General features: G+C 29.9%; 6 protein-coding genes across 8 annotated transcripts; 5 read left to right on the top strand and 1 right to left on the bottom strand.

Moving 5' to 3' along the window:
- Positions 1 to 471: 471 nt before the first annotated feature.
- LOC119685328 (sodium-independent sulfate anion transporter) lies at positions 472 to 7,645 on the top strand. Its single transcript, XM_038099575.1, has 6 exons — positions 472 to 964; positions 5,279 to 5,499; positions 5,572 to 5,893; positions 5,979 to 6,140; positions 6,844 to 7,130; positions 7,202 to 7,645. Exons 1-6 carry the CDS (start codon positions 478 to 480, stop codon positions 7,613 to 7,615), a joined length of 1,893 nt encoding a protein of 630 aa, XP_037955503.1. The 5' UTR covers positions 472 to 477; the 3' UTR covers positions 7,616 to 7,645.
- Positions 7,646 to 14,329: 6,684 nt separating this feature from the next.
- Positions 14,330 to 16,453, top strand: LOC119681072 (mitochondrial import receptor subunit TOM40 homolog 2). The gene is made up of 4 exons (XM_038094142.1): positions 14,330 to 14,834; positions 15,068 to 15,393; positions 15,828 to 16,052; positions 16,164 to 16,453. The coding sequence occupies exons 1-4, from the start codon at positions 14,547 to 14,549 to the stop codon at positions 16,282 to 16,284; spliced, it is 960 nt and encodes a 319-aa protein (XP_037950070.1). The 5' UTR covers positions 14,330 to 14,546; the 3' UTR covers positions 16,285 to 16,453.
- A 612-nt stretch (positions 16,454 to 17,065) lies between these two features.
- Positions 17,066 to 21,153, top strand: LOC119675922 (intraflagellar transport protein 56). Its single transcript, XM_038087137.1, has 7 exons — positions 17,066 to 17,113; positions 18,231 to 18,365; positions 18,433 to 18,845; positions 18,943 to 19,390; positions 19,455 to 19,787; positions 20,517 to 20,644; positions 20,955 to 21,153. The coding sequence occupies exons 1-7, from the start codon at positions 17,066 to 17,068 to the stop codon at positions 21,151 to 21,153; spliced, it is 1,704 nt and encodes a 567-aa protein (XP_037943065.1).
- A 1,593-nt stretch (positions 21,154 to 22,746) lies between these two features.
- Positions 22,747 to 23,418, top strand: LOC119679176. The gene is made up of 2 exons (XM_038091380.1): positions 22,747 to 23,209; positions 23,263 to 23,418. Exons 1-2 carry the CDS (start codon positions 22,809 to 22,811, stop codon positions 23,276 to 23,278), a joined length of 417 nt encoding a protein of 138 aa, XP_037947308.1. The 5' UTR covers positions 22,747 to 22,808; the 3' UTR covers positions 23,279 to 23,418.
- Positions 23,419 to 23,422: 4 nt separating this feature from the next.
- On the bottom strand, positions 23,423 to 29,925 carry LOC119679175 (Hermansky-Pudlak syndrome 5 protein homolog). The gene is made up of 5 exons (XM_038091379.1): positions 29,817 to 29,925; positions 29,395 to 29,751; positions 25,938 to 26,084; positions 25,190 to 25,874; positions 23,423 to 25,128 (listed from the first exon to the last, which is right to left on the bottom strand). The coding sequence occupies exons 1-5, from the start codon at positions 29,910 to 29,912 to the stop codon at positions 23,891 to 23,893; spliced, it is 2,523 nt and encodes an 840-aa protein (XP_037947307.1). The 5' UTR covers positions 29,913 to 29,925; the 3' UTR covers positions 23,423 to 23,890.
- Positions 29,926 to 30,539: 614 nt separating this feature from the next.
- On the top strand, positions 30,540 to 44,399 carry LOC119678738 (dual specificity mitogen-activated protein kinase kinase 4). 3 transcript variants are annotated; one of them, XR_005252351.1, is made up of 8 exons: positions 30,540 to 30,992; positions 31,050 to 31,256; positions 31,321 to 31,922; positions 32,718 to 32,858; positions 32,925 to 33,010; positions 34,307 to 34,506; positions 43,749 to 44,076; positions 44,194 to 44,399. XR_005252351.1 is itself a non-coding variant. In XM_038090748.1 (7 exons), the coding sequence occupies exons 1-6, from the start codon at positions 30,962 to 30,964 to the stop codon at positions 34,479 to 34,481; spliced, it is 1,242 nt and encodes a 413-aa protein (XP_037946676.1). In that variant the 5' UTR covers positions 30,540 to 30,961; the 3' UTR covers positions 34,482 to 34,506; positions 43,749 to 44,083. The 3 variants fall into 3 exon arrangements, 2 of the variants coding, with proteins under 2 accessions (XP_037946676.1, XP_037946675.1); XM_038090748.1 differs by lacking the exon at positions 44,194 to 44,399 and having other exon boundaries at positions 43,749 to 44,083; XM_038090747.1 differs by lacking the exons at positions 43,749 to 44,076; positions 44,194 to 44,399 and having other exon boundaries at positions 34,307 to 34,827.
- The last annotated feature ends 14,334 nt before the right edge of the window (positions 44,400 to 58,733 follow it).

Here is a 58,733-nt window from a genome sequence, read left to right as displayed (position 1 = left end):
GAAGAGTTTACAATATTTTTCTTTTCTTTTTATTATCATATTGTAGACAATAATATAAATTCGAAATAGTAAAAAAAAATGTACTAATATTTCATAATGCTTCTGCTACATATGTTGAATAACAACCTTACTACGAACATATGTACCGGCAGATGCAAATCTCACAGCTTACAGTGTGCTAAAGTGTTAATTACAATACAAAAGAATCTGATTGCGATGAATTTTTAGTCAAACATTAGCGACATACTCGTATAGATCAAATTAATAAACTACATTTGCACCTAATATTAATGACACTTTATCACTTCAAATCATTGTCGATTCGGTTGTGATAGGACAAAGATCTAAAATATAAATTATCGGTTTACAGCTTCTAAACTTTATTTTATTTTTCCAAATAAAAATAAAATTTTTATCCAATAAATACAGATAAAGTCAGTTTTCACTCATAAATTGAATGAAAATTAGTGAAATAAAATGAGTTTTAATGAAATGATTGATGAAAATCTAGAAGAACAGTTTGTAGATGTCAAGAACAAACCTACGATTGTGCCAATTTTTAAAAAAAATTTTACGTTAGGCAAAAAATCTGCAACCTTCGGTGGTAAATGTAAAAAAGCTTTTAAACATCGTTTGCAGATATTAAATTGGATTTTTGACTACAATACGGAATGGGGTGTGAAAGATCTCATAGCGGGAATTACCCTTGGCCTCACCATAATACCGGAGAGCATTGCTTGTGCACTGTTAGCTGGTTTGCCTGCACATTATGGACTTTGTTCAGCATTTATTGGTCCCTTCATTTACCTATTCTTCGGTTCAATCAATAAAGTTATAATCGGTCCAACAAGTCTGGTTGCTTTGGTTAGTGTACAATTTACAGTTGGTAAACCAATTGAATTTGCAGTTCTTCTTACATTTTTAAGTGGCATTGTCCAGCTGATAATGGGCACTTTGCGTATGGGTGAGTGTGATTAAGACGAAATTAACACCATTCTTCATTATGTTTTGATATATTTAAATTTACTTATTTTATAATTAAAAATAGTTTAACCAGTTAAAGTACTTTCAATCTATTCAAAAGTATTGTATGTGGGAATTATGGTACATTTTGCAACAACAAGTTTTTTATAAAAAATTTTTTATTGGTTACGATATTACGTTTTTTATAATTATCGACTATATAATTTGTTATCAAAATAATCGACATTTCATAAGAATTACAATGAAAGCTCTCATAAACAGACATATTTATTATATATGCATACTATATATGTTAGTCCATAGGTCTTATTTTTTATACAAAGTGTTTTCTATTAAAAATATAGCTTGCTTTACTGGACAAAACTTTTAACCCCTTAATAGCCGGTCTAAGACAATGTTTAATGTGCTTCATTAAATTAAATTAGTTCTAATTAAATTAAATTAAATTTAAAAAAAATAAATTTCAAATCCGCTTGAATATGAAGCGAATGGAACAACACAAAGTAATTTTTTCGATTTTATGAACATTTCTCCAAGACGAAATCTCAAAAATTATCATTTTCTTTTCGTCGCAACATGTTTTCAATAATTTTTTTCATTGATCGAATTTAAGTGTGAATATAGTCGCTAAGTATCGTTTTGTGATTTAATTTTTACACAAATATTTATAAAATAAATATTTAATACACTGTTGCAAATGAGAACTCAATTTCGATCACGGATACTTAATATCATCATATGCAACAACAATACGAGCTGACTTCACATACTACCATACCTGTTTATTTCATAAAAATCGTTGTTAATGACTTAACACTGACGCCAATGACTGATAACACTGATATCTATATCTGTATCCGCATGCGTTCCGATAGACTATATTTGAATAGTATTACATTAGAATTTAAGACCGGAAGTCTCAGTTTTTGCCATATTTTCTGATCTTGGTCCAAGAATATAATCACTTAAATATTTCTATGGATCTTTTTAAATGGTTTAAGCAAAATAAGGTATACTTTTTGCGCAGAAATAACTATAACACATGGATCTGTCATTATACGGAACCGGCAATCAAAACGTCAATCCATTACTACGCCCTGAAAACTAATAAACAAATTAAACCAGTGGATTAAAAAAGGTTGAAGGAAAAATGGCAAAAACTATAGTATTAGTCCAAAAGGACATGTCTGCAAAAGCATTTCTTGATAGACTATAACAAAAGGAAAAAATTAAACATCTTAATTATCGAAAAAAAAAATCGCGCTGATTTGGTGACTAAAAACGTTTCAGGTTACCAAGGGAAGGAACCTGAATTACTATTGCTAACATACGAACCCGGAGAGCCATCCTTAACGTACACTAAACATACTAAATAAATGAGTATAGAGGTATTATTTAAAGAATAACCTCAATTGTAATTGTAAAAAATATATTCATCAGATCAAACATCCCTAAGGCAGTTACCTAACTTAACTGAAAGACATTTACCAATTTGCTGACTTTTGCTGATATTCTTTATGTATTTTGTATTTCTGCTCAACGACTTCAACTTCTCTTTTTTTTAGAACTATATCAATTTCTTATCATGGATAACCAAAGAACTTCTGTCACTATAATTTTTCAAAATAAGCGAATCTTTAATCCATTTTTACAAATGCAAAAGTATTACCCAGTACTCACGTTTTAATTAAACGTATTTTCGCTAAATGGTTAAGGGTTCTTTTCCCAAAAAAATATCGATCCCAACTGACTTTCACTAACTCGTTTCTTTATAAAATGAGTTATTTATTCTCTTATTGAGTTATTGAAGTAATTAAATGTAATAATGAAACTATAGTCAGACGGACGATATGATGTACAGTGGACTCCATTCACACGACGAGGAAATTTGGAATATGCTGACAATACCAACTTTGCTAGTCTATATGAATTATATTTAAACTTTTTATTGGCCGGTCTATAATTGATAAAGAAAAAAATTAAATCATATGTAGTGAACTGCATCTTTTCGGACACATTACAACCAATAAAAGAGGAACATAGGACGATGTTATTGTTAGATTAAACAGGTACTTTTATTAAGCTTGGAAACGCATAGAGCTAGTATAAAATATTCAACTCTACAAAACTTCCCATTTCCAACAAAATTGAAGTTGGTACTAAAATAAACATCCAACATATGAATTTGAAACTTGGAAAAATTTTACAACCCATAATTCGGACTTTTACAAATCAGTATCAATAAAGAATCTTGCACATCTAGTGCCTTCGAAAAGATATCAGACATCGAAATGTCAGACTAACGGGCAATCCAAATTAAATCAAGGAAATAAATAGAGCGCACTCTCAAAAGCCCGGTGCGCCCTTAATGACTTGCAGGAGAACAGTGGAGCGCAATTAAAAGATGCAAATTGTTCAATATCGTAACCTATTTCCATTATAAAGTTCTATATAAAAGAGAACCGGGAATCAATGCTTAACCTATAAAGACAGCTTATAACTTATACATACAATATATTTATGTACTTCTTTGTTTATCTAAATTTAATATCTATTGTTCTAATCGAAAATATTGTTACAGTTTTATATATATTATTTTTTTTTTCTTATTTTGTTTTTGATTAAAAGCTTTCAAATATTCTTTAAAATTTTATTGCTCTATTCATAACTCTTACGAATATCTTACGCTACAAAATACTTATTGTATCGTAAATTGGATGACTCTTTCACCTTCAAATAACGTCATATTGTGAAAATCCCTGAAAATATTGTCTTATCTAATTTCATTCGAATGATATCTTTCGAAAATACAAATTTTTATAATTACAGCTTAATATCATTGATACAAGTGAATCATATGACTTATCATTTAAAAATTTTTATAATTCTTGTTATTTTGCCGTAAAAAGTTTTTTGTTGATCTGTTATTATTAATTTTTTGATTTTTATATTAATAAATAAGTATTTGCAAAGTAACTTAACTTACTACTAAATTTGACCGCGATCTGTCATCTATTTTCATCTATTTTATTTTTTCTTGTACAAAAGTTTTGAGGAAAATACTGAACAAATTTAATCAATTAAACACCACTTGATATGACCCCAAGCGATTTTTTTTTGTTCCAGAAGCTAAAATTACTTCTTCAAGAAACGTATTTCGGGTTAAATACATCCATAAAAAAATGACTACGGGAATTGGAGACCATATCTCAATCCGCCCACTAAAATGTATAAAGTGAAGCGCTGACGTAGTTGTATTACACTAGATCGGTTTTACCTTGAAGACGCAAAATGAATTATGATTGATTGAAAATTTTTGTGGGTTTTATTCAATAATTCTTAGAATTGTGCATAGTGGTTTTTTTTACAAAATAATAAATATAATAAATATTAATTTTAATATATATCAAAAAATTGAGTTAATGTATAAAAAAGCTAATCACCCTATTTGCTTGGGTAACAAGAATTCTGTATATTTCAGTAAAAATTAATATTTTTTGCTATGTACCTATTTTAATTAAATATTTCTGTTTTTTTCGATTCTTATTCGCAAATCTTCTAGTATTCCCTTATTGTGGATATCCGAAATTTTGTGTTTAAACAGTTGAGTTTTAACTCACTCAACTGTTTTCCACAGTAGTCTTTAGGGACAACTTTATACCAACAAAATATTGTTACTTATATTGGATATCTAATAGAGAAATATAGGAAGTACATAATGTATATATTAAAACTTTATACCCAAGATTACTGATTTTTTGATGTGTAATTACAAATATGTTTAACCTAACTGTCTCAACACTGATTTTTTCATTGAGAACCAAAAATGTTTTTGACCTAGCTTTATCATGTGATCTCTTGTAAATCACTACAGTCACACTAAACTTACAATTTCACCTCCCTCGTTGTCCTATTTTTTCCATTTTTATTATCATGCATGATCTACTTTTCATCACCTGTTCACATCTAATTTAAAAACATTTCAAATTCATTCATTTCAACGGTGACACTCAAACACTATTTATGTCTTATTTTGAGAGGCACTCAAGTATCGAACTTTCATCACAAACTTTTTGCAAAGTTAAAGATTATTTTACAGTCAAACATCAATTTCTTAACTGTAACGTGACTGCTAGCATACCGATCTTCTTGGACCTTATCTATATTGTCATCAACTCTATGATGATATGTCGAAAAATTAAAGTTTCAAAAAACCGAATGCTAGTTAACCGCTATTTTAATATATAATTGTATTATATTATTAGTTTATTTATCTTATCTTTATATATTTTAGGATTTATATTTGAATTCATTTCGATACCAGTAATAAAGGCATTTTCATCTGCGACTGCTATTTTAGTCATTGAGTCTCAGTTAAAAGTGCTGCTCGGTATAAAATACGTAGCGGCAGGATTCATACAATCGATAACCATGCTATCATCGCGAATACCAGATGCAAATATGGGTGATCTTATATTGGGTATATGCGGTATTATTTTCCTAATTTTTTTAAATGTAAATTAATATTGCCCAATACAATAAAATCATTTTTAATAATCAATTTTATTATAATATTGATTCTTTGAGGTGTTGGAAAAAATTACACATCGACAATGTGTATCGAAGTGGGTTAAAAACTTCTTTGGTTATCTCTCTTTTTCACGAAATACATTATTAGTACTTATCACCGGCATAATTTCGTATGTGTGGATAAGTAATGGAAATAAAGTGCCGTATGCCTTAAGCAAAAATTCAGTTTCCGGCCTACCAAATTTCACATTCCCCAGCTTATCTGTGGATACTAATGAGAAATCTTATGGATTTTGGGATATATTAGCTGAATTAAATGTTGGCATTATCGTTATACCAATAATTGGCGTTTTAACGAATATATCTATTGGCAAATTAAGTAAGTATGTGAACACTAAAAATAATTAAATGAATAACATTTATAGATAGACATACATTTAATATATTAATGATACATTATTTAGGCCCTAAAGGACTAGTTGATTCAAATCAAGAATTACTCACCGTGGGTTTCTGTAATGTGCTTGGCTCATGTGTTCAATCGATGCCCACATCAGGAGCATTTACCCGATATGCTATCAGTACTGCTTGTGGTCTAAAAACTCCCATGGCTAATCTATATTGTGGTATGCGTATAAATTTTATTTTTGTGAAAAAAAAATATAAATGTAACTTTATATAAATATAAATATAAATATAAATATAAATATAAATATAAATATAAATATAAATATAAATATAAATATAATATTAAATATAAATAATAAATATAATATAAATATAAATATAAATATAAATATAAATATAAAATATAAATATAAATATAAAATATAATATAAATATAATATAATTAAATATAAATATAAATATATATAATATAAATATAAATATAAATATAATATAAATATAATATAAATAATATAAATATAAAAATATATACAAATAAAATATAATATAAATATAATATAAATATAAATATAAATATAAATATAAATATAAATATAAATATAAATATAAATATAAATATAAATATAAATATAAACACGCTAATATAATAAATTGGTTATAATGAACTTGTTATGAAATTAAGTGAGTAATATTATTATAATGTAATAATTACTATATAAAAATCAGTGTAATTATTTGAAGATTACTAATATAAATAATATTTATTTATTATATAAATAAACCGTCAATTAAAGTATACATAATAATTAAATTTTATGTATATTATTATGTGTAATTACACAATGTAAATAATATTATAATTTATTGTTATATAATATCTATCTAATATCTGTTATTAATTAAATAAATCTTTCTTTTCAGGTATAATTTCCTTACTTGCATTAAGTTATTTGAGTCCTTACTTTAAATATATTCCCGAAACTTCACTGGCAGCTATTTTGATATGTTCCATTTATACTCTTTTGGACTTTAAACTACCTTATCGACTTTGGCGCGAGTCAAAACGGGATTTTTACATATGGGTTTTAGTATTTATTATTAGTGTTTTAAGGGGTGTGGAAACCGGACTGGTAGTTGGCACTATTTTGACTATTTTGCATCTACTATTTTTATGGGCACGTCCAGATATTATAGTAAAAATTGCAGAAGTAAGTAAATACATTCATATATTATTCATTATTGATTAGTAATAAATTAAATTTTTTTTTATATTTTTTAGTTAAATGATATGCAGTACATATCTGTTATTCCAGGAAATGGTATATATTTTCCAGCAATTAGTCACTTACGTCAAAAAATTTTGAAAGCCTGCTCACAGGCTGAATATCAAGTTCCTATCGTTATTGACTGCCTTAAAATTACTGGCCTCGATTTTACATCAGCTCAAGGTATATCTAAATTGTCGGAAGATTTATGCCAAAATGATGCAGCGAGCAGTACTTTACTCATACTCTATCGTATGAATTTACACCAACAAAAAGTAATTGATATTACTGAAAATCTGGTTTTCTGTGAAAACGAAGCTAGACTACAAGAGTTTTTAACTCAAGAATCACTGCGGAATGGATTCATTAATCTAAAAGAGCACATAAGAGCATCTATTGATCTCGGTTATAACATTAATTTTGAATAAATATGCAAAAAATTAATTTGCAAAAAAGGCAAATAAGGAATTATTACAAATACTATTTGAAGTTTATTTACTGTTTCGAAATATGTATGTATGGTATGTATGTTGATCCTTTTTTCGAGTAAGCGCAACTGGGCACTTATACTCTTTGATAGCTGGGGATACTACAGGGTCCCACCCATCTTATTGACTAATTTATGTATATCTGCGTACCTTCCCGTGCGGAGACTGGTAACTCTAAGATTAGATAGTGTTTCGAAGTGTAAAAACCTACATAATTTCCTATGCATCATTAATAATCTAACTGGCTCTTAATTATCGCCTGAATCAACCATGTAGATATTCACTAAACACCTGATACAATTCATGTTTCCATATGACAGAAAATCTGTTACCGAAAAAAATATTTAAAAAATGGTATCTAAAACTCCGTTTATACAGGTGGTATCACGTTGAGAGTGAATAGCATATAGAATATAAAGCTGAGATTGAACTCAGAATAAATCAATAAATGATATTGATTAATTTAATATTAACTATTGATTAATTTAAGCGCGGCCGAGGGATACCTAAAACACACAAAGGCAGTCTAAAACAAACTAGTAGAAATCTAAAATCATGTCATCTACTACACAACCTTCATTGCACGTTCTTTTATATATAAATCATTGCTATTTCAAAATTAGTACAAGGATGAGATAAAAAATAAATTAAAAGATCAAAACAACATAACCAAGTCAGAATCCAATGCATAAGATTGCTAAGCCATTAACTAAAAATACCTCCTGATACAGCTACTAAACAAATTTTTGACAGAAAGTGTATCGGGTAAAAAACTCTAGAATACTAAGATTGGAGAAAGTAGGCAAGACGTAGAAAACTGTACTCAGCATCAATCCTTAGAAAAATAGAAATTCTGATTCATACAAATATATTATATTTCTCAAGACCACTGACAATCTTCGTAATGATTCAATTTTCTTTAATTTTGGTAAACGGATTTGCATTATAAACTACTTGTAACAATGCAAACCCATAATATGTTATGAATCCGTCTAGAAAGATCTTTTATATTTTATAAAAATCTGATTATTTCAATATCCTAGTGTAAAGTATATAAAACATATAACTTTATCATTTAAATTAATTTAATTTTTTTTATAATACCAAAAAGATAATTTAATATCTCGATGTATTTTCACAATACCAATGGAAAAATTCACATACCATTCTTCTAATGACAAGTATCCCTCATTTTTTCGTGCTATAATAACTCATAGTACGTAGCACCTAACCTAACACCACCCTTAACTAAGTAGTTAATTAAGTATTTAACAAATTTCGCCTAATCTAATATATTGAGGCTAGTTGAGTCAGTGCACTTGAGCACTTGTACTCTCTACTAACTGCAAGGTTTCTTCATAACCCCACTATATTGATTATCAATAATTTTTGAATGAATCAATCTTGAGGTCCCTAAGAATGTCATTGGTCCTAATGTACCATGGCATCTTGAAAATTCATCTCAGAGCCTGGCTTTGTGCAATTTCCAGCTGGCGAGTAGTAGTGTTTGTTTAATACTCTGTATTCAATGGAATGGTCTATGATAAGATTCTGTCTAGTGCCTGTCTGTACAGGCACTAGTACAGACGGGTTCGTAGCCAGAAATTGATTTTAGATGGGATTTTAGATAAAATGCTGGAACAACTATACTTTTGTTTACCATTCAGTCATTTAACATATTTTGGCTATATATCTGAGAATATAATACACATAACCCTAAGGGGTTATTATGAACTTAAACCACGACCAAGATGTTAGTTGGTTTGACTCGAACTAAATTTAAAGAATCAAGCAAAAGCTAACCAAATCAAGCCAATTATGCTGCGATTTGCATTCTTAAGATAAGTGTGGTGGTGTTTGTCGTATCTAAATTGATTCCTATAAGAGAAACCATTAGCGCAACATTGTTCCTAAAGAAAACAAAGAATACTGTGTGCAGCTTGACTGCAGTGATCATAGCTAAATCAGCATAAGCAGTGAGTTAGCTTCAATGCACTTGAAATAGTGTAAACAAAAACTGTGATATTGCGCTTTGTCTTTTATTTGTCTTGATACAAAGTAAGACGAAACTTAATTTGACAAATATGTGAAATAAATCCATATAACATGGTCAATGTAAGAGATGTTATTATTTTGAACAAGGTCTACATGTCTACAAGATCTGTTGCAAAAGACAGTCTATATTGGAGATATAGCATATATCTTTACATGTGTCGTGCCTTAACGAAGCATGTAGTTGTTAATAGATGAACTTAATATAAATAAATATTTATTAATACCTTCTTTTAGTCTCCAGTATGTAATCAACGATTTCAGTATATTTTCATATTTATTCTCATAAATAATTTGGGCAATAAACAAAAGTTCAATATATGAAATCCATTTAATTAATACCTAAATGAACATTAAGTAAAGTAAATGTATCAGAAAGTGTTGAAATTATGCGTTAACTCGTAAATAATGAAAAGTTTCTGCATAAAGTGAAATTACACTCGATGTATCTACGAACTATTTAAAATTTGATAACCATTGCAAATCATTGTAAACAAAAACTTCACATATGTCTGAAACATTTAACTCTATAAATTCATAAATTTTAAATTTGCCTCCGACACAACAGAATATTCTGGCTCCATACGCAGTGTATAGAGCTTCCACAGCTTCCATTTTGGCGGCTTCATGGGACGAAGTCCTTAAAAAATCCTCAATATGCGCAACACCTGAGCTTGGTAAAAGTAATTTAATTTATTTCGCAATGGATATTAACATTGTTCATGAGTTCGAATACCAAAACTTTATGAGTACTTTACTGAGTAAAAATAATAAAAGAAAAAATTTATATTAAAACAAAATACAAGGCGGCTAAAATGAGTGTACCAAGTGTTACTTCACGAACTTTTATGAAACTCGCACATGGCTAATATCCTATAGAAAAACAGACCAGATACGCCAAGGCTGCGAACAAAGGTGCGTACGAGTATTTGACGGCACTTAACGGCGACACCAACTATTAAATATAATTTATTTTTCCAGAGGTTTGTTTAAAGTTTATGCATTTTGAAACTCCCCTTCCTATAATTAGAATAACATTAAACCAATTTTAGTTTCGCTGTAGGTAATAGATCACTACAACTACACCTAACACAACTAACACACAAATATATTTTATAAATTCTTTATTAAGAACTTTTCTTATCCCCTTCAACATATTCTGTGAAATCTATATTCATTCATGATGACGGAGATATTCTAAAGATATTAACAAGTCCTTAATTATTAGTTTTTGGATCAGATACTAATTGTAAATTATTAAGTCTTGAAAAGTATGTATAATAATATGTGCGCAAAAGGAGACCCTAGGAGAGAAGCACAACTGTAAGTAAATATAAGTATAATGATATATGCAATGAAGGAATTTATTCTTTTATATTATAATTATAATTACTATAATATTATATATTATTTGATTGTAAACCACTATATCTCCAACTTATGTTGTATATTATTACCACCTATACCCAGTAGAAGAGAATTGAGTTCACTAACACTTTATTTAGCGAACCATGCAGTCTCCGCAAGCATATTAACAACACCAGCCAGCCTGTAATGATAGATCGTATAGCATTTCATATAGAAGAGAATCAGACGTCCTACGAAATTAAATACAACTGCTCATTGCTACATTGGACAAGATCGAGCACACAAAAAGATATTAAACTACAAAAATAGGGTTCAATTGAACACACTCCCAAAACATCAAATAATAGTATCATTTAGTACGCATTTCGATAGAACTAAAAGGTTTTTAACTATATAATGTATTTGTCTTAACATATATGAAAGCCAAAGATCTTTAATTAAATAAAATGAAAATCCTTGCGAAAATTCTGATTTAAACTATTTTTGGATGATTTAGGATCAGCCTAAGTGGTTAATAATCATCATTCTCTGATTATTTAGCATGCTATACTTAAACTCAATATATGTAGCTTGCTAAAGTACAAAATATTTTAAGTACGTTTATATTATTGCATTTAACTCATGCATTTATTATGCTTACAACAACAACAACCCACACTAAAATCATAACACCAAACACAATCAAATTTTTTGCTCAGCAAACAACAACGCTCACAGAAAATTGCTACAAATGCCACGACTGAATGAACCGACAGTCTTTAATTTTTAATGAGTGCACTCATTGATTCATACTACTCGAGTACATGCTATGCATGCTACTCTACATAGAAAAGTATACACACTCTTGTGACGCTGATACACTAGTACCAGCACTCATTGACGACAACACTTATGAATCGTTTCTGTGGCGAATGTGAATGAGTATAAGTGACGTGCGAAAAAATATTTATATGCATTTATACTTGGTTTTTATGAGTGTACTCTAAGTGTTAAAATTTTGACTATGAGTAAAATCAGAGTACTTACACTTAGCAGAAAAACTCTGCGTACAGAAAGTAAATTTTGTTTCAACATATAAAAAATTACTAAATAAATAAATTTTTAAAATCAATTTTATTTTTTATTAGTACTTTTATTTGTTATCTTCATTTTAAGCTAAAACTTATTTCTAACAGATTAGTGAAAAGATTATAATAATTAAAAATTTGAAAAATCAGCGCTATCGGTGCAGAAAAAGTCTGCGTACAAGAGTTTAAAAAACGTCGAAATACATTATTTTTTAAAAGATTTTATATTTTCAGTAACTTGTTGGATAACCTTTCCTTTTTATGACCTCCATAAGTCGTTTTGGTATCGAATTGACCAGCTTCGCAGTCTCATCGCTGCTTATTTTACCCCATTCCGCGTCGCTTACGTTCTTCAGCATTTCTTTGGAGGTTACATTGTATTCATGTATCCGACGCACCAGTAAATCCTATAAATGTTCTATAGGATTCAAATATGGCGATTATGATGACGTTTTGATGTGCTTGGGCACATTTTAAAGCAACCAAAGCTTCACAATTTCTGCCGTGTGCTTTGGGTCGTTATCTTGTTGAAATAAGTAATTATTCTGTAACCCCAACTTCTCGGCACTGCTCTTTAAATTGCATTTTAAAACATTTAAATAATCAACTTTATTCATTATCGACTCAATAAATTTCATTTTTCCCACTCCATTACTCGCCATACACCCTCGCACTATTACTCCTCCATTACCATGCTTTATTGTTGGATACAAATCTTCATTATTAAAGGCTGTACCCGGGTTTCGCCATATAATCGTTCGACCTTTAACGCTAAAGAGACAAAATTTGCTTTCATCTGAAAAAATTATGCGTTTCCAATATTCTGGAGACTTATTTAAATACTCCCTTGCGAATGCTAAACGCTTCATTCTAATAGCTTTGGAGATAAGCGGCTTGCTTCGTGCAAACCGGCCATAGTAGTGGTATTTTTTTAATATTTTGTGTACAGTATCCACGTGAATTTGCTTCTGGAATGTCTGGTAAATATATTTATATAACAAAAGTCCAGTTAGACCAGGATTATCTTTCACTGAATTAATAATGCTGCGAGTTTCTCTTGTTGACAGCTTGGATGGACGCCCAAATCGCAGCTTCGAGGTCAATAATCCTGTTTAGCTGTTGTTGTTTACTACTCTTTGGATAGAAGAATGTGACCGCTTAACGATTTGACCAATTTCGCGATACATTTTCCTTTTTGTCCATAGATCAATAATAATACTGCTCTCACAGATAATAATTTCTTTTCCTTTATTTGTCATTAAAAATTTAATTACTTTTTAATCATTAAATTATAAAATAAGTGCGTGGGATTGTGTATAATGATATTCTGGTACAGTAAAACATAAAGCACGCCAAAGTTCTACTATTAAAACTTCGGGAATTCCCCTTTATATGTTTTGTACGCAGACTTTTTCTGCCACCGATAGCGCTGATTTTTTACATTTTTAATTATTATAATTTTTCTACCAATGTGTTAGAACTAAGTTTTAGCTTAAAATAAAGTCAACGAATTAAACTACAAACAAAAAATAAAATTGGTTTAAAAAATTTATTTATTTAATAATTTTTTATATGTTGAAACAAAATTTACTTTTTGTACGCAGAGTTTTTCTGCTAAGTGTATATAGTTATCTAGTATCTACAAAAAAATAGATATTTTCCCTAATACGCAAATATTATGACATTTATTACAACACTGTTTTATCCAACGCAACGAGACGAAGCATATATTCTCCTATTTTTAATTGACGTTGAACACAACGTACATATATGACATGACCATGACTCTAAAAACTGTAATAACTATACTTCACCGAAGGCCTGCAATGAATTTTAAATAATTCCTTAATCAATTTCCAACTTTCTATCAATACATAATAAACTTTCTATTAATATATAAAAATTTGGACATAGAATTATAGTTTCATCGTGTAAATGCAATAATTTGCAGTGGTGGAGACCTATAAATGAAAAGAATATATTTTTATATATCAGTTACCTCATGACGGAATGAATTGGAAATGCGAATACATATTCTATTACATTTTTGTAACTAAATTTAGTTCGATTTGGAAATTTATTACTTGTACGTCAATTTGCTTTTTTGTGGAAAATAGTTTGTGTGACATATATAAGACATATATATATTAAAAAATTATTTTTGTATTAGAATTTGTATAACGTAGTATCGCCATAATAAACTGTCAAAAAGTTTAAGAATTACTTTGCTATTCGTTTCAAAAAAAGATTTTGTCGTTCGAATATATTTTCTTTTCGGTTTTCGTTTAATCGAATCACGGAAACTTTTTATTTTGATAGCAATTAAAATTTTGCTATATAAAATTTCTATATTCTTTTTGACCAGTCATCTATAAATCATAAAAATGAAGTGCGATTGGTGCCCACCAACAACTAAAACCTTTACCAGATTTCCATGCTGCTTCCAGCTATATCCTGGAAAAAATGAACGTACTAATCCAGGTAATATACAGGAGCTTCATGGAATGGCACGCCGTATTATGCCAAAGTTTTTCGATGGTGTGGAGGTGGACTATGTGCATCGTCTTTCCTCTAATAAGATTATAACAACTAACTGGTTACTGAGTCATACGCGTCCGTCTGGATTCCGTTTTGGAGGTATATATACAATGCGAGTGCAAGACGATATTATGGTAAGGGAAATAATAAAACCAATATATACAAGATACACACTAAGCAATCTGTTCTACAACAAGAGTCTATTTTACTATAGAAAACTTGGTAACAATAAAATAATGAGACACGGCCTTGACCCGTAGTAAAATATTCTTGTTATAATGCAGATTGTGCACATGTGTTTCTTTAAACATGTATATCTAATCTTTTTATGATCATGGCGTAAATATGTGTTACATATACCTTTAAGCAAACTCCTACTGTTCACGCTGATATAAATCCATCGTCCTTGGCCTCTAATTTTGGTGTGCTATATTATCCATTTAACTGCCTTCGGTTAGAAGCTCTTCTCCAACGCGCTGGCACTGATACGCCTTTAACAACACAACTAACAGCCGAAATTACCCGTCCATGTGCTACCATTACTGCCAATTATTATACTTATGAGGACGAGAAAGGCCGCGGTACTCTTTCGTTCATGCGATCTATTACCGCACATTGGGCTATAGGCGCAGAGCTTCTGTTGGAATGGCCAGACGCAAACTCCTTGATGGCTGATACTGCATTTGCAGCACGGTATGATATGAACATATATTTTTATTTATATTTATATATTTATTTTAATTGATATAAGATACAAGCGTTTATATTATAATTCAGTAACATAATAATATAACTTATATTAATATGAAGTATATACGTTTATAAAGGAATCTAATATAGTGTGTAATAACATAATACACTTATTATATATATGTATATATTTATATACGTATTAAATTATATAAATATAATATAACTTTGCGATACACATTTATCCCATAAATGTATTACATTTAAAGAACTGCAAATAGTCCTTACAGTTTTTCCAGAACTTTTACGAAAGTGCCTCAATATTAGTACGGATCAACTAAAGAATCTATCAGTAATATTTTATAAATTGTATATATGTATATAATATACTTCTTATATAATATGTTTTGCTATATTTGCCGTTTTTATTGTTTAAGCTATTCGACACACAACTACGCAGTAGCAGCATCCGCTTCGCGCCAAGGGGTAGACATAAGTTATTGGCAGCGAATACATAGCAGGATACAAATGGGCACAACGATGGCGTGGCAAAGAAAAACTAAGGACACATACGCTGCCATATGCTACCAATGGGACTTTAAGGATGCTGTCGTTCGAGGAGTTGTGCAATCTGATTTATCCGTTGGTTTTATGTATCAAAGGTAAGTTAGGTGATTGTGACTATTTCAACTTTCTTCAAGCTAACTAATTTATATATTACAAAGTATATAAAAAAAGTTTTAATTAAAATATAATTTTCAATATATTTACAGATCTTTGTCGCACATTCCTTGTGGTTTTGGCGTTAGCCTATTAATGAATATACCAACCAATAAATTCGTTTTTGGTATTAAATTCAATTTGGATCCTAGTGGTCTTAAGCGTGGGGACTAACAAAAATTCTAAAACTAATCTTTCTATTACACCTTAACTAGAATTGATGAATTAAATAGAAGTTCCACAAAATGCAACCAACCTTCATTGTTATTGTAATTCCAGATTATATTTATTATAATCTTTGAATACTTCACTAACATCGAAACTAAAAATTTTTAATGTGAAGATGCTATGTTAATATGTTTCAATAAAATATTTTATTAAAATGAATTATTATTGGAACAAAAAATGTCTTATTTAAAAGTTATAACATTTATTATTTCATTCTATATAATAGACGTTAGGAGTTGAAGCCTATTCACACTAGGCACTTGCAACGCATGCGTATGAAGGGCTCTTCAACGCGAAATTTGACTCTATATATTTTCTTATAAGCCTGTTAACATCACAGTAGGTGTTCTTAGCGGAAAATTTTCAATGTTTTGCAATGTGACGTTTCGAAAGAAAGGCTCTTATAGGATTATTCACAATTTAATACCCATTTTCAAAAGCATGCGTGAATAGCTGAAGTTCTTGGAAGTTCTTACGATTTTGGTCAATAGTAATAGTCAATAGAAGTATAATTTTGTATTGTATAAGTTAGTAAAACATAAAACTTTTTACAATGATATATGTATCGATGTAAAAAATTAGTTTACGAATCCCTTTCATAAGTCTATTTAAAAAAATTCAATCAACCTACAATATATATTTTTTTTTTGGATTTAAAAATTAATAGATATATTAACTAAAAATCAATAAAAAAAAAAATAATACAATTAAAACAGAAAAAATAAATATGACTTACATACAGGTTCAACTACAATTGCAATTGCTTTCAACACTCGTGAGTCGCTGCTTCTCAAGTGTTTTTTGAAAACAAGTTCCCTAACTACTTCAGGTGGAACCCAATAAGACTTGGTACTCCTAAAAAATTCAATTCATAAATCTATTTTTCTACCACTGTAAAAATATAATATTTTTAACGAATACATAAAATATTTATATTTACATTAAGTATTATTATTATTATGTTGAGGGATTTTACAATTCGACCTAGAGATCTGTTTTGCGCCTTCATAGATTCCAAAACAGATCTCCGTCATAGATTTTACGACAAATTGTGCTATTGAAGTCTTATTTTTTCACTAGATATAAGATGACCATCACGGTAGTGTTTTCATTTCAGCAGCAGTGCTGCGCAAACTCCCAATACGTATTTTGAGGTCTCTTTCCAATGAAGCCTACAGGTTCTGTTAGAGTAAGTATCAAGATTTGTAATTATTGTTAATAATTCTTTAATCCTGAAATCGTTTTAGTTTGAAAGTCTGCTTGAGATAGCCCTGATAGATTATTCTAATATAGCTTTCTCTGTTACTCCCCTTCTTATCAAATGAGTGAAAAATCGTTACCTTCTCTCACACCACACAATGGGTCCTGATTGGTTTATCCGTAATTTCGTTGCTGGAAATTCCAACGTGACTTGAAACTCATAAGATACATATCTGATTGTTTTGGTCAAGGATGTTAAGCTTTTTAAAACACTGTCACTAGTCTTAAAGTCTCTTGATGAAATTATATATTGTGGACTATACAAATACCATCTAGTCTTAAACTGTTTTATCTCTTCATAATGCTTTCTCCCCATCGTTACACAATTCTTATTTAGAAAAAATTCGTTTAAAAAAATAATTATAATACTAATGAATATATCAGAAGGGCATATTTTATTTTATCACTCTGTACTAACGTCATCAACATTCCAGCTGTATAGTATCCACTTCTTTATATTATTTGACAGACATGGTTTCTAGAGCAACGGTCACAACACAAGCGGCAAACATATTAAATTCGTAGATAGAAAAATTTATAAATTTAGTAAATTTAAAAACTTTCAGAAATGGTATATATGGTTTAATAAAGAATAAATAAAAATAATAACATAAGAATTGCACTCTCAATAGATACTATCTAGAGGAAAAACCGATTCAGCTAATTCAAGACATGTTAATAGCGGCAATATTATAAAAAAAGTCCAGCCATCCTTAGAAGAATTTATAATAAAACGAGATTACACAGGAGCCAGAGCATTTCTAGAGGTATAATTGTACCATATTAATATTTTAAATTTTTTACTGAAATTATTATTTAATTAATTGTATTTAGTTTTCAACCGAAGAGGAAGACGATGAGAAAAAGTTACTTGTTGATCAATGGATTGCATTTTGCAGTTTTCATTTAGGAGACTATCAACAAGCACTGAATCAATACAATGAAATAAAAACTCAAGAACCCGCTACTGATAATATCAGTTTAAATATATCAGTTTGTATGTTTTATTTGGGTATGTACGAGGATGCACAGAAACTAATTGACCAAAGTCCCAATAATTCTTTGAAGTTGCGTTTACTTTTTCATTTGGCACATAAATTAAGCAACGAACCATTAAGCATACAAGATTTGCATGATTCCTTACAGGACACAATTGAGGATCAATTAAGTTTGGCGTCTATGCATTATCTGAAATCACACTATCAGGAAGCAATTGATATATATAAACGTATACTATTAGAAAATAAGTAAGTTAATTATATTATATATTTATTTATATACACATAAGTATGAATGTACTAAATAATTTATGTGCTATACTAAACTCTATTATTACTACTTAAGGGATTATCTGGCTATAAATGTCTATTTGGCATTATGTTTCTATAAACTGGATTATTATGATATGTCGCAGGAAGTGCTTGGAATTTACTTAGCTAAACACAAAGATAGCACAATTGCTGTTAATCTTAAGGCTTGCAATCGATTTAGACTTTTCAATGGACGTGTTGCTGAACAAGAAATCAAGAATTTAGCAGATAATGGAACTTTTGGAGCTGATCTCATCAAGCATAATACAGTTGTATTTCGTAACGGTGATGGTGCTTTACAAATATTTCCTTCATTGCTAAATATAGTGCCCGAAGCACGTCTAAATTTGGCTATTTACTACTTGAAACATGGAAACATACAAGAAGCGCATTCTCTTATTAAAGAAGTACAACCTACAGTACCATATGAATACATTTTGAAAGGCGTAGTTCACGCGGCTTTGGGTCAGCAATTGGGATCTGTACGTAAAACTACTTAGTAGCTTTTAGCTTTTTTTTTAAATATATTTTCGTCTTTTATTTAAGCGTGAACATATTAAAACTGCACAACAAAATTTACATCTAGTTGGCAGCTCTGCCACTGAATGTGATACTATACCAGGTCGTCAGAGTATGGCTTCAGCCTTCTTTTTATATGAACAATTTGAGGAGGTACTGGTGTATATGAATTCTATACGTAGTTACTTTATAAATGATGATACTTTCAACTATAATTATGCTCAAGCAAAGTGCGCTACTGGCTACTATAAGGAAGCTGAAGAATTACTTGTACAAATTACTGATATGGAAATAAGAAATCAGCATACTTTTAACATGGTACTCTCTAAATGTCATATACACTGTGGACATCCTGAACAGGTGAATGATATTGATAATAAGAAAATATTATAAATATGTAAAGTACATTATAACTAAGCATATGTGTAAATCCTAACAATTTAAAATTCTTATCTTGTTTTATTTATAAACATAAATAGTATGATTTTCCAAATATAATGTAGAAATAAAAATCCTCTACATCGTTTACTGAAATAATTAAATCATATATTAAAAATGTCGTTATTACTACGTAGACTTGTTTAATATTTACAACGGAAGTTTACGTTTTTACACTATCCGCTTAAATCAATTTCATACAAACAAGCTAACGCCTATAGTTCACAAGACAACATCGTTATTAGTGCAAATTTATTTTGTTTGGTTTGTGTTGTACATAGCTTTATCATTTTTATTACTACTTGCTCTCAACTTAATTAGCGCTCAACTCTACTCACCTCAAATGTATATAATATGCAAACTTGGCGTTAAGCTTGAACTTCACTGAAGTAATATTACCAAATCCAAGGAAATAGATATTACCTATTAAGATGATGATGTATAAAAATAAACCCATATCTTATATATAATATAAATTGATTCATTTAAATTTTGATTCATTTGTACAATTTTAACATATTTATTAGTGCATTTCTAATTACTTAAATAGATCACAACTAATAATTCATCTAGCTATGTAGAAATAGATTTATTTACTATAATGATTATAATATTATGTAAAGTCATATGTAATATCTTTTATTGCAATAGGCTTGGAACTTATTTATTGCACGGGATACAAGTTCGGAAGCGTTTTTACTACTTCAACTCATTGCCAATGAATGCTATAAGTGTGAAGAATTTTGGTTTGCCGCAAAAGCTTTTGATATGCTAGAGAAGTATGTGTATATTATTTTTAATATTTAGTCCATAGTATTACTTATATTCTAACCGAAACACATTAATTTATGTATTGTAATGTTTTGTAAAAGAATTTTACTCAATTGTTATCAACAAAACCTAAATGAAAATCAAACTTATATCTAATGCACTAGAGAGCGGTGGTTCCCAAGGAACTGAGCCTCTATTATTATTATTATTATTCGAATTGATATTTTATTCTATATTATATAATAGTATATATCTATTAATGCTTAAATATGAACCTGTAATATTTGAACCTTTCATAATATTTGTATGTTTTTTTAGACTGGATCCTAGCCCAGAAAATTGGGAAGGTAAACGTGGTGCTTGTGCTGGAGTCTTGTTTGCGACAATAACAAAATATAAAAAAATGCAGATGCCACACTCGATTTCGGAAGTTATAGGATTATTGCGTGAATCTTCATATCCACAAGCAGAAACTATTATTAGAACTATACGCAAATATGCAAACATACTTAAGTAAATTAAATAAAATATATTAACTTATGATTTTAAATTGGAAATATAAAAATTTGTTTATAATATCAAGTATCGGAGTATCAAAATAATTATTAGGTATTTTACAAATATTTTAATTTATTCAAGAATTCAAAAGGAAGACATATCTAATCAAATAAAACTATATATTAAGGATAACATAATATAGATCTGAAAAATTAAGAAGAAAACGCGCTAAATCACACAAAGCTATATTATTATCTATTATTATATTATTACTATTACTCTTATGTTCAGGTTTAGCCATCTATTACTATTACTACTATTATATTTTTATAATAGAATATAAAAAATTACTATTATATTCTTCTTCTAAGTGCCTCTTGAACATGGCACTTGACTGTACACTGTCCCAACAAAGATACTAGAAGATCTCCTCAGCTTACAACAACAAAAGTATAGAGTAGGGTGAGAGCCTACTACGGGATAGTATATTTGATATCAGTTTTAGTAACTGTGATTAAAAAAGTAAAGAACTGATATTAGATATGAAAAACTATGGTTAGTATACATAAATCAGTTTTATCAGTTTTATCAGTTTAAGTAACTGTGATTAGTAAAAAACTACTATTATATATGAAAAACTGTGATTAGTATACAAAAGTATAGAGTAGGGTAAAGGCCTAATAGTAGTATCGGCAATAGTAATAGTACTTTTAGATAACAGATTAACGTTTTGCACATATTTTGATATAAAACGTTTCTGCTTTAAATCTCTAGGAAGATAATTGATAGTGAACAGTTCAGAGCACAATAAATTCCGGTGATTTTTCGTCCATAATAATCTGTCTGTCAAACGATGCTGTCGGTGTATTAACTATTTTGATCTTTTACTATTAGTAATTGTCTTTCAGGTCTAAGATACAAGTAATATTTATCTGCGATATCACAACTCTGGCTACTATTCGAGCTCAGTTGCGCTTCAAAGTGTCACACTGATGACAGTATTATTCGCACTAAAACGTATTCTTGGTTATGTATGATATAACCATGTCTAATTGAAGCATATTTACGACAACTTAATACAAAATATAATTCTACTAATATAAACATTCAGATTACATTCGAAAGCCTTACATTTTGACATTTTTTTTTCTTCTTCTTCTTCTTCTACTTGAGTTAGTGCTATTACGCACTTTTACTCTATAATGGCTGGGGGGCTTATCTCTACCCCACACTAGGCTTTAACTAGGCTAAAAAATCATATCATTTATTTGTCTTTTAGTTGATGACGGACCTTAAATCAGCATATCTTCCTGAGAGTCCAGAAGTGGACTTGAGGATTGTTAGGGCGGGGTTAAGTAGCGTATCAACTTTAGTGAATAATTTTAAAGCTCTGTCTTTGATATATTTTTTCACTGAGTCAATCCTAAGATCTCTATGTATGTCTGTTGATCTAATATACCATGGAATCTGAAGGTTTTGAGTTATCTGTAATTGCTTTTTTATTTTCATAAAAATTAAAATAAATGTAGTTTGCTTTGCCGATTTAATTTAAATACCAATTGTTTCAAAATAAAGAGGTTGTCAATGTAAAATAAAAATTTATATGGTACGAATTTATTCTCTTAGAAAATTTTATTTTGTGTCAGGTTTTACTTATCAACATTCAAAAAAAAAATGTCAGAAAAAGAAGAACCCATGGAAAATCTTTATTCCACAATAAAATCCAAATTTGAAGAAGATGGTGTTCTACAAGAGGTACGATGTCTTCTGCAATCAAAAATGGTAACAATGATGAAAGGTAAAACCGATAAAAACACGCCCCTTATACCACGCGGATCTACCAGTGGTGCTGGCGATGGCCAAACAGACTCACGTATGCAAATGTTACATCAACTAATCTTAGAATATTTCCATTGGCACGGTTTTCATTATTCCGCTGAAATGTTTGCCATGGAGAGTGCTACTGAAAACACAAAGCCAGTACGTGAATGTCTTGAAGGGGTTTTAGGCAATTTCGAACACAAGAATTTGCCAATTCTTTTGGAATTGATAGCGACCATGATGGACAATAAAGTGTAAGAAAAATATTAATATTAAGCGAACCATATTTAAATACTTTTGATTTTAGATACAATACTCAATAATTACTATGTGCAGATCCATTTGATATCACATAGCTAATTATATGTATATGACATGGTAATGCACAACACACTTATCGGTTTAAAGCTTTTTATTATTTAACTAAATCATAAATAAAATTTTTTTAAAAAATTACAAACTACATATCTTTTTTTTTTATTGTTGTAGAAATTTAGCTCATTTAAGCTTTAATGGAATACTCCCATTAAAAGCGGTGGTATACGCGCTATGTTAACGCTATCAAATATTTCATGTGTGTGTGAACTTACATTACATAAAAAACTTCCAAGGTTAAATAATACTTGATTTTTTCAATACTCAAATAATTAAAGTGATTTATTGTGATATATATGTAAATATATTTATTGCACTTATAACTTAAAGAATGTCAAAGTAAAACTAACACAAGCTAATAGCTATACATGTAATCAAGAACACACTTTATAATATATATAGGTTGATTTTTTAAATATAATAAGTTGAGATAATTAAAATTTATATAAAACCATTACATAAATATCGAATTAATTAGTGATTTATTTTTCACTTAATACTTTTGTTACACGCCCAAACTATATAAGGATTAATAACGTCATATCACGCAGAAGCAATTCTCAAGCCTTTAACAAACATCGCGTATAAAATTCGCGATCAATTGCATCATTTGGTATACAATTAGACCATTTCAAAATTAAAGTCAGTATATCATGCGCTTCCAGATAATCTAATGCTATACCTAAGAAGCAATTCCATGTATAAAAGAAATGTCTGTTCACATTCTCAACTGGTGTCACACATTCACAATTAACACAGGATAAACGGCCTTGCTGCAACTCCACGAACTGTTCGAAACAACGTGCCCATGCGTATAAGCTGAAGTTCTTGCCAATATCCTGTAGTAATTGTGGCTGACCATAATTAAGTACAATAGATAATATTTTATCCAAATTATTTTCTGCCAAATAAAATCTGGCTAAAATGTCAAACAGTGCCGGCACTTGCGTCAAAACATCGAAACATTTCACCTGCTCATTGCGTGACCAATAATAACGTAATAACACAGCACCTATATCGTGATATAAACACGAATTATCAAAGCGCAATGGGAAATTACAATTATCACAGCGCACAATATCATTAGACGCATTAAGCAATATAAAACCATTTCTGATATAATCACGCGTAAAGTCATCCATTTCCCAAATGAGTTCAGCATTTAAGTAATTGAAGTACATTTCATAGCAACTCTTTTTCGCTTGGAGCTCACTATCGCCGTGTTCACGCATTACTTGTTCCAATTTATCAAGTAAACTAATGAGATCCCGTGCTGAGCCAATGCTATCGAAGAGATCACGATATCTTTCAACAAAATTCGTATTACTGATTTTAGCACTTTTACAAATCAAATATAAATTGTAAATAGTTTTCTCCTCAGCGCTTATATGCTGCCCATTGAAGTTTTTAGTGTTCGTATCGGAATTATTCCGTTTCATACGACATACGATTTCTTCATCATTTTCACATAAAGCTCTTATATCCTTAAAAGGTAAGACACGTTCATTGGTTGGTATAAGTTCATGTACAAGTTTTTGTTGTTCTTCCGAAAATACATTAAATTTATATTTGATAATATTTTTACCGAATTTACCGGTAACAGTCAACAAGGCATCCTTTAAGGGTTTCTCAGTGCTCTTTTGAGATTTTAAATTATCACAAAATGCATTTTCTAAAACATATATGCCATGTGTTGTCTGTTCTTTACTTATTTTATTATGCATTGCAGTTGCACCTAAGCTTATGCTACGTTCCGCTGTACATGAACTACCGCCGGAACTGTTATTATCTCCATTACCTGTAATTGTGTTATTAAGTTAATAGCTATTCATTTAATTTTTTTTAAAAATACTGCCTACCTTCACATTGTGCAATAGCATCAAATATAACTGATAAATCATTCAATAGCTCGTATTCCTGACGATCAATGAGAAAATTTTTTATTTGATTTAATACATTCATGTCGTAATCTTCGCGCGCCTTATCAGCAAAATATTTAACATTCTTCCGCATACAGCAAGCACATTCCAATAACTTTTCCTGCCTTACAAGCTCACAAACATATTGTGTCATTAGCAACACACGTACACTGTACAATGAACCAGTTTGAGTGAATACCACAATATCATCGTTAACGACACGACAATCAACAATGCGTTCAAACTGATTACACCACAGTACTATGCTTGATTTCCGCATGTCGAATACGTACAGACCCAATTCTGTATATGCTAGCAGAAAATCTTGATTTAGCATTTGCACTTTTCCAAATTGTAGATTCTGTGGTTGATAATCAAGCATTTCATCATTCTCCTCATATTTAGCAATTGTCTCTATTTCACTTTCAGATACTTTATGTATTTTAACTGGTGGTATAGCTAAAGCTGTTTTAAATTGGTGGGTTTGTATAACATCGCCCTCGAAATCAACTTCCCAAAATCGAGACCCAGGGCGTGCGCAATAAATTCTTGATGGTTGTATAGCTTCATTATTAGAAACGGCAAAACAAGATCCATATGCTCCATCACGTGTTCGATTACCAATCTAAAATAATAGTTACACATTATTGTTATAAACCTGAAACAGAATTTATTATGAATTATTTACCTGTTTATATTCCTCATATTCTGTGTTACATAAAATGCATTTGGAGCAATTGGATACCAATAACAGAGATTCAAAGTCATCAATTTGTATTATAGGAGACTCCAAGAAGAGTATTGTATGTATGGTCATATTAAGTAAACTATGGCCCTGTAAAAAATAAAACAATTACATCATATAACACATAAAACTATAACATAAAAATTTTTAAAGTTAAAAGTGGTTTTCACAGGTCCCAATAAGTATACCGTAACATGAATACCACCTTTATAAGAGTGGAGGAGATTGCTACGACATGTTATAAAGGGTAAGGAGGTGATTCAGTGTGTTACGTTATATTCAATTAATAATTGCACTTTTTTATATTAACATATGCATTCGAGATATATACAATATTAATTATATATATATAAATATATTTATTTTTATGCGGCCCTATGCTCTTCCGAGGAGTTAAAGGATTAAATATATATATATTTATTTTTATATAGATGTATCAGTAGTGAAATACAACAACAATTTTTTTTAATATTTTATTTAATTGAATTTTTCGTTGTTGTAGTTTACTACTGCTCGAAATCTCTATTAAATACAATTAATTCTATTAATTTATTTATTTGTATTTTTATGTTAATTTTTATTTTTATTTATTTATGTATATATTTTTTTCGTTTATTTTTAATTTAATTATTTAATTTATTAATTGTTTTTATTTGCTTTTTATAAATCTATTTCGAATAGATGATGATAAATATTCGATGGTGATATCCGATACAACTGTCACCCAAAAAATTACTAGATTAAAAGTTTTTCTTTTGGATTTGTAAATTTTTTAATATTAACAGCCTTTTCAAGTTATTTCGAACATATATAAAGCAATGTACCCTTTGTAATGATAATAGTTTATAGGTTAGGCTATGGCCTTTATGCACTGCGACCAGTTTGATTTATTGTGCAAAATTATACCCTTATTGTAACCTCTATATCAACTAAACAGACCTATGGACCAGGAAATATAAATTTTCCTTACAAGACAAATGCATAGCTTAGGATGTGTGAGAATGAACAACTAGATTTACTTCCTAACAGTTACTGCTTTACCCAGGCAGACATCGTCAGCCTGCCTCCTAACAAAAACAGTACCTGTATGAATATATCCAGTTGCGCTTGTTGTTGTAGCCTCCACTGCCTTTAAACGCAAACACATATAAAAAAATCAAAATATACACATTAAGATAGAATAGAAGAGAATGGTGTAAAGTAGGAGTAGGAATAGATTTAGATAAAAATGTTGAATGAAACATGGGTTCAGATAAAGGAATCACACATTTTGAGTGAATTTTGTGACTACATATGTGACACTCTGACTATATTATTCGGTTTTGGTGTCCCTCAGGGCTCGGTTCTTGGCTCCCTTCTCTTTAACTTGTTCATAGGTGACATCCCTCTCCCACAGGACCCTGCCAAGCAAATTTGCTTTGCCGACGACTGTCTAGTCTTAATGCGGTCATCTAACCCCCACCGCATTTCCGATGAGCTTAATGCCCACCTTGGATCTCTTTTTGACTACTACACCAAGTGAAAAATTAAGATCAACCCCATCAAGATCTCTGCTATAGCCTTTTTAGGCCAGCAGCGTGATCGCACCAGAGGTTTGATATCTCCGACATCGAATTTAGACTCAACAACACACCCATCGAGCTAGTTCCCAAGCTGAAATATCTTGGCATTGTTTTTTCCTCGCAACATGATTTTATCCCCCACGTTGATCACGCCATCCGTAACGTCCGGTTTACACATATTCAGCTCAAAAACGCACTCCGACGCCACAACCAGCTTAGCTGCAAAGTTAAGGTGCTTTGCTATAAGCAACTTATTCACCCTCTACTAACCTACACCTTCCCCATTTGGTCTGCAATCTCTTCCGCCCAAATTGAAAGAATCCGCCTGTTTAAGCGGAAACTTCTTCAGGATTGTACCAACTATAAGCGGAAGCCTAACGGCAAGCACTTCTACACCTCTGTCCTTTACGACAATGCCAAGATCACTCGCATTGACGAGTACCTTTTGACACTTGCTCGTAGGTACCTCAACCGGCTCCACGACCTCCCCCCTGACGTCTCTATTCCTATTACCCTTCCTGAAGATCTTGTTCTAGCCTTGCGCTTTAAACCTGTCCCACTACCTCGATGAGTGGGACCGTAACCTCTACTTCATTCCCCTATATAACCGCGGCTTTCGTGACCGCAGTCACAAAGTTTACCGCTAACCTCAACCCCGCTCATCTGCTCTAACCCCATCCCCTTTTTCATGACCCTATTTACCTAATGTACGCCCTTGCTTTCTGGCTTAGATAAATCTTGCTCGCTAGTTACTAAGTCTATTTTATTCTTATCTCTCCCCTGATTACTGGAATGAAGTTTCCACAATGCTGTGGAAAACTTCTCCATTCATTCCTAAGAGGTGGTTTAGTGGGTTCAAGTCTCACACGGTGGCTTTCGATACTTCCACCTACTGTACAAAAAAAAAAATTTATTCGGTTACCTAACCGATCCTAACTCTGGAATGCTTTACTATTGCTTTAACACTAATAAATTACATCTATAATTTTTATTGACATAAAAGGACATTTACCAAATAAGTTTTAAAAATAATGTGATTGGTATTATTAACCAATATTAATTAAGAATGTCAAAAATATTAACAATAAAATACCGATTGATGTATAGAAGTCCTAAAGCCATTTAAAAACAAAAACAGAACATATTAATAAATATTTAGAATAACAAATCTTATTATTTATATGTATTCACAGATGATGAGGTCAAAACTTTTTGCATATTTTTTTTAATACACAAGCAGAAACTGGTCAAGGCTAGTTCAACTTTTCATCTACAATCATTACAAACACCAAGAATAATACTAGTTAACCCTTTTTAATAACTCTTTCCCATTTCCTCTTCTTTTTCACACCTTATAATGTTCTTAAAATGCCTAAACTACTATATGACGCTAAATTTTAAACCACAAGCAGTCAGGACTATGGAGCCAATCGTCTACTCAGGCAATTAAATTTTTCTTCCAACAAAGCTAATAACTGAATAAATATTTTCAGTTGTGGTTGTTCTCTTGCTGAGATCGTATGCATCATCGAAAAAAGAAACAGGTGACCAACGATTTTACGTACCATCAGTTGGCAACACAAAACCACCGATTGGGCTAGGTGATAAAAATTGCTGAAGGCGTTCAAGAAGAATACAAATTTTTAAAGGTCACCTAACTTACTAAAACCTCTTTTACCCTCTTTTTATTATTTAATTATACTTAAGAGTACACATAACAACGTCAAATACCTATTTCACAACGTATGCCACAAAAAGAAATTCTAGCAGGAATATGTTCCTTTAAACACATTATACTTGAATTACATTAACGTAATAAAATTAAATGATTATCTTACCATGAATGATGAGAGCAATACCAAATTGACTTGCCCTCGAGAGTCTCCATAGTAGAACTGTTTCTCATCATGTGTCCAATGTAAACAAGTTACTTGCACTGATTGATCACTGCTTAAATTCGTATAAATCACTTGCGGTGCTACTTGGGCAGACAGATTAACTGCATAAACGCATATGGAACGATTTGTTGAAAATGCTACATATTTCTCATTCACCGATATAGCCAAGTGATTAATAGGACCATGTTTATTTGGTATTAAATGTAAAAATTTCCCACTGCAACGATTGAAGAGATACAGCGATCCGGAAGTAGCTCCGAAGATAACATAATTCTCCGATATATCAAAACAAGTGTACTACAAGAGATAAAAAAAATTATAACTTTAGAAGAAAATATATTTGAATGAAAAGGAAATATTACCTTAATTCTGTTACTATGTTTAAGAGGTTCGTGAATGGGCAATGAATAATCAATAAAATTTGACAAGCAATACAAATCATGCATATTTATTTTCATTGAATGTATTTTATACAATTTTTATATATGAAAATTAATTAAATGCAAATGATTAAATAAATGCAAAAAGTTACTTTTAAATACTTTTTTTAACTCATTTGTTAAATTTATGATAAGAACAACAAAAACCTGCAGTACCGCGGTAACACTGCTGTTGTTTATGTTAAGTTAGCTGCGGTTGATGGCTTCTACACATTTGAAAATCAACACAAATAAAGAAAAAGTTTTTAGTACTAAATAACATATATTTAATGCAAATTATATGTTTATAATATATTATTGTATAAAATTTGTTAATTTTCATTCTGTTTTAATAAGCGAATTTAAATTTTTCGATTTCATATAACTACTGTTTAATTTGTAGCGAAACATATTTATATATTATTACATATAAAGAATAAAATAAAACAATAAAGCATTTAGTTTAATTAAAAAAGAACATAATTATTGAGTTGTTATTTAATAATTCATTGTTTTATTTTGAAGGACAATTTAAAATTTATATTTTAGTACACATTAATGCATTAAAGTGCTGCCAAACTGCCAAAATGCAAGGCAAAATGCAAGTGATAACAAAAGCGAAAAAAATACAACTCAGAAAATTGCCACTAAATTACATTCATACATATATATTTTTGTAGTATTTCATTAAATAAAGACAAGCGATTGTTACTTATATTATTATAAAATAATATTTCATAGTTTTTGCGAACAATATATAATATTTGTAAAATATGGAATATGATTGATTAAAATCAAACGATTTGAGTAGAATAATGAAGCATATTGGCCGTCCTGTGCATTTCATATATTGTGTTGTTTTGCCGTAATAGAAAAATCGAACACTTAAATTTGCATTGCAAAGTTATGCGAGCATATAAAATATTTGTAAATTAGTTTTTAGGTTATCATTAATGCAAATATATAACTTTAACTATACTAAAAATTAGTTTGAAAATAAATTCACTTAACACTTTTCTACACTTTACGCCCGGATTGAAAATTACTTAACCAACATATCTGCTACAATTGGAGCATTTTACTGAAATATGGCTGAGCGTCCCAATAATTTATTTGCAGGTAAACTAAATTAATTGAATATGTATGTATACATAATTCAACATTTATATTTAATAGTAAGTTCCGGTCGACCACGCGTACCACCTGGAGAATTAAATTTTAACAACCATAACATGCGACACCCACCATCATCTTTGTCTTCAACATCATCAGGTTCTACATCGTCGGCATCAAGCTTCTCTTCACATAATATGTCTCTAAGATTTGGTTCACCAGCGACCGGCGCCAATATTGTTAATCCACCTCTACCAATGGGCATGCCAGGTAATATAAAAATGATTAAATATGCTTATGAAATAAATAAATAATAATGTCTACATTTCTAAAGATCGCACACGCGAAAGAATACAACAACAAGCTTGTGGCAAACTACAATTAGGACCTGGCTCTCAAAACATCTATCAATTCACATCAGATGATATGGAAGATCTTGGTGAGATTGGACGTGGAGCATTTGGTGCTGTAAATAAAATGATATTTAAAAAAATTGATATGGTTATGGCCGTTAAGCGCATACGTTCGACAGTTGATGAAAAAGCACAGAAACAACTCCTGATGGACTTAGAAGTTGTTATGAAATCGAATGAATGTAATTTCATAGTACAATTTTATGGTGCGCTGTTTAAAGAGGGCGATTGCTGGATATGTATGGAATTGATGGACACTTCTTTGGATAAATTTTATAAATATATATATGAACGCAAACAACAAAGGATTCCTGAATCCATACTTGCCAAAATAACAGTGGCTACTGTGCACGCTTTAAACTATTTAAAAGAAAAATTAAAAATTATTCACAGAGATGTTAAGCCAAGCAATATTTTATTACACAAACGTGGTGATATTAAATTATGTGATTTTGGTATCTCAGGACAACTAGTTGATTCCATAGCCAAAACAAAAGATGCTGGATGTCGTCCATATATGGCGGTAAGCTTTACAATTAATGTGTAGTTATAGTTTATTATTTTTAAATATAAAGAAATAACAAATACAAGTTGTCAGTATTTTTAAAATTTAAAAAATTTTTTACAATATAAAAGTTTAATTATTCGTAAATAAATTTCTGAGACGACAAGTACCAAGGGTAGAACTCGTATCCTGTCATATTTGAAACTTAGAGTCAGCGTTTAAATTTGACAGGATACAAATCAACCCCTGGTACTTGCACTCTCAAATATTATTTACAAATAATTTAATATAAGAAATGATTCCAAGAACACTGATGATAGGTAAATGGCAAGTAACAATTATTATCAATTAATTAATATAAATTAATTAATAATAAAATTTTATTGTTGTACTTTACTACTGTTCAAAATACCTCTCTATAGTTTCTAATAAGAAACACGGTTTCTTTTATCATATTTAACTTTAAAAAATCAAAACTGAATGAAAGTTATTAAGCGCTTTCTCACACACTGCTTAATAGATTAATAATTGTTCAAATTAATTTTTTGTTATATAGATATTTTACTATTGTCAAATGAATTCTAAATTGATTAAATAAAGACAGAGGAAATACTTTATTAATTAATATAATATGCAATAATAACTATGTGTTATTTTTTTAATATTATTTATTAATAATTTAAAGAAATTGATGCAACACTTATAAAAATTATAAAATTTTACTTAAAATCTAAATTGATAATAACATATTTGTTGTGTGTTAGAAACAATATGTTATATATGCAAATATGTAATGAATTCTTTATATTATAGCCGGAGAGAATTGATCCAGAACGTGCTAAAGGTTACGATGTACGTAGTGATGTTTGGTCCTTAGGCATAACACTGATGGAAGTAGCAACTGGTACTTTTCCATATCGTAAATGGGATTCAGTTTTTGAGCAATTATGTCAGGTATGTTTATTAAAAATAATTTTTATTTAATTAAAATCTATTCACATCTCAATTATGTATGTGTAGGTTGTGCAAGGAGATCCTCCGCGTTTGCAACCTTCTTACAATGGCATGGAGTTTTCAATTGAATTTGTTGATTTTGTTAATACTTGGTAAGTGAATACAAAATTTTTCTTTTTTTATGATTTATTTAAACTGAAATTTAAATAAAAACAATGACGCATAAAACATTTGTAATTATATTATTGTCACCCGATGTGATACATAGATTGGTAGTAGATTGGAATCCTGATGATGACTCTCAAGAAGAGTCGAAATATAGAGTATAATAAAAAGTATTAAGCGTTGAATTATTCAACAAGAAGAGACCTACAGCCAGATTAAAAAAATATATAAAAACTCATTTTAATAAACAGGTCGATAAATAAATTTAAAAAAGCTTTATAATTAAATACTTTTTATTATTTTATTTCTTATAAAATCTAACCATTTGAACTAGATTAGCCGAAAATACGAACATTAAATAAATCAATTCTAGTAATTGGTTTGTAGTAAATCAAAACATTCAGATTTTGTATTTCTATTAAAATTGTAATGCCCTTTCATATGGTTACTTTTAGTTGGCTTTTTTATCTCTTTCCCAAAGATTTACTTTTGTATATATCTCACTTATAAATTTCAACATTTGTTATTTCTCTCTATTATGCAAAGTGAATTCTACTACTTTTTAAAAAATTATCTCTCTATGCTTATAAAATAAAGCATATAAAATTATTTACAAAATAAATCAATTTTGAATCAATGAGTTTTTCAGCTATTTAAAAATGCACATATCTGTTATCAGTGATCTTTGAAAATGTTTGGTATCCAGATATTAAGCAATGCTAGTGCTTCAAATATTGAAATTATACAAAAAGTGTAGTAAAAAGTAATGAGAACAATTACTGGTGCCTCATAGTATATAAGCAATAAAAGCATCCATCAAGCATCCATCTATCAATTCCCTCAGTTAAACCTGAATTTGATAATCTCGCACTTCTATCCACTACTTACGGATTTAAAATAGTTGACCGTCCAGCCATTAATTAAAATTCAATAGCTTCAAATAAAAACCCCACTCTTTTCTTAGTGATCTGACAAAGTTTATTTGTTTTCTTAATAAACCCCCTAATATACATTCACAATGATTTAAGTGAGGCCCATAATACAAGGTTTCCTTATTTTATTTTACATTGTACAAGTGTAGAGTTGAAATAAAAAAGTTTAATATTACAATTTTAGAACTTTTTGTTAGTCTCATTCTAAGAGAAAATACAATAAATAAGTATGTACTCACTTAAAAAAAAAACTTTTACTGATATTTACACATAAATTTAGTGATTATTCAGTTAATTGTTATATTGTAGTTGAGAGTATGTATAAAAAATATTTTCTCTATGCTTTTATAGTCTTATTAAAAATGAAAGTGAACGTCCAAAATATAGCCGCTTATTACAAATGCCATTTATCATACGAGGAGAACATAGCCACACTGATGTAGCTGCTTATGTGACGGATATACTAGAGTCTATGGAAAATGATGGCATCACACAATTCACTATGAATCAGCCGGCTGAAAGTTAATAATTGAAACCGTTTTGAGATATATGTAAGTGAACACTTTAAAATGATAATATTTAAAATTGTCATATAGAGTGAGTACAGCTATAAGTACTCTATGGTTTAATGTTGTAGCAAAGTTATCTAGCGCAGTTAGAAAATAATTATTACTAGTAATGTTTTCTTTATTTTTTTTTTAATTATATATACATATATAAATAAATAAATATACACCAATATATTGGTTTAAACTCTAAAAGATATTAATATATTTTATTAAAGGCATAAGCAATCCATATAAAATTACACTGACTTCAGTAAAGTCACAAATCAAGTTTAATATTTGCCTTCTATTTCAAAAATATAGATTTATAAAAAATAAAATAATAAACTTGTTTGAAACAAAACATTTTTAAAATAAAGAAAAAACCTACAAAATCCACTGAAAAGCAATAACTATTATTCTAATAATAACTTTTTATGCAAATTTAAATAACACAAAAATTATCAGAAATAAGCCACATTATATACTATATGTAAGTTTAATATATATTAAGTGTAAATTAAATTAAAATCAATAACAAAAATGTATTAGCCATATCTGCTTTTATAACTGTTAATTGAATTTATTAACAAAACAAAACAAAAAGAGAAAAAAAACAAAACAAAAATTAATATGTAAAACAAGAAATTGTTTAATTTAAACAAAAAAGTTAAAAAAAAAACAAAAAAACAAAATATGCATTTAGTACTTATGTTTCGCTTGTAACTGGTTAAGTCCAGCGAATTATCCTGATCAGATAATTACTAAACACCATTATTTTTAAGTAGTTAATATTGTATGTAATAATAGCGTGCCTATATTTTTAGTCCCAAATAACATAAATAAAAACAAGGTTTTTATAAGGTATAAAAAGCAACATATTTTCTGCTTCAAATTGTAAATTAATGACACATTTCGAAACTCAGGTTGTAAAGATTTCTTTTTATATAAAATAAAGTAAAATTAAATAAAATAAAATGAAATAAAATAAAATAAATAAAATATTTGAGCAATTTTAAATGCAAAAAACAAAAGCAAAACCGTCACAACACAACGCCAAACCGTTTAAAAGCTGGGAGTATTTTTTTGCATACCAGCTTCACTTTTAATGCCAGAAATGTTATTTTGCCATGCGTTTTTATTAAATATGTTAACTGAACTAAGAAAATTGAGAAAAATTTTAAAAATATATAAATAAATATATTTATTTTTACATTAATGACTTTAAAAAAGCACTAGCGTTAAGTGTATAACTATAAGTGAATCAATGTAATTTAGCTTTATATTAAACAAAAACAAAAATCATAAAACAAACAAAACAAAACAAAACAATACAATACAAAACAGTAAGAAAAACAAAAATAAAAATACAACAACAAATGAAACTATTTAGAAATAGCACTAGTAGATATTAGAATACTTATTCAACCTAAGGTACATATTGAACACTGAGTACTTGAGAAAGTTCCAGTTTCTCTAGTCGTTGATAGTTAATTTTTTCGTTGTTCTTGAATTGATCTAACACAAATTAAAATCACTGAATTAATTTATGGTCAGATTTGACAATAAGTCGTCATATTGGGTTAAGAAATAAATAAGAAATGGATATGTATTTAATAAATAAAATATATTTTAAAATGTTGTCTAAAAACAATTTTAAAATAGTGCATTAAATCTTAATATTAAGCATCGTAGTTACAATAATACCAATAAAAACTGGCTTTAAAAATTTGCAAAATATTGGTTTATTTCTTAATATTTAATCAAATATAATTATTCGATTTGATTTAATTAATTAATTCATTTTTATGTATACTTAATATATACTTTTATATAAAAAGACATATTGGAACTCACATACGCCTGTGAACCGTTGTGATATCATTACAGTACGTTTTCACTGGTCACTGATTTGTTAGATCAGTTAACTTACTTGAGATTCAAGTAACTCAAGCAATCTGAAGTAATTTAACTGGTCTAACGAAACCAGTGAAAACATACTATTAGATTTGATTGTGTCAGCATTTTTATTCAGAAATATGAAATGTGGATGTTGTTATGGTAGCGTGCAGAGATCTGCTTGCAGATCCGTTTGGACCGAACGGTACTTCGTTGCCGAAATTAACGAGTTGCTCCGAGTCTACATTGATCGACACTGGGATAACCTGTTAATGTAATGTAATTTCAACTGCTACCAATAACAATGACATACATTCTGATTCGTTTCTATTCTACATAACTTTTATTGTAACATTGTAACTTCCATTTTCGTTTAAAGCATGTCAGAACGGATATTGACAAATCTTCTCTGCATGGCTTGGGTTTTTCTAACTGGAAGTACAGAATTCTTAAGATAATCATATATTTTGTAAAATAGTTTAGGCGCTCTTACCGTTACGTATTTGGTGTTGGTTTCAATAAAAATCTATATATGTATATATATATCAGTTTCCCTGCCTTGTAAAATATTTTTTATTGTTGTTGTAATCGGTGCTGAGATTGATGTATGTTACTTTGTCGTCTTAAAAGATAAGGAACTTTTTACGATAAAATGAATTAAAGAAAATATTAAATATGCTAGCATAGTTTCCTAATCGATAGTAATCCGTTGTTTTGTTGTTGTTGTAACCCGTGGAGATCGGCTTGAAAAGCTCCTTGTGGGATAATGAACGGCACTTCGTCGTCGAGATTGATGTATGACTCCTGGGAGTAGACCCGGTCGTTCTTGAAAACTAGTTACTAGAACTAAGTGACCCATCAACATACGCACTATAAGACTAATATCTTTACTGGGTATCTTACTGGGTAGATCGTTGTACATTTTTGCTTTTTTTAAATTTGCATACAAATTATATTTATGCACTTCATGACGATTTACTAATTGTCTTTATAGAATGATTCCAACAATCGAATCCTGTTCACATTTCAAATGTGATCCTAATGCAATCTGTCCGTTTTGCTTATTCGTCTTGTTATTGCCCGTGATGATCTACAGGAGATTCGGAAACCCAAAAAAAAAAAACTGAATCACCATTTTGTTAAAAGAAGCATGGCGATAAAAAAAATATACTATATGTTATTTGAACTGGTGCCAATAACAATAACATATATTATATTCCGAATCGTTTCTATTCTCATCATGACAGATTCAGACATATAGAAAACACAAGCTTAAGTCTTTCTAGACAAAGTATTGCTATTTTCTCCACTAACGAAGTCAAAAAATTGATTTCATGAGTGGTACACTACAACGAAAACAACAACGCATCCTTTTAACATATTTCAAGTCCCTTTTTACGTTACTGCCTTGCTTTGTTGTGTCATGTAAATTAGAAACAAAGGATATATAATAGACTATATATCCAAGCTTTAATTTCATTTGTAAGCGCAAACAGGATTTTGATTAAATATTGTTCATATTGACTTTTTGCAACAAATTTGAAATTACATAAAAAGAGTTTAAACTTTCGTTCCATTATAGATCACAATAATTATTGGTAAAAACAAATCAAAGTCAAAATGAATATAATTAATATGAAGACGACTATAAGAATAGTTTCTCGGAATTAACAAGATTTAGAAAAAAAGGGTACAAATATTAATAGGTGAGAAAATTAAAAAGTGTTATTAGATGATAAATATAAAATGAAGTCAATTGTACATCCATGTTTAAAAAGCCTGCTTTTTCAATGTAAAGAAATTTCAACTTAATAGAGTTCAGTCTGGCTTAGCATTTAAGGGTGAATCGCAATTAGCACATTTACTTTCTTTGCTGATGGTATTATGTTAGCATACTTAGAACAATTGTTATACTCGTATTGACCTTACTAAGTCAATTTTTAATATCAACTAACTTATTTGTAATTTCTGTTATACTGTAAGCATTAAAGTCTACTATAAATGATTTCTACTATTAATATTGTCTATTGCTTTTGATTTTTAAAACTAGTTTCAAGGTGTATGTTACTTTCAGTATCAGTTCCTGTAGTCTCTTGAACGATTAGGGAATGTTTCTTTTGAGTACGTGTTGTTGTTGTTGTAGTAACCCGCTGGGACCTGTAAGCAGATAAACATGAAAGGAAACACAAGACGATTACATGAGTAGGGAATGGGAAAGATTAGATGGGTGGTAGGAGAGACAAGGGGGAGAGGAGAAAGGAATGAGGAGGAATAGGGATAAGGAATGTACATGAACCCTCATCCTGGATCCAGGCGGAGAAACCTGGCCACTTCAATGGGGTGAGTCCAAAGGTTAATTGGACGAAGATTAGTGTGTGCAGAAGGACATGAAAACAGATGGGCGACGTCATGGGGAGAAGCGCTGCAGTTTGGGCACACGTTTTGGATGGACGTATTTATGCGAGACAAGTAACTGTTTAGCACTCGGCTATATCCTGATCTCAATTGAGCAAGGACAGTTCTTGCTGCACGAGGTAGCGAACGTTCATCCGAGGAGATATTAGGCGGAGGCCTATTAAGAACCTTGTTGTTAGACAACCTAGGTCTCGAAGAAGATACTGCATCGGTGTGGAGGGCTATAAGTCCACGTTTGTATTCGACCTCACTGATGTTAGCTCCGTTGCAAAAAGCGTCGATAGAATTATTAAAAGAGAGGAGAGATCGACGAATGCATCTAGGAGGGAGGGCACTACTAGCCATGACGCCATTTGGATGACCATCTGTGTGGCACGCGAGAAGATATTGTTTGGACAGTAGTTGATTATGCTCTTTTACAAGAAGCATTTTTGATTCTGCATGAAGGTGGTCGACATGCGACATGCTATGGCAGCCAGTTGCAACCCGCAATGCCGTGTTTTGACATGATTGGATCTTAGTCCATTGCGTCTCGCAGAGTTGTGGGGTCCATACTGGAGCCGCATAGGCCGCAATAGGACGTCCTATTGCTTTGTATGTAGTCAGTAGGGTTTCTTTATCCTTGCCCCATGAACAACCTGCGAGAGCTTTTAACACATTATTACGCGATTTCAACCGGTCACATACAGCAGACGCATGTGCAGAAAAAGTCAGCATACTGTCGAGAACGACACCCAGGATTTTCGGTTTGGTGGTGGTAGGGATCCTGATTTCACCGATATTTATGGGCAGAGTTAAGGAAACCTCTTTAGTCCAGGAAGTAAAGAGGGTGGCAGAAGATTTATTTGGTGATAGTTGAAGATTTCTATCAGCCAAACATGTTGCCAAGGATGGTAGATATGCATTTAACCTGTTGCACAGTATTGAAGGGTCCTGGCCCGTAGCAAGAATAGTGCAGTCATCTGCATAGGTAATGACTCTGACTCCCTCGGGGGGGTCCGGGAGTTTGGACATGTATAAATTGAAGAGGATCGGTGAAAGAGCGCTGCCCTGGGGAACACCTTGTTTCAATTTCCTAGCCTTAGACACATTATCTCTAAAGTCAACAAAGGATGATCTGCCAATAAGGTAGTTGCAGAGCCATCGCTTGGTAGAGTCAGGGATAGTTGTTTCGGCTAAGTCATCTAACAGCGTCCTATGGGAGACTGTGTGAAATGCTTTTGCGAGGTCAAGGGCAACCAGCACCGTGCGTTCGCACGGGCGACTTTGATTTAAGCCATTTGAAATTTGAGATGTGATCTCACAAAGAGCTGAGGTGGTACTGTGACGTTTACGAAAACCATGTTGATGAGGTGCTAGATGAATATGAGGGGATATTTGCTTGAGAACTAGAGACTCCAGAACTTTGGCTACTGGAGATAGCAAGGATATCGGTCTATATGATTCACCTAGGCCTGCCAGTTTACCTGGTTTCAACAATGGAATAATCCTACCAGTCTTCCAAATGTTAGGGATGATGTGTGAACTGATGGAAGAGTTCAGAATATTCGTCAGAGCTGAAATACCAAAGGTCCCGAGATTCTTGAGCATGAGCATGGAAATGCCATCAGGACCAAGAGCTTTCGAGGCTTTGGCATGTCTGATCGTATTAAGTACATCATCCGAGGAGAGCAGCGTGGTGTCGTCGGAATGTGGCTTCCTAAAAGCGCGTTTCTGTCTGCGTGAAACAAGAGAAGCAGAAGCATTGGGCACGAAAAGACGACAAAATTGTCGGGCGCAATGCTTGGGATCAGGGAAGGTGATCCCATTAAATGATATCGCCTTGTTGTTGGAACGGGAAGGATTAGAAAGAGCTTTAATGGTAGTCCACAATTTACCATTTTGAAGATCGCAATTATCTAAATGTTCCTTCCATTTATTAAGACGATGATCGTCCACCATTTTACGGATGTTATTGTTCAGGACTTTTATGTGTGGATTGGCTGGATTTAATCTTCGAAGATTATCACGTTCTTCAGCAAGAGGCACAGCGTCGCTGGGAAAACCTGGTCTAATGGTTTTATATCTACCTGCAGGGACGGCTGTGGCTGCAGCTTTAATGATAATGCTGCGAAATTGTTTCTCTGCCTTGTTCAAATCAGAGGACAGAGAAATGTTGCTGAAGTCGCGTTCAGATATATCTTTGAAAAGGGCCCAATTCGCTTTTTTGAAATTTCTGTAGGTTTTCTTGTCAGTCTCCGCGAGGACCTCGATTGATGGAATAGAAATTGTAATGGGAGTGTGATCTGAGCTTAAAGCTATGTCAACACTCCAATTCGAGGCAGCGAGAAGCCTAGGGCTTGCGAGACTGACATCAGGAGAGCTGGAACAAGTCGGCGTTACCCTAGTGGATGAGTCCTCATTTAGAACACCAAAAGAGGATTCATCAATTTGGGATGCCAATTGCAAGCCTCTCTGATCAGTTGGTAGGTTGGAAAACCACAGAGAATGGTGTGCATTCAAATCACCCAGTACAAAACGCGACTCCCCATCAAGAAGATGTGAAATATTTGGGGTGTGCTGCGGGGGGCAGCTAGAGTTGGGTGGCAGGTAGATGTTGATTAGTTCAAGGAACCTTGAAGTCCTACCAATGAAAATTTTTAACCCTATAACCTCCAAGTATTCGTCATTAGACGGGGGCAAAGTAAGCTCACAATGAGATGTTGAATCCCGCAACAAAAAAGCAACGCCTCCTCCAGCGCCCCTAGGTCGATCTTTACGAATGAGTGTAAAGCCTGAGGGGGGAGAGAGAGAGGAGTTGGGCAATAGTTTAGTCTCCTGCAGTGCAGCTACCGCAATGTTGTTGGAGGTCATGAATGCTGCAATTTCAAATAGTTTCTCTCTTAGACCGTTACAGTTAAACTGTAGAATTTTGAGGGGAGATGAACTATTAATTATAGAGACTACGCTAGAGCGATGCGGGTGTGAGTGGTTTTGTGGTGGAATAATAGGCGGAGTTTGGCAGCAACTGCCAATGAAATTTGAATTCCAACCATGATGCGAGGCCAATCCGGAGCAAGGTCTAAGGTGACACCAGCCGTTACAAGAATTGCAACGGACGGAGATGGTATTCTTAGAGATTACTCTTTTACACACAGTGCAAAGCCAAGTAGTAAGAGAATTAGAAGAGGTATTGATTGGAAAAGGACTGCCGGAAGTAGACGAAGAAGGAGATTGTCTGTGTAGAGGGGCTGGAGGACAGCAAGCACCTCTAAAAGCAGGATTCCAATCAGTATGGCTATGCAACCCTGAACAATTATTTAAGTGACACCAGTTACTGCAACTATTGCATTTCACTGATGTTTGATTTCTGCGAATGATAGAGTGGCAGACAGAACAGTGCCAAGTTGAAGTGGAAGGTCCGACTGGACCAGGATTAGGTTCAACACCGGCCATTAGAAGTAACATAAGAAGCAAGATGGCCGGGACTTGCTTCTTAGTGGGAAAAACACAAATAAACGACATATGTCAACGAACACATACCTGCTTGTGAAGTCCCATTGGGGGATGTTGAGCGATTCTTGGTCGTCGTTGATGACGAGTGACTCCGGGACGTAGACCCGATCGTTCGTGGAGACTTGAGTACGTGTACTTGACTAATATGGATTAGTGTGAACTACTCTTGGGGACTCAACCACTTCCCTTTAACTTTCCAAAAAAGACAAAGATATCATTTACATAAAAACATTATTTTTTCATAGTACTGAATTTTTTTAATAGATTTTTTTATAGTTAATGTTTTCTTCTCTATGCGAGTAGCTTCAGAATAATGTTGCTCAGAGTGTTTTAGTTTGCGTAAAATAAGAACCTGCTCATCTTATAATTTCTTTTCGATTTCTAATTGAATCTTTCTTTGAGTGATTAATTTTTTTGTATAATTTATACAAAATTAATTAAATTAATTAAATTTTTTGTATATTTCTATACGTATTTCGGTAAATTCGCTTTTGCCTTCATCAGGAGAATTCCTAATATATTTACATTCTCTAAGACGGCATATCCTTTTTTAATTAACTGTGTCCTTAGTTCTATTTTGTTGGCTTAAAAAGTTTAATATTATATATTTTTAACCATACATAATAACATTTTCTATATAAATATTTAAAAAATTTAAAGATACATTTTTTTTACCTAGTGATTATAAAAATTTTTATATAAATACTAGTATTTCTATAAATTAAAAATAAAATGAGTTTAAGAACATTGACCTTACGTACTTGTGGAAAAACACGATTTATCATCGTTTCTAATTTAATAGACACGAGTTCTAGGGTTGGCACTTGTTGACCAACAAATTATAAACAAACTATAAACTAATTAATTAAAAATCCGAATATTTTCTAACATCATTAATGATGAGTACTTGGCAATACTCGAAACAGCGTTGTATGGTCAGTCTAATTTCAATAAATTAATCACATTTTTGTTGTTGTTTCTTTATTACTGTTCGAATCCTTCTAGTTTCTTTTCATCATAAGACGCGTCACCTTTGACAAAAAAAAATAACGTTAAAATGAGTTTAAGTTTTTACGAATTCTTTAATCAATTGGTTAAATTATTAACTAATTGTTAAATTAATTTAATTGAATTATTATTAAATGAATTAATCAACATTCTTGATAATTCTATAAAATATAAAATACTTAAAATCGATTGTGTGTGATTTTCGCAAAATATTTTAAATAATATTCAAATTAATTTATTTTTAAACGTTCAACAATTTAAAGTTTTCCTATGACTTTCAGACTTCAATAACTATTTTCCACTTACATATGTAAAATACTACACACGATATATGCATAATTTATACATACCATATTTATATATTGTATATAACGAATATAAACGAATATTTGCACAAATGGTAAATTTTTAATTTAATAACAATTTCGTAGCACCTACGATAAAGGCCTCAAGATACATTAAATTCAATTTGCAAGTGAAGTGATTTGCAATGCGTCATTATATCCGTAAAGGAAGGAAGAAAAAAACTATGACATAATTTAATAAGGACCTTTTAAATTCTCTCACATTATTCAATAAGGCCTCAGTTAATCAAATTGTCGTAACGACGACAAAATATTAAAGCTTCACAGGAAAACACCATGGTAAGAGCTTCAGTGTCTAAATTGAATAAAGCCGTAATTTAATCAAACGAGAGCCTTCTGCGTGTATTTTAAAAAAGCAATTAAAATGTTCACTTTCTGAGGAAATTGCCTTAAGGTAAGTGGAGATTCATTGTACGTATAAATAAGGATATATAAATAATTATTTTCAATGTAAATAAACTGATATGTTGTTTTCAACACAAATAAATTTTATATCTTTTTTTTATTTAAGTATATCAGGTCCATCAAAAATGAGTGAATAAATAATTTCTCAAATATAATAAAGAAAAATCACACCACAATTATAGCTTGTTATGATAGCAGTGATTAAAAGATGAATTAAACGGATGCAAAAGCACATACAAGTATATATCAGAAATACTTGGATTATAATATAATAGTACAAGTTTTACACCTCTACTATATATCTTTGTGTATAGAATCTAAAACACAATCTATGAGATAAATTAGTTATAAACTTAAACTTAGTTAAATAATAAATAAATAAATTTAAATTATAAAACAAGGCACAGTATATCATATAAGCCCCTATATTATAAAAGAAACTCTTGACACATTTTTGTTTCTTTTTTTTTATTTATTAATTGACTTAAAAAGTCTAACAATAATTATTTAAATCTTACTAACTAAAATATTCATTCAAAGTTTATGTCACTATCTAAACTTTCTTTGTTTAAAACGTAAAGTTCTTAATTTTTTATTTTTAAAGTTTTTAACTTAATGTGGTAATACATTTCAGATGCATTAAAAGTATGCCGGTAAATCTGGTCTTTTGAGACGGGATATATTTCTTGTTCTGGTAAGATATTGAGGGAGTGGGTTTGGAAGTACCATTATTTTAGTGTCATATTTCTGCCGTAGGAGGGCTAATTCGTCTTTGACTAGTGGCACTTGAAGGTCCATATGTATGAGGAACCAAGGGGCTCCTGTTAATGAACGAAGTATTTTTGACTTTATACATGACTATACATATACGTCTGTGCTACAAAAATGTAGTCTTTATGTTTTTTTGATTTTTTTTTTAACGGACTTAGATTATTTAGAGCCTGCTAAACTCAAATTTGTTATCCAATTTTATCCTGTTGAGCTGGATCTCTGGCAAGAACAGGCTAAAGTTTAAAAACGCGGTTATCTAAGCAAAAATATTTATGTATTTTTTACAGCAAATAAATAATTTACTAGAGACACTATCTTCGTATATCTTGAAATAAAATTTTTTTATTTATAAATTTTAATTATAATGACAAAGAAATTATTTTTTAAAATTTAGTGATATTGTAACAACTAAAATTTATTTTTATTCTTTTAAATTAATTCAATTACTTTTATTAAATTTAATTAATTAAATATAATAAAAAAATAAAAATATATATAATATAAAATAATATATATACAAATAAAAAAAATAATAAAAAAAAAATAATAAAAAAAAAAAATAATTTATATTTGATATAATTCATATTTGCTATTAACTAAGATGTTATTCTAAAATTATAAGAAGCAATATTAAATTTTCATTTTTTAGGTTAATTTGAGGTTGTTGAGCACTGATTTAAAATCTGTATTTTTTCCATAACAACTAGGTTTTTGGAGTTAACGGGTAAAAGCTTTAAGACTGGAGTTTTAAAAAGGAGAATGTTTATCCTTTCTCTCTTTGCTATTCAAAACTCTCTAAATTTTAAAAAATAGCTTCTTTGTCATTATAATAAAGCGTATATTTTTCGGAAAAACTAATTAAATTTTATAAATAAAAAATTTTATTTCGAGATATACGAAGTTCGTGTCTTTAGTAAATTATATTAATTTTTTTAATTTTACTATTTTCTAGAATAAATATTGTTGCTTTTTATTTATTTTTTGAATGTAGTTTGATTCCTACTTTATCTAATTGCTGTAGAATCAAATCTCAATATGCAATAAATAAATATGTTTGAATTAGCAATCTAATAAAAACACCACTATAACTAAACCCATTAAGAGCTAAGAAACATATATTAAATCATAGTATGATTAAATTGTAATCCGTTGACAAATATATTAAGAAGAAAAAAAGGCCTTAAACCAAACACATAAATTTGTAGTAGTCCGATTAATAAACAGCTTCAATTACAATGTTCAATCCATCTTGAATAGAAAGCCTACTACTCGTAAAAAGGATGCACAAAAACAAATCAACACTATCAAGATTTAACGTATGTTTACTGACATAAACAGTGAACAGTGAACAGTAAACAGTAAACAATACCAGTACCAGTAGCAATAGCAGTACATAACCAGAAGTTTAGTATTCCTAAAATTACAAGTAAAAGAGGAATATGTACTTTGAACTACACTGCCACTGATATCACTGCCATATGACATTTTTATTGACTTTGACTCACAAGTATAAGCCAATGTATAAATTGAGCACTTGTTCAATAAGCAGTACTGAATGAAGATAACGATTTAATAGCCCTGTTGTTTACAGCCATAAAACATAATGGATTCTTTAACATTGCCCATTGATAAACATAACAATCGATTTATTTCCTAGAATAATGTTGCTTACATGCGCTATGCGCTATGCCTATGCCTATGCTCACGTATAGGGCAGGTTAGTGTTAACATACCTCTGCCTCTGCCTCTGAGTTGTGTTAATGAAAATCAAGTCACTATGCCAATGGCGTGCAACAGTTCGCTTTGGAATACACGTGTTAGTACTGGTATGTCTTAGCAGCGATGGAGCTCATGCGCAATAACAGCTGAAATTAGCATATAGCAAATGTTATTATGTGGTTTGGGGAAAGGATAAAGAAATTCAAATTATTTTTACACATGCAAAATAAAATAAAAATTTAAAAAATTATTGAAACAGTTTTAGTTGAAAAACAAAATTATATTATAAAAAATATATATTTTTTTTTTAAATAATTATAACTAATAAATGAAATGAAAATATGAGAATTTATAGATGGTAAAACTCATACCAAAATTCGAACAGCTGTTTTCTGTTTGTCTGCCACAATTAGACACAGACGCACACAAACAATACATTTGTCTTATCAGTAAAGTAAAGGCCGTTACCACCCGCATCAATGAATTGCCTGGAAGCAAATGCATCTCAGAGCAATAATTTCCAATAATCGCACACACTTCCTGCAAAAGCATAAATTCAAGTTTAGTTAGTTTAGTTACTCCTAAATGGTGAATAAGTGCGGATGTTGAGCTGCGAAAGTGAACGGAGTTCATGTACAAATCTAAGGACTTGAGTCAAGCAAGGCAAAATATTAAGTGTTTTTTTTTCTTTTGTGGATTATAAAATTTTTAAAAATATTTGAAATAATTTGCAAAATATTGCAAATAAATTTACGGCAAAAACGAATAAGAAATGCTTTGAGGTATATTTGGAAAAATTTTTGATGAAAATCTTAAGTGACATGAGATAAATATTTCGCGGTTAAAATAAATATTTTGTACTATATACTGCTGTGCCACGAAACTAATAAAAAACTCTATTCAATTTTAAAGATACTTTGGAGTATTATTTCATTATAACAAAAAAGTTGTGTGCTAGATTCTATTATTTGAAAAGTTTTAAAAGTCCATTTAGAAACAATCCTCGAAACTGCCCAAAAATACTTGAAATGTATTATATAATTTTTCAGGGTACGCATGAGGTACTTTGTTAATCTTACAACAAATATGCTTTTTCCACTTTGAAATTGAATTTTTGGTGTTCCTTAACTCATTTCGTCATTTCATCATTTCGTAATCTAACAAAACAATGTATTCGGTGTATTGTTCCTTTTATATTTTGGCATACCTTTTGTATCTGTGGCGATGTGTGTGCAATCACAAATCGATTTTATGCAGTATGTTGCTTACAAATTAAACAATAAAAGTTTACAAAAATATTTGTAATAGCGAAATTGCTATTTACATTACCATATTTTCACTTAACTACATTTCCTTTGATATAATATGTACATATATAAATATGTGGTCGGAAATAATCATGATACACTTTACGCCCATGGGTTTTTGGTTAGTCTATCGAACAGTAAATAAATATTCGTACAAATTTATAAATATAAATTAACAGATATAGAACAAAAGTATTTTTTTGTTTGGAATATCGTAACGATAGATAATTATCCTACTGTTAAAAGAAAATTAACTATATAGAACTATATTAATTATATATATATAGAATAAAAGTATTTTTTGTTTGGAACGATAGATAATTGTAGCGATAGATAATTGTCTTAAAGGAATTGTTAAAGAAAAATAACTGTTTTATAATGTATTAGATTAAGATTTATAAGATTGTCATAAATCATAATTAATTCAATATATAATATAATTTTGACCGTAAATAGTAATATATGAACGACTTAAATAAAAAATAAAAAAGAGTGACTTTTAACTGAATTTGAAATTTTTAAAACTTATTCATTACTTATGGTTACTTATTTAATCTTAAACTAGGATGACAAAGAGATCCAAACAGAGATTTATTACGAGTTACTTAATTGATTACGGGTTACTTCTGTTAACTACTGCCGTTTAAAGATGAAACTATAGCATAGAGAGGCGGTATTGATGCGTTGATATACTGATATAATAGAGATAGTTATTTTTTGTTAGCATAAGTTCTATAGATGTTTACAACAGCATTCAAACTTCTATTATAACAGTTTAAAATTAATGAAAGTCTAATGGGATTAACAGTATTTAATTTTTTTTGGAAAGTATAACATCACATTAAAATACAAGGAGAAACTAACGCTTTTTCCGTATGTTTCTACCTAGCTACTCCAATGTACATACGCCACTTTAAGATACAGGGGATACAAATACAGAGTCTAGCGCTTCTTTCCTCCGCTTTTACTTAGCTACGCAGATGCCTGAAGACTTTGTAAGGCTCATAGAATGAAAAATATTAAATTGTTTGTTAAGAATATTATTGCACATTATTATATAGGAGGGGATTGGGGTTGGTCTAGCACCCCCCATACTCACCTAACTGTGGCCCATGCACAAACACCTGCAGATTCTTTAAAATGCTTAATTAAAATTACACTAATATTATCTGCAAACTGCAATCTATTCTTATCTTATCCTATCGGTCTTATGATTGCCATAGAAGTTTCATTGAATCATTTCTAATCTGAAATCTAAGAGACATTATTAAGTTTTTTAACAACTTTGATTGACTCAACAAGAATCTCTTTAACCTCTTACGATTGACTTAAGAGGTTCTCTTCAAAGGCAGCACAATAGATATTATAAGTTATAGTTTATCATTGTCCTTTCTAATAAGAAATAAATAATATTTTTCACTTACAATTGTCGAATATAGGTAATATTTCTGTATGAATTTTTCATGGCCTCTTAATTAAAAATGGTTAAAATGTTACTGCACATTTATCGAGTTAATTGCAGTAGCGACAATTTAATTTAAGAATTTAAAATTTATGTAATTTATCTATTATATACGTTGATTTATTAAATAATCCATTGCAGAACTTAGCTAGCATTTGGCAAAACATTGATCCATTGATTTTCCTTAAGATTATTTTACGTTAAGATACTATCCAATAATATCGATGTTTGCTGAAGCCTCTTCTAAATAGCAACAAAAAACGATTTGCACACAAATATAATTTCGATGAAATGTCATTGTCCACAGTTATAACTGAGTACATATGGTACGAGTATGTTTTACAAAAAATCGGGTCTCTTAAGTCCCAGGAACTATGCGATATAACCGTTACAAACTCTTACGTACACTAACTCTTTCCTAAACCAGAAAACAACTCTGTGGGCGTAATGAAACAAGCAATGTATTTAGCGCCTACACTATTGATATCGGACAGACATTTTATATAGCAACATTTTACACCTCGGAGAGAATCAAGTTCTAGTAAACGACAGGTAGTGACAAGTTGATGCATATATATATACTTCAATTATTTTTCCTTTAGCAGTTCCTCAGTTTTTTCCCAGTTATAGGAAATTCTTGTTATAAGTGTAGTTAGACCAAAGTGCCATCATTACATATCTTTGATTCTTCATTTTAAACTGTACTTTTTGTATAGTCAATTAACCCGAAGCTAAAGGGATTTTTTTATCTGATATAAGTCATCAGCTTTAGTTTAACTGTAGTTGCTATGTTTTGAAGAATAATAGAGATATCTGATATAACTCATCAGCTTTAGTTTAACTGTAATTCCTATGTTTTGAAGAATATCAGAAATTCATGCATTCCTACAATAAATTTTGAAACTAATAGAACTTAATTTCTGGTAATAAATCTGGTAAAATCTAAATCTTTCGATTTAAGCTATTCAGAAGGTAATATCTTTAGGGATCCTTTTCTAAACAATCTGATAGAGCTGTCATAATTCAGAATTACGAAAATAGTCAAACTTTTTTGGCTTGTTAGATTGGTTCACTGTTACTTAAAAAGGGGAGTCGAACCTTTCTTAAAGTTGTCTAAGCATAGGTTGCCTTGGTCTTTATATTTGTTTCGGTGGTATTTTTGGTTTGACTTATAAAAAACTTTTTCATCCTACAGTTGATCCAAATAAAATGATCGATCGTTTTTGTCAAAAACTAAATAAGGAGATTATTTGTAAAATGTTTTGATTTTTTATTATTGAACCATTCTTGAAGTTGCTACTTTTTAGTTATTGGTCAGGATTTAATCCAACAATGTTGAAAATTCAGAACCAAATTTAATAAATACAAAAAATGTTGCGGATTAAGTAAAATTTATAAATATAAATATTAATGTATTTGCTCATACATATTATATGAAAGTAAAAGAATAGCATAACATTTATTTTCAAAATTAATTCCTAAATTTCTTCTTTTATTAGTTTGGATTGAAAGTTATTGAATGCATTCCAATATTAAATAGCTATAGAAATTAGCTTTTCTTAGTTGCTACCTTTGCTTTTTAACGAAAACCTCAACCACTTAAATATTTCTTAGGTTTTGTTAGAACTTATTTATAGTTGATGATCAAACCTATGGAATTGAGGGAATAAAGCACAATCAAATGATTGAAATGAAGCAGGTTTAAAAGGTCCGAAGGTGGATTTTATGCTGTAAATCGGGGAATCTATAGATATTGTGTTTTGGATAAATCCGTTATAGAAATTAGAAAAAAAGTCTATTTGCTAAAGAGAAGAGTTTTGTTTTATCAGAGCAATGTACCTGCTAGAATTCACTAATTAGAATTTTAATAGATTGAATATTCTTATTATTTATCAGATCTGACCTCAATGACAAAATTGAAGGAATATAATGATTAGTTTCTATGAACCATAAACGAATATTTTAAAAACTTTCAATTGCGTACTACATTTCGAGGGATTATAAAAGTTGGAATTTTATTTCTGAAAAGTATAAAAGTTGCAAAAATTTATGCATAAATAAAAGATTATATATTACTTATAAATATATATAAAAGATTATTATTATATATATTTTTTACTATTTCAAATAATAGTTTAGTTCTTTTATATTATCGTTTCCAGAAATTTGCTAAATAAAAAATAATGAAAAGTTTATTTAGCAATAAAAAAAACTACCTGAATCTATCTGAAGTATATTGTCTCAGTGAAATATTATAAAAAAACGGAACCTTGCTCTTAATCACCTCCCAAGAATACGCCACTGTCACTATATAACTTAAGAATTATGTTATGGAATGCTTTTCTATTCTAAGAAAATAACATCTGTGACGTCTAAAAGACGATAGTTTGATTTTTAATGTACATACATATTTGTAAACGTCTAAAAGACGATAGTTTGATTTTTAATGTACATACTTATTTGTAATTACGTGTTGCGTTGTATTTATTTTTAAATAGTCTTCATTACTGCTAGCAATACTTTACAGTTAAAATTCTATAATAAGAGTCAATTTTGTCTATTGAATTTAAAATCAACTTTAACAATCTATTTATCTTTAATTATTAATATTTTAATTATACTTACTTAAGCAATGTACGTGCTATAGAAGACAAACAACATAAATAAAGAACGATGGCAACTATTGCCATTGATAATATGGATAGCAACGACATAATAGTGATGGATAAGTGGTATATATACTTAAAATAAAAAGAACTTTTATTATATATAAATAGTCTGTAACTAACTATATACTAAACCAAAATAAATAAATATTTGTCAATATGTATGTGATCAAAAAATTTGATTTGCCTTTCAGCACCATTTTGACTAAATTTGATGACAAGAAATTTCGTCCCTCGTTGCGTATGAGCGATTTTTCGTTAATTATTAATATTTCTAATAATTAGGTATAGTAATTGTTTTTGATTGAATGTAAATATAAAAATTTTATTACAGTAGTAAGTCTTGCAATATTTATGTATAGTATTTTATGTCTTTGAATAGAAAGATACAACTGCAAACGATATGAATTGATGAAATAAGAATGTAACAGACAAATAAAATTAATAGCGTTTTTGATTGATAAATCTGGATTCAATCTAGATTATTCTGACTTTAATTTTGTCAAATTTTATTGCCCAATCGATCATTTTTACAGTAATCCAACATTTTTTTAGCAGCGTTATTAGGCATTAATATTTTTCATAAATACGTATGTCGAACCAAATCACACTTTACCTGTTAAGTCATATAAAACAGCTGTTAATTACAGGATAATATTGCAAATATGGCAAAATATCTTGAGTTTTATGAATTAATTTCAAATGTTATACATTTCGCTCAAGATTTATCAATCGAAAATCAAAATTGCACTTAAAATGAATCTCGATAGCAAATTCAAATAGCCCTGTGTTTATTTGATATATATGAGATAAATGTAATACAATAAAATAAAAAAACACTTTTACTTAATTTGTACCAAATAAATATATAGATATTTACATTCAATCTCTGTAAGCCATTCTTTTTTATTTAAAATTTTATTGTATTAATAAATTATTTTAATTGCATTATTTATGTTGATTGTCTTCTATAGAAGACAATTAATTCTAAATATCAAGAACAGAAGAGTATCGAAATTTAACAATTAAAAATAAAAATATAAGTAATTAATTTAATTATTCTACACCTGGTTTATGACTTCATTCCAATATAAAGACAGCAAGTGAATTTGTTAATAAGACTTTCATAGTAAATTAACAAAACTCCAAAAAAATGTTCGAACAAAAAAGTCAGATACGGCTTTAGGTCAGTTGCTTAAGAAGCGCCGACTCTGAGCTTTAAATTTGACAGCGTATAAGTTCAACCCTTGGTACTTGCAACCTCAAAAAATTATTTACGAATATTTTAAAATAAGAAGTATTTCCAAGACCACTGACGATGAGTATTTAGCAATACTTAAAACAGCTGTATGGTCAGCCAAAAATTCAATTAATTAAAATAATATAAAAAAGCATTTTTGTTGTTGTAGTTCACTACTTTTCGAAAATCTCTTTATAAATATCAAGAAATAAAAAGCTATTATAAAAGGACAGTTAGTTTTTAATACTAGCCAGGACTGAGGGTTTCAAAAAAGTGTAGCCGAAAAAAATTGTTTCCTTCAGCTTAAATGTACCATTACATACGATCTTATGCTATGCGTATTGCTTCACTTATCGTATATCCGAGTAAAGATTGCAATTGGGGCACCCATCTATAATGTCTGCAAATAACATTCAGTCGTATAAGATAAATGACTTGGGGAGGTTTTTAAGAAACAATTTATAATAAATGTAAAGTATCAGAAATTCTTTCTGATATGAAGCTGAATATTAGTAATATTATTTAGAAAACTTATTACCTATTACTAAGTTAATAGTAATAACTAGAATTTATTACTATCACATTAGGGTGATAAATCAATATTTTAGTTACACTTGATAAGTTTAATTTGATATGATTTAATTCATTTAATTTAGTTAATTGAATAAATTCAAATTGTTTGGTTTAATTTTTTATTTTTTGCTTTGTTTTTCCTGTCACAAAACTGATGTGTGTGAGGTGTGAATGTAAGCAAACTTCCATAAAACAATAAAAAATTTTAAGTTGCCTGAACAATGGCGATGTCAATTCTAGTCATGAGATAACCTTATATTTAGAAAATGAACAAATAAAAGGAAACAGTTTTCAAATTTTTGTTCATTAACATAGAATGCCTCACTGACATAGAAGTGTGTTTCTTGAAAAAACATGTCAGAATATCACCGATAAAATAATTTATGTCATATCGTCAATGAATAAAAAGGATTGACAATAATTTATATTTAGTTTTCTATTTACAAGAAATTACATTAGTATTATGTCATTAGTATAATATATATAGTCTCCATAATAATATTGTTTCAGTTTAGGACAATCCATCATGCGTTCTCAAAAGTTAATATAAATAAAATAACTTGTGATAACTTGATAAAACAATCTATATTTCAATGTCCTTTACGACACATCTTACAGCACTGGAAGTAATTTGTGTAACCTCACTAAAAAAGTCTGTTGGTGAAAGATCTCATGGTCTTGATAGCTAATTCAAATCACTTACAAGAGAAATTGCGAGTCAGAGCTATTTTTCGTGCAGTAAAAATAAAACAGGTGATATCGTGTTGGTTTGTGGCATCGTTCTATTAAAACTACATAAGTTTCATATCTCTATCTTTCATTTCATGCCAAAACAATCGGTAATTGTATCACATTGTATGTGATTGTATGTTTTTTATTTTCCACTCACATTAATTGTAACAAAATAATTATATAAATGATTCCAATATTCCTCGGCTTCTTTTTATTTATTCAGCATTTGATGAATTATTACTACAATCATAGTACAATAATATCAATATATGGCAACTAATCTAACCTTATCTAAATTTTATCTAAACCAGTGGTTCCCAACCTTTTTTTGACCACTGATCCTCTATAAGATCCTCTAACGTGCTCTATGATATTTTTGTTTTTGGTAGCGACCACCAGTTTAAGAATAAAAAACTGTGTAATTATTTATATATGCTTTATGCATCTCTTGTTTAATGTATAATTAATTGTATGAGTACATAGCTATATATTAGACTTTATGGACTATAAAATAGTTATAGTTATTTGGAAATTTTTTGTATTTATTTTCTAATAACAGATGTATCAATGGACCAACTGAAAGCTATGAATGAATACCTTTTAAATTTGATTCGCATTTCATTTTTAACCATCTCGCGGTTCAGGAGTTGGAACCAGTGTGCTGAGATATTCTTTTATAATACTTTAAAAATTCACAGCGTTTTAAATAAGATATATATAAGAGTATTTTAGATGGTTAAAGTTATAGTGAAACCCTAATGCATCAGATCTCATTTGCAATCCCATGACCTATATATCTTTAAATAAGATTTATGTAAGAGTATTTTAAATAGTTAAAGTTATAGTGAAATACTAATGCATCAGATCTCATTTGATGTCAAATAATAACGTTCTGCAGCCATTCTACAAATAAATGTATTATAGACTCGTATTTAAGAATTTCATCAAACATACTATTAAAATCTTTTTAAGTTCTTATTTAACTAGAGAGATTTCAAAATGTAGTGAGCTACAACAGCAGAAATTATCTTTATGTTATTTTAATTAATTGAATTTTTAACTGACCATCAGAGGCGAGGCGTAGAATGGTTCAGAGTGTTCACTGAACACCTTAACAAAGCTTTCTTTTTAGTTATTTTTTTTTTATCAGGTAAATAATCTCGTTATTCTGCTACTTAACATTTTTTATAATAGCTTTTCCAAACAGATTAACATAAACACAAAAAGTACAATACAAACAATATCACACATACATATGTTAGTTACACCCAACATTACTTATAATTAATAAAAAAGAAAACACATTCCTCTTAAAATATACTAAGGTTCAGAATAAAAACTGCACCGCGCTGCTTACAAAGCATGCAAATTAAATAACATTCATTTTGGGACTATGTTCAATATTGAATAAACACAAAACATACAAACAAATATAAAAATAAAAGAGAAAACAAGCCCCGAAAAAAATATGTACGTAAAATAATCATAACTCTTAAATTAATGCGTGCAAGCGGTTGAATAAAAAAAGTGAACCTCCAATGTTATGCAAAGTAAATACAAAAGAGAAAAGAAATGATTGAGCGAATATCGCTTTACATTTGACGAGAGGTTCACTCGACCAATTTGAACCCCAAGTTTATACAAAGCGTGCAAATACAATCAAACTCACGGTTGCTGTTTTATATGGGCAAATGGTTCAGTAAAAAAACTGAACCGCGCATAGTAAATACAAAGTAAAAGAGTAAATGAATGCATGAGAGTTTCTTACTCTTATGTAGAGGTTGGAAATAAACCAAAAACAAAATCATTATTGCAATTTTATACTCGCCAATGGTAAAAATAAAGAAAAAAATTAAAGAAATTTAATTTGATTTGATTCAAATATCTTTTTTTAAACGATCTTCTGAAAATAATATTTTTATTTATAAAATGAATAGACCAACTCCAGATATGAAGAATTTGGTACCTGATGTAAAAATGTCGAAATCTGTGGTAAGTCGCCGTCTTCCTACAGCTATTTTCTATAAAAACCCCAGTGGATCACAGGCTGCGAACATTTAAATAAATTGTTTTGTTGGTCTTGTACACTATTTGCTTGTGGAAAGGACAAAACTCAAAAGTAGGGGGAATGCGTTATAGTTGGAATTCTGCTTTAATCAAATTGTGAACACTTTGTCAAAAAGCTGACGCTTCGCTACTGCTGACCATACAGTTCATTCAAGTATTGCCCATCTTCAGTGGTCTTGGAATTATTTCTTATATTTAAATATTCGTAAATAAATTTTCTTTCTTATTTAAATTATATTTCATACTTAATTTATGTGCTGTGCCTTTTTTTATAGATTTTACGATTTTATTTCAAGTTATTAAAAAATTATTTCAAATTTAATATAATATTGTATTAAATTACTTCTTTAAAAATGATGTCGTAGCTCATAAAAACTTCCATAAAAAGAATAATTCTGAATAATTCTGTTGCCAGGCGCATTAGAAACCATTGCTTTAAATTGCCTTCAATAGTATTTCATGAATTCTAAATTGTCCACTTCACCACATTAAAGTTTATGTTCTACCCAATCCATTCAAGAAATTACTAAGTGTTTATTAAAACCTATTAAATAATTTTAAAAATTTTTATTGCGTAATTTTCCTGAATTTATTGTCATGTACTAATTTTTTTCCTCATAAAAATTATTTGTCTTTTGCAAAAAAAGAAACTTACTACACATAATTCATCAAAAGAAATAAAAAAGTTTGAAATTCTTCCGCAGGAAATTTACGTCAGAATTTAGTTATTCGCACAGACACACATAACATATTTCGAAACATAGATAAATGATAAAAATGTATATCTATTAAATTCCTAGCGGTTAAATGTAGGTAATATCTAGAACAGAAAGCACACGCTTGACGTCTTTATGTCTGTCAAATTATGTGTCAATACTGCTGTTAATTAATTTTCCTGCCCAACGCCTATGATAAATAACTTGTTCATAATCACTCGCATTCGTACTCGTACTTATCCTCATCCTCATCCTCAAGCTCTTATCTGCACGCTGTATCTACGTATCTCAGTATCTCTATCCGTATCTGGTCCGTGTCTGTAGTTGTACTTGTGTACGCGCCGGGGCATATTGAGTAAATCATGCAAGAGATGCTACAAAGTCAAAAGAAAATAAATTAGTAAGCGTTTATGGACGCATAATTGCTTTTAAAAAGGAGAAAGAATGGCATTTGAACACTTCAAGTGATTACAAGCATATCGATTAATGTGGATATGAGAAAGAATTCCTATTGCAAATACACAAAGGACCATAACGATTACAATAAGTCTGAGCATGAATTCGCATGTTTTTAATTATGAAAAAAACTTTGTTGTGGTTTAAAAAAATTTCCTACTAAAACTTTTGTGCTTTTTGTGCGTTGATACGTCAATAACACAGCTCAATATTGGTTGCCCATTAAACCTGAAGGTATGCTACTGTATTATATCGTATTATTAGTTTTAATCTAGATTACTTTAAATAGCGTTCTCATATACTGTCAGTCAAATGTAGTATAAGAAAGTTTTTTGTAGTCGCAGAATATTATTTAATGGGATAGGATTTAATATTGATAGAGACTGCTCTTTTAGTACTACGAGTGTGTACTAAAACTATGGTCTAAGTTCAAATTTAAATAAAGTCTGATCTAAACACTCGCTTTAAAATTTCTACAAAAATGCTTATTTTTATTCTCTCTTTCTCGAGAACAATATCTCAAGCACAAATTAAATTCGCAAATTCTACCAAATCTAAATAAAGGTTTAACTGTATCTCGTATCGCTAGAAACCAATAAGTCTATGCGCAGCTTAGGACTAATCAGCCTAATTTAACCTAACCTAATGTAACCTGATATAAAAAGAAATAATTTTTATTAAATATTCAAATTGTTATAAATTTCGAATTCGTCCATATTTCGCTTGATAACAACTGATTTTATTCCTTATACTTGTTAGGTTGTAAAAGCGTTTGCATCTTAAATATATTAAAAAATATCTTAAATATTAATTTTTTTTAATTATACTACCTGTCGCAGTTGTGGGGAAAACGATGTATTTATTTATTATTTTCTTTTTTGAAAAAAACAAAGATTTTTATTTGTTTCTTTTTTTCTTTATTAGTATAATAGCCTAA

The sequence above is a fragment of the Teleopsis dalmanni genome, chromosome 2, assembly GCF_002237135.1.
Source record: "Teleopsis dalmanni isolate 2A chromosome 2, ASM223713v2, whole genome shotgun sequence".
NCBI lineage: Eukaryota > Metazoa > Arthropoda > Insecta > Diptera > Diopsidae > Teleopsis > Teleopsis dalmanni.
The sequence above is the reverse complement of the archived record's forward strand: the minus strand, read 5'-3'. Positions and strand labels throughout refer to the sequence as shown.

Excerpts from the sequence above, each read along its gene's own strand:
- LOC119685328 (XM_038099575.1), top strand. The coding sequence starts at position 478 with ATGAGTTTTAATGAAATGATTGATGAAAATCTAGAAGAACAGTTTGTA. Across the intron at positions 5,500-5,571 it reads TTTTCCTAATTTTTTTAAAT|GTGTTGGAAAAAATTACACA; the intron begins GTAAATTAATAT and ends TGATTCTTTGAG. Across the intron at positions 5,894-5,978 it reads TATATCTATTGGCAAATTAA|GCCCTAAAGGACTAGTTGAT; the intron begins GTAAGTATGTGA and ends TACATTATTTAG.
- LOC119681072 (XM_038094142.1), top strand. The coding sequence starts at position 14,547 with ATGAAGTGCGATTGGTGCCCACCAACAACTAAAACCTTTACCAGATTT. Across the intron at positions 14,835-15,067 it reads GAGTGCAAGACGATATTATG|CAAACTCCTACTGTTCACGC; the intron begins GTAAGGGAAATA and ends TATACCTTTAAG. Across the intron at positions 15,394-15,827 it reads GATACTGCATTTGCAGCACG|CTATTCGACACACAACTACG; the intron begins GTATGATATGAA and ends TTATTGTTTAAG.
- LOC119675922 (XM_038087137.1), top strand. The coding sequence starts at position 17,066 with ATGACTTACATACAGGTTCAACTACAATTGCAATTGCTTTCAACACTC. Across the intron at positions 18,366-18,432 it reads GAGCCAGAGCATTTCTAGAG|TTTTCAACCGAAGAGGAAGA; the intron begins GTATAATTGTAC and ends AATTGTATTTAG. Across the intron at positions 19,788-20,516 it reads ACTGTGGACATCCTGAACAG|GCTTGGAACTTATTTATTGC; the intron begins GTGAATGATATT and ends TTATTGCAATAG.
- LOC119679176 (XM_038091380.1), top strand. The coding sequence starts at position 22,809 with ATGTCAGAAAAAGAAGAACCCATGGAAAATCTTTATTCCACAATAAAA.
- LOC119679175 (XM_038091379.1), bottom strand. The coding sequence starts at position 29,912 with ATGAAAATAAATATGCATGATTTGTATTGCTTGTCAAATTTTATTGAT. Across the intron at positions 26,085-29,394 it reads TATTGCTCTCATCATTCATG|GGCCATAGTTTACTTAATAT; the intron begins GTAAGATAATCA and ends TATTTTTTACAG. Across the intron at positions 25,875-25,937 it reads AATATGAGGAATATAAACAG|ATTGGTAATCGAACACGTGA; the intron begins GTAAATAATTCA and ends CTATTATTTTAG.
- LOC119678738 (XM_038090748.1), top strand. The coding sequence starts at position 30,962 with ATGGCTGAGCGTCCCAATAATTTATTTGCAG. Across the intron at positions 32,859-32,924 it reads TTTTTGAGCAATTATGTCAG|GTTGTGCAAGGAGATCCTCC; the intron begins GTATGTTTATTA and ends ATGTATGTGTAG. Across the intron at positions 33,011-34,306 it reads GTTGATTTTGTTAATACTTG|TCTTATTAAAAATGAAAGTG; the intron begins GTAAGTGAATAC and ends ATGCTTTTATAG.